This window comes from Triticum urartu, chromosome 7A (genome assembly GCF_056163025.1).
Source record: "Triticum urartu cultivar PI428250 chromosome 7A, HENAU_Tu73, whole genome shotgun sequence".
In the NCBI taxonomy this organism is placed as follows: Eukaryota; Viridiplantae; Streptophyta; class Magnoliopsida; order Poales; family Poaceae; genus Triticum; species Triticum urartu.
In genome coordinates, this window is record NC_141879.1 from 691,566,342 (window position 1) to 691,638,036 (window position 71,695).

The window sequence follows — 71,695 nt, forward strand, 5'->3', positions numbered from 1 at the left end:
TGCCGCATTTTATGATTATGAAATTTGGCAGATGGATGTCAAAACTGCATTCCTGATTTCTGGAAGAAGAGTTGTATATGATGCAGCCGGAAGGTTTTGTCGATCCAAAAGGAGCTAACAAAGTGTGCAAGCTCCAGCGATCCATTTATGGACTGGTGCAAGCCTCTCGGAGTTGGAATAAACGCTTTGATAGTGTGATCAAAGCATTTGGGTTTGTACAGACTTTTGGAGAAGTCTGTATTTACAAGAAAGTGAGTGGGAGCTCTATAGCATTCTGATATTATATGTGGATGATATATTACTAATCGGAAATGATACAGAATTTCTGGATAGCATAAAGGGATACTTGAATATGAGTTTTTCAATGAAAGACCTCGGTGAAGCTGCTTACATATTGGGCATTAAGATCTATAGAGATAGATCAAAACGCTTAATTGGACTTTCACAAAGCACAAACCTTGACAATGTTTTGAAGAAGTTCAAAATGGATGAAGCAAACAAAGGATTCTTGCCTGTGTTACAAGGTGTGAAATTGAGTAAGACTCAATGCCCGACCACTGCAGAAGATGTTCCCTATGCTTCAGCCATAGGCTCTATCATGTATGCAATGCTGTGTACCAGACCTGATGTGTGTCTTGCTATAAGTCTAGCAGGGAGGTACCAAAGTAATCCAGGAGTGGATCACTGGACAGCGGTCAAGAACATCCTGAAATACCTGAAAAGGACTAAGGATATGTTTCTCGTATATGGAGGTGACAAAGAGCTCATCGTAAATGGTTACGTTGATGCAAGCTTTGACACTGATCCGGACGATTCTAAATCACAAACCGGATACGTGTTTACATTAAACGGTGGAGCTGTCAGTTGGTGCAGTTCTAAACAAAGCGTTGTGGCGGGATCTACATGTGAAGAAGAGTACATAGCTGCTTCAGAAGCAGCAAATGAAGGAGTCTGGATGAAGGAGTTCATATCGATCTAGGTGTCATACCTAGTGCATCGGGTCCAATGAAAATCTTTTGTGACAATACTGGTGCAATTGCCTTAGCAAAGGAATCCAGATTTCACAAGAGAACCAAGCACATCAAGAGATGCTTCAATTCCATCCGGGATCTAGTCCAGGTGGGAGACATAGAGATTTGCAAGATACATACGGATCTGAATGTAGCAGACCCGTTGACTAAGCCTCTTCCACGAGCAAAACATGATCAACACCAAAGCTCCATGGGTGTTAGAATCATTACTGTGTAATCTAGATTATTGACTCTAGTGCAAGTGGGAGACTGAAGGAAATTTGCCCTAGAGGCAATAATAAAGTTATTGTTTATTTCCTTATATCATGATAAATGTTTATTATTCATTCTAGAATTGTATTAACCGGAAACATAATACTTGTGTGAATACATAGACAAACTAAACGTCACTAGTATGCCTCTACTTGACTAGCTCGTTAATTGAAGATGGTTATGTTTCCTAACCATAGACATGTGTTGTCATTTGATTAACGGGATCACATCATTAGGAGAATGATGTGATTTACATGACCCATTCCATTAGCTTAGCACCCGATCGTTTAGTATGTTGCTATTGCTTTCTTCATGACTTATACATGTTCCTATGACTATGAGATTATACAACTCCCGTTTGCCGGAGGAACACTTTGTGTGCTACCAAACGTCACAACGTAACTGGGTGATTATAAAGGAGCTCTACAGGTGTCTCCAAACGTACATGTTGGGTTGGCGTATTTCGAGATTAGGATTTGTCACTCCGATTGTCGGAGAGGTATCTCTGGGCCCTCTCGGTAATGCACATCACATAAGCCTTGCAAGCATTGCAACTAATGAGTTAGTTGCGAGATGGTGTATTACAGAACGAGTAAAGAGACTTGCCGATAACGAGATTGAACTAGGTATTAAGATACCGACGATCGAATCTCGGGCAAGTAACACACCGATGACAAAGGGAACAATGTATGTTGTTATGCGGTCTGACCGATAAAGATCTTCGTGGAATATGTAGGAGCCAATATGAGCATCCAGGTTCCGCTATTGGTTATTGACCGGAGACGTGTCTCGGTCATGTCTACATTGTTCTCGAACCCGTAGGGTCCGCACGCTTAACGTTACGAAGACAGTTTCATTATGAGTTTATATATTTTGATGTACCAAAGTTTGTTTGGAGTCCCGGATGTGATCACGGACATGACGAGGAGTCTCGAAATGGTCGAGACATAAAGATTGATATATTGGACGGCTATATTCGGACACCGGAAGTGTTCCGGAGAAGTTTCGGAGAAAACCGGAGTACCGGGGCGTTACCGGAACCCCCCCCCCCGGGGGTTAATGGGCCTAATGGGCCGAAAGTGGAGCAGAGGAGGGGCGGCCAGGGCAGGCCGCGCGCCCCCTCCCCATCTAGTCCGAATTGGACAAGGAGGGGGGGCGGCGCCCCCCCTTTCCTTCCTCTCCTCTCTCCCTTCCTTCCCCCTCTCCTAGTTGGACAAGGAAAAGGAGGGAGTCCTACTCCCGGTAGGAGTAGGACTCCTCCCTGGCGCGCCTCCTCCTGGCCGGCCGCCCCTCCCCCTTGCTCCTTTATATACGGGGCAAGGGGGCACCTCTAGACACACAAGTTGATCTTCGTGCTCATTCTCTTAGCCGTGTGCGGTGCCCCCCTCCACCATACTCCTCGATAATATTGTAGCGGTGCTTAGGCGAAGCCCTGCGATGGTAGAACATCAAGATCGTCACCACACTGTCGTGCTGCCGGAACTCTTCCCCAACACTTTGCTGGTTCGGAGTCCGGGGATCGTCATCGAGCTGAACGTGTGCTAGAACTCGGAGGTGCCGTAGTTTCGGTGCATGATCGGTCGGGCCGTGAAGACGTACGACTACATCAACCGCGTTGTTATAACGCTTCCGCTTTCGGTCTATGAGGGTACGTGGACAACACTCTCCCCTCTTGTTGCTATGCATCACCATGATCTTGTGTGTGCGTAGGAATTTTTTTTAAAATTACTACGTTCCCCAACATTTTTTCCTTCGCGTCACGTGTTATGTTCTTTTCTTTATGACACCTCTTGCTTTCTCCTATTATTCTCATCCTGTATTTATTTTAAATAGGTTTTAATTGCATAAAAATATATTTTATGACAAAGAAGTAACATATCGAAAAGGATAAAAAAAAGAATGAAACATATAATTCCATTCCTGCTCTTCGTACCATCTCACTCTCCCTTTATTTTTCTTGTCATTCTTAAAAAAAATCTATTGTTTTTCGTGTAACAAAAGTAAAACTAAAAATCAAAAAAAATATAAAATAAAGATAATTTAAGTGGGTGTGTGGGTCCCACGAACATGTAACTGTGGGCGGCCGACCAATGTGCAACGGGTTGTTGCATATAATGGGTGAGAATCAATGACGAGACTTGCACTTGCGTGCCTAGTGGCATACATGCAACTGCCCCCTCGCCTCTCCCCCGGAGATACTTGCAGCGGCAGTTACGATGAAGACATGCAGTTGCAGTCGAGGGCAACACTTGCACCTGCATGTCTAGTGGTAGACATGCAACTCCCTTAGACAAAAAGCACCGCTAAGTTGCAGTCATATTGATGACATACAGTGTGAGTCGGGGATGACACTTGCAGTTGCATGTCTAGTGGCAGAAATGCAACTTCCCTCCTCACCCTCAGATAGAAAATGTCACTAAGTGGTAGTCACGGTGAACACATGGAGTTGTAGTCTTTTTTTTTGCAGGGACATGGAGTTGTAGTCAAAGGGCAAAATTTCTAGCTGTGTGCCTACTGGCAGACGTGTAACATCCCACTCTACCAACAAAAACACTGTTGAGTTGTAGTCGCACTGATCTCACGCAGTTGCAGTCGGGGGGGTGGGTGGGAGCGGGGCGACAATTGCAGTTGCGTGCCTAGTGACAGACATGCAGCTATCACTCCCTCCAACAAAACACCACTAGAGTGCAATTGGGGACGGCACTTGTAGTTGCGTTCCTAATGATAGACATACAAGAAAAATGTTAAAAAAACAATAAAAATAGACAAACAAAAATAACAATATGAAAAATACAAATGCAAAATAAAATAAATGTCACAAAGAACACATAAAAATGTTTAAAAAATACTTACAATAAAATAAAAATAAACTAGAAAATGTTTTAAAAAGAAAAGAAAATGAAGCCGAAAAAACCAAGCCATAAAACATCAGGGGTGGACATGCAACTAGCTTACATCCCTCCCATTCAAGTTGCTTCAGTTGTAGGCAGGACGACACGCGTAGTTTCAACTATACTAGTGAACATGCAATGCCCCTCCAGGAGGCCCTTCTCTTGAGACCATCTTTGCATCTTCTTTAATGGGCCGAAATCGCTTGGTGCCACCACATACATACAGGGCTAATTCTCCAGCAGGTACATAGTTTCTCACCGCCAATTTTTCATTCGTTAGTCTATTAAGTGGAAGATGAAACTTTTAACAAATATAATGAATTCTTAAAAACAAATATAATGAGAAAAAGAAACTCTATGCACAATGACAAGAAAATAACGTGGCAACGCATGTTGTTTCTTCTAGTTTTTAATCAATTTTGCAACAAATTAACCACCAAACACAATGCTTATGATAATTTTTCCTGTTAGAACACGAGGTAGCTCTAGTTGGAGCATAGTAGGCAGTGGGATTAAGGGTTACCATTTTCAAATTATTCCTAGCGGCCTAGCTCATGTGGATTGAAACCTGAAATCTAAGGGGTGGCAATTAATGGCTGAGCGTTGTACGTGCTAATCATTCAAACTAACTTCTTCTGATGGGTGCTCGAAGCTGCAGTCTTGAATGGCCCGGAGTAGCTCAGGCTCGAGCAAAAAGTCCCTGAAGCCTAAGTTGTGGATTCCGTCATAGCCCCTACGTGCATAGACCGTTCGTCAGAAAGGGAACAAAAAGGGGCGGAAAGAAGAAAAAACCAAGGAAGTTGAATGAATAATTACTCGTTGGGGCTTGCATGCCCAATGGCGAGCTTGGCGGCGGCATTAACGACCTTATCAGTCCTTTGGGTGCTCGAAGGCGCAGTCCTGGATGGCCTTGAGCACAATGTCCCTGAAGCCGGAGCCGTGGATTCCAATGTAGCCCCTGCATGCATAGGCCATCCATCAGAAAGGGAGCAAACAAAGGGACGGGAAGAAGAAAAACAGGAAGTTGTAGTGGAGCTAAGGCTCCATGGCACCTCTTATCCGACTTACACATCACAATCCGCATAGGCACATTTTTTTTGTTATCCAACATAAAACAACATATGAACTTCAAACTTTGCAGAGAAACAAACATTCTTACTACAATGTGGAAAATTTATTTTGATTTTTTTCGTGAATCATAAATACTTAAGATAGCCTTTTTACTAAAAATATATCTCATTTTGTATATTTATGCCGGACCAAAAAAATCTAAAAGTATTTCACACATTGAAGTTTGAAAGTTTGGTTGACCTGCAAAGTTTAAAGTCTATATGTTATTTCATTTAAGAGAAACATAGAAGAGAAATTTTCATGTAGTAAGTTAGTTGACTAGCACAGATCTCAAAGTAATGTTGGATGGTAAGTAAGAATAAGGAGTGTCATAAAGCCCGAGCCAAAATAAAAAACAAGAGAGCTGAATTAATAATTACTTCTTGGGGCTGCATGCCCGGCGGCTGGCTTGGCGGCGGCCTTGTTGTCCTTCTCGTAGTCGACGAGCCCTGTGCGCGTAGGCCGTCCGTCAAAAAGGAACTGAAATAAATTAATGAAATGATGAACGTGATCAGCATCTCTGCTAGCATACATTTGATAGCTTCCAAACACGTTTTTAATCAATTGTGCAATATATTAACCACCACACACGTAGCCTATGATTTCTTTTTGCTATTAAAACAGAGGGTAGCTCTAGCTAGTTGGAGCATGGTAGACGGTGAAATTAAGGGTTGGCTTTTACAAATTATTCCTAGCTGTCTAGCTCATGTGGGCTGAAACCTGAAAGCTTAAGAGGTGGCGATTAATGGATCCAAGGGCGAATAGCTAACCGTAATCGAACTAACTTGCCTTCGGGGGGCCGTTGCTCCAAGCGTTAGGCCTGGTCTCAAGGCCGCAGTCCTGGATGGCCCGGAGCAGCTCGGGCTTGAGCAAGAAATATGTGAAGCCGGATCTGTGGCTGCCGACGTTGCCCCTGCGCGCACAGGCCGTCCATCAGAATGGGAGCAAGCAAAGTGAAGGGAAGATGAAGAAAAAGAAGGAAGTTGAATGAATAATTACTTCCTGGCGGCTGCTTGCCCGGCGGCGTCGACAGCCTTGTCGTCGTCGAGCAGCTCCTGCTTGTACACGTCGTTCTCCTTGGCCTGTCCCATCCTGGCAACCAAGGAAAAGGCGGGTGTCAATTCGAGTGAGAAACTCTAGAAATCGCACGCAGGAAGTCAGACTCAGATGTCGTCTCGCGGAGATAGAAAAGATGCGGGGGCGGGCTGCAAAGAAAGAAGCGGCAGGACCGCGTGATCCGCCCAGATCGAGGCTCACCTGAATGAATTGTGTCGCTCCATAGGGTACGGCCAGATCCAGGCTCGACGAGGAGGAAATCGTTGAATTGGGGATGGAGAGGAGTGGATCGTGGGGGAGCAGAGAGAGGGATGGGAGCGGCGCTAGAAGGAATCGGGGCAGAAACGGCGCTAGAAGGAATCGGAGCAGAAAATTTAGGGTTTCGGAGGTTTTCTATGACGAGGTGGGTTAATCCGGTTTGGGCTAAGAAGGAAAAAAAATCGTAGCGACAAGTAGCAATGCGAATCTTGGCGCAGCAAATTCCTCATTTCCTTTTTTTACACATTATAGACGCAAGCGCTCATACATACGCGCATACACCCATCTCTATGAACGCACACACGCACACCATACCCCTATGAGTCCTTGCCTGTTAGCAAATCTCCATTCCAAGCTTGGTGTGCTCGTTTGTGACGAAAACATCATCGTGCCAACCATGGTAGCAGCACCGGTGTTAAATGATTGTCATAGTAGTTTGCTTGAAGTTTGGAAGGTTATAATTGAGCTTTGTATTAGAGAGTCGAATATAGTAGAGCTCATGAGCTGGTTGGATACGGATGTGCGAATTCCTCATATGTTTGGGCGGATGCACCCCCTTATTTTCTTATGAAAATTTTGGGCAATGATGTAACCATTATTTGGTGAAGCATGCCCCTTCCTTTAAAAAATAAGGCACTGAGGAAAGACGGCGGTGACACGGAAAGACGGACAGAGCCAACCGGCCAACTCCATTCCTGTTAGTTTTGCCTAAGTAGATTGATTTTTATCGACTGCTCTGGCGCCGAGACAAGGAGAACTCATTCCGGTGGCGTGGAGAGGACTTGCCCGATGTACAGAATCTGGCCTCGACCGGCTAGGGTGAGCAGCATGATTGTGTTTGCATCGAGGAGTTTGGCTGCGACCTACGGGCAAATGACCTCGACAAACGTTGTGATTAGGGGAAATTTGCGCCGGCCGCCAACAGTGTGGCTCCATCATTCGGTGGTGGTGGAACAACAGTGGCATTTTGGATCTAAACTGTAAAGAGAATGGCAACGGTGGCTGGTTTCACGGTAGGGAATTTGGTGGGTGGGGGATCGGTTGTGTCGAGATTCACACTCCTCGGTATCACTCAAAAAAGATTTGACAAGAATATGACTTTATTCTTGGACAATTCACATATCATTTACAATTAACTTAGAGAAATCAAATGATCTATTGAGATGAGAATAGCTGGTTTGTGCATCCGCTACTCTGTTTTCTTCTCGGTTTGTAAAATCCAAATTCAGGAGGTCAATTAAGCACGTCTATCGACCAAAACTATACGAACAGGTCGTACATGATTTCCTTCCGGCTGAGAAGGTCGTACGCGGGTTACCTACGATAAATAGGCTTGGATATTTGGTGCGACCTAAAAACTCAGCCAAGGCTAAAAATTATCTGTGGTGTGCGTGTGGGGATGTGCGTCACTAGTGAGGCACTGAGGCCGCAGAAGAATGGCATTGGGAGGTAACCGCCCTAGGAAGAGGACTTCACAGGACGCTGACATGGACGATGATGATGATTTAGATGCTATCACTTCTAGTCTGTTGAAACCGACAGATGGGGACAATGCAGAAAAAGGGCGACAATAGTAGTTCGATTCTCCCGCGAGGAATAAGTTCTATTTATCCCTAGTTCCTGCCTCATGTCTGGGGAAGCATTACTAGGGAAAAACTTATACACATGATTTTACCAGCAGCGAGTTTAAAAATAAGGCGCTGCTGCATTGTAGTAGTAGCGCGCTCTGGCAGTACTCGCTGCTGAAATAGACGTAGCAGCAGCGCGCCTCCTCTAAGCCGCGCTACTGTTATAATTCCCACGACCCCGCCGTGATGCTAGTTCTAGCAGCAGCGCTTTTATTCAGACCGCGCTACTGCTAGGTAGTTTAACAGTAGCGCATTTGCCTTTAGAGCGCTACTGCTAAAACTAGCTATCTCCAACCCGCCCCCATGCTCTCCTCTATTCGATCCACACTCACACTCAAACTCACTCCCCCTCAACCCCCCCCCCCCCCCCCCCCCCGTGCGCGCCGGTCCTCCCCCGCCGGCCGCCGTCGCCCCCGCCAGCCGTCGTCGCCTACCCCTCTTCCCTCTGTGCCGCCGTCAACTCATCCTCCTCGCTGGACTCGGTACCGCCCTCCTCCTCCGTCCTCCCTCGACTTGCCGCCGGTCGGCCCCTCCTCGCTCCGCCTTCCTCCTCCGTCCTACTCTCTTCTCCCTCCTCGAGTCGCCCCTCCTTCTTACTCCTCCCTGCTACATTTTGATTTAGTAGGCTAGTTCATATGCAACATTTTGATTTAGTTGATATGATTTAGTTATGGTAGCGCCATATTGGTAGCGCGGCCGCCCGCGCTACTGATAGCCTCAAAACCTGAGCTACTACTATGGTTTTCCCTAGTAGTGAAGGGGTGATGTCTCCCACCTTAACACCTCTTTCACCTTCAGCATATGTGTCAATGAGAGATTGAAGAGGCCGAATAAAGAACATTCCACAGAAGAATGATACTCTGGCATTATTGCCGGGCCCAATGAATTTGTTACTTTGGAACTGTCGCGGGTTGAGCGACCACACAACAGTTCATGAACTGCGCGATCTCATGCCGAAGTCTGTGATACATCACTGATATATCTATAAACTTTGTATATTTCACGCCTATTAACTTCTAAGTGTGCAATGTTTCTAATTTTTTTAGGGACCAACGTATTAATTCAATGCTCACTTCTAGTTCCTATTTTTTGTTATTTTTGGAATTTCAGAAAAAAAAATCACCAAACAAAAATTCCTCAATAAAATCTGAGAAAATGATAGCGTGTTTTTGTAGCACTAGAGGACTAGAGTGCCAAGGCCCATCATCTGGAGGGGCATGGTGGGCCCGCAAGGCCTAGGCACCTAGTGAAGGTGCCCGTCTTACAAATGCGCCTATGACATGTGGGGCTTTCCTCCCTCCTCTGTGGCTTCGGTGGCCAATTGCTTTATATACCCTTGAAACCCTACCCTGGATAATTGTGAATTTTTTCGCCGCCACTTTGTGATTCTGAGGGCGATCTTCATACTCAACCCTTTTCGTTACTCTCCAAAGGGAGAACTCGTTTGCATCATCACCAACATCGATCCTCATGCTTCTAGATAAGTTATAAGTAGCACTACAACATATCCGAACACTATTGATCGTGCATCACTGACCGGCCACTGGCCATACGTTAGTGATGAGCACTACCACTGACCTGCCATAAGCACTTTGGTGCTCGGCCGGACGCTTATCACAGACTGAAAAACAATTGCCTGTTTGTGATACGGTGATTCTAAATGAAAAGGCTGCTCCATTTGACATGTCTGAGTTTTCCTTCTAAATCCGACCCTTAGTCTTTCCCACCCGCCAGTGATGTTGTTTAGTTCGGTTGTTATATGCAACCTCCATGGCTCATGTACATTACAACCCTCCCCGCCCATGGCCGAGCACCAGCCACTTTAGCTTTCAGTTTGTCCTGCCCGGCATCATCGAACGTGTGTTGCCAGCCAATGCGGGGCACTACTCTGACACGGCAGCACCCATGTCGTCCCTAGCGGCATTCTGTTTCATGAGTCGCATGTACGGTCACGTGACTATAGACCCCCTCCTCCCCCCCCCCCCCCCTCAATCGTTCTTATGGTGGTGCCGGTGTTGATATGCCACAGTAGTAAGATTCATTCCTTGTAGGTGCCGATGTATATTCTTCCATGCATGCTTTCATGAACTTAGAGGTGAAAATATTACAATTCTTCTGAATGTTACAATTGGTATGTGCGGCGATACATATTATGTTATGCGTAGTTAGAGGTGACAATGTTACAATTTTTATGAATGATACAATTGGTATGTGTGATGATACATATACTATTATATATGCATTTTTAGAGGTGACAATCTATATTATTTTATGCATTCTTGTAGGTACTGATGTACTCTGCTATGCATGCTTGCACAACTCACCATCTGTCATAAGAAAACATATAAAATCCATGATATGTCATTATGCATTCCATGCGATTACATGAACATGTATGTGATACCGGAGGCAGCATATCACTTGGAAAGTGTTTGATTTGCCTAGATACCGATCAAACATTTATATTTTTTTATCCTTTTGTATTTCATTGCGCACAATATTAGCATAACGCACAATGGAAGCTAGACCAAAGTAGTAAACAAGTCAGCAAGAGGTAAACCTTGCATTCCTCCTTCATTGCTGGGAACTAAGGATGCCAGTTACCGGCCCATTCACATTTTTAATGGTCAAACAGATATAAGCATATAGCAGCATCATGTACATTAATTGTAACTAGCAGACCACATTTATATAGGCAGATTAAAAAGAGGCAAACCTAAGCTAGCAGTGTTATTCTTTCAGCAGATCACGTCCTTCCTTCATCAGAGGGAATTTTGGAGGCCAAACCATCATAAAGGGGCTGACACTAAACACGTAATCATCCTCTTCTGTCACGTCGTAAACCTTCTTCAAAACCTTGCTTTTGATATAAAAAAGGTAGAGGGCATTGTCCGCCTCGATCTCAGAATTGGACCCAGGTGCATGTACATCTACATCCTTGAAACCATCACTTGGTATCATATGATTAGCACATATCTCACGTAAACAAATGGTATTCACAAGGAACCAGTTGGCAGCGCCATTATTGCCATCCACCCCGTGCAGCCAGATGCGTATTTGTAGGTCCTTGAGAGTGATGAGATGAACCCCAGAATCATCATCTGCGAGCGACAGCTTGCCACACCACGATAACACCTCTTCTGGGAGGTTAACTAACGACAGAGAGGCAGACACAAGATCTAGCACGATTAAAATATTGATCCCGCTCACATAGGCCAGAGTATAGATCTTGCCGTCACCAATCAAACTAGCAACATGATCGAGTCGTAGCGAAATACGGGTGAATTCGGTTGCAACCGAAGAGTAGATGGCCCATATATCATCTTGTAAGACATACACATCCACAATTGTCTGCTGCCCTTCCACGCCCATTGCCAGATAGAAGAAGGACAGGCCGTCGTCGCCGCCTTTGAGGATGACCTCTCTGTCGTAGTATGTGAAGCGGTCATCATGGATGCTGCTGGTTTGCGGAACTGGCGGGAGGATGGTCGTGTATCTCCCAGGGTAGAGCGGGCATCGGACTGTTCTTACTGGTGGGCCGTCGTGCAGGTAGGAGGTGAGTAGGAGGAGGCCGTTCCAGCAATCCACACAGAAGCCGAAGCTGTCGCTGCCCAAGGTGCCCAAATCGAAGTTTGCAGGGTGGACAACGGCAGCGAGCTCAGGGGGCTGAGGCATCGGCACGAACCGCGGTGGCTTGGTGCCTCCAGTTTTGACGTAGAAGCCGAGGAAACTGGGTGGGTGGAGGTCGCGGAAGCAGCGGAGGAAGACGGGGTCGGAGGCAAGGCGGAGCCAGCTCTTGCAGACTAGAGCGGTGTGGACGAGGCTGGTGGGGAAGGCGACGCGGAGGAGGATCTCGCCGAGGAGATCGTCGTCGTCGAGAACGGCCGAGGTGGCCGCTGTGGCCGGTGGCGGCGATTGCGGCGCCCTGAGTGCTTCCATGGTTTGGTGATCTGATGAGATGAGATTTGGGCGAAGAAGAAAAAGGTAGGAGCTGATTTTTGTTTTTCGATGGGTTTTTCTGATATAAAACACCTGAACGCGTTTCGTTTTTATTACAAAGAGTTGCAAATCCCTGCAAAAAAATAATTTATGCACAAAGCTCTAAAATATTGTTTTTTCTCTACCGGTCTAGTATCTTGTTTTCTGCATCGTTACAAAGTTTTTTTAACACAGTACAGATACAAGCGCTCATACATACACGCATACACTCACCTTATGAACGCACACACGCATACCCTACCTCTATGAGCACCTTCGACAAACTGAGTTGGCATATCATCTTGAGATGTACGAAGACACCGTAGCCGCCTCTCGTCGTCGACGGGAACGTTTTCTCCTACTGAAAGCGCATCGCCGGAAATCCTAAAATAAATCCAGGACTAATGCGAGCACCAGGACTTGACCCCTGGTGGGTTGGGATACCACTGTCTCTCTAACCATCCAACCACAATAAATTGTTGTGGCATTGTCAAAGAGGTCATAGACGATTCCGAACCCTGCATAACATGGCAACCCCAATAGATTCCCACCTCTTGACATCATATTGGCGCTAGAGGCGGGTGGAGTGGCGATGATTTGGCGGTGGAAAAAGAGGCAGAGATGGTCTTCACGCCTATCTACAGGAGAAAGGGGAATAAGAGGCGAAGGGCTCTCTCGATGATTTTTACTTCTTTTATTCGGTCGGAGTTTTATTTACTTGACACTGACAAAAGTCCTCCCATCACTCTTCATATATTCTCAAAGCATATGAGATATGATGACCCTAACTTTCTCTTCACAAAGACATGTAAGATGACTCAAATCAAGAAAGACATGTAAGATCATTTGAGTTAAAAAAGTACACAGAAGATATTTGCAAACAAAAAAGTAGGACCTTTTTTCTATATAAAGTACTTTTGGCACTTCATTTAAAACCACCTTTTGAAGCATGCAAACTTCAGCTTGCATGGTCTATCACAAGAGCTAAGGGCATCTCCAGCCGGTCCCTTATAATTTAGCCCCTCAAATGGCCACAGATACCTTAACCCCTAAATAAATCTTCAGCAACTATTTTAAGTTTTTGTATATGATGTAGGGTGAAATCCTAGATGGCCAATCTTTTCACACTTGAAGGGCGGAAAGGAACACTAGTAGAAAACGGGCCTATTCTCCCGGTTTGTAAGGGCCTTTTGTCCCGGTTCTTGAACCGGGACTAAAGGGTTGTTACTAATGCCCTGACCCTTTAGTCCCGGTTCTAACCAGAACCGGGACAGATGGGCCTCCACGTGGCCTGCGCGCTGAGCCCAGGCAGGAGGGCCTTTGGTCCCGGTTGGTGGTACCAACCGGAACCAATAAGCATCCACGCGTCAGCATTTCTGTGGCTGGAGTTTTTGTTTGTTTAAGGGGGGGTGGGGGTTTTGGGGGTTTTGGGGGGTTAATTTAGGTATTTCATATATTGTGTTAGCTAGCTAATTAATAGAGAGAAGTGTCCTCTCTTATGTCCGTACTTGGTCGACGCTACGTACTATACATACGTATAGAGAGGACTAGGCACGCTAGCTAGCTAGTAAGCAAACGAAGGAAACAGAAGATCGTCATGAACATATATGCATACGGAGAGAAGTGATATCGACCACCTCTCCTTCTCCGAGAGATTGGTCGAACAACAAGTTCTCGTATATCTATCCGACACTACAGACTACATATATACAATAATTATCTCTTACAAATATAATCTCCTAAATTACGGACGCATGGTCCACATAGTATTCTCCGTCTTCAGCGATCACGTGGTCAAGAAAGAATGCCGCCAATTTCTCTTGAATTGCTCGCATGCGATCTGGTGCTAGGAGTTCATTCCACATCCGAAACATCTAATTTGAAGAAGGGGGTCAATACATATATATAGATGTGAATGAATGAAACTCAACACAAATGATGGTAATAAAATAAAATTGAGAATATTGTTATTTACGCACTTCATATTGTTCGTCAGAGTAGCCCCGCTCACAGGTCGTGTGGCGGATGGACTCGCAGACGTAGTATCCACAGAAATCATTCCCTTGTTCCTGCAACAAACACTTTACAAGAAATAGAGGTCAATCAAACTGATAAGCAAGAATACCAAATGGTATTGATGAAACTGGCGCTTGAATCACTAGGAGATGCGCGGAACATGCTACTATAGTACTTACTTTCGGGTGTCTAAATTCCAGCTCCTTCGACAGTCCCGGAGCTTTTCTGGTGAATTTTCTCCAAACCCTGCCGGACGAAGAAAACAATTACTTGATATCAGAAATGAACAAAGTTGCTGATATGGTGGATAATGATCGATTTAACTTACTTCTCGAGCATTTGAGTCATGCCCGCATACTCCTGGGGATCTTTTCATCTAGAGTCCAAGACAGTTACTACTCCCTGCTCAAGCCTAATCTCTAGGAGAATATAGTGGTACCTGCGCACGCATGCATAACTCATCAATTACATTACTATAATCTGGACTAATATATAAGGGAAACCGAATATGCACAAGATAGTAACACTCACTTGAAGTTGTAAGGAAAGAGTATTATATCTTTGTGTTCATTTATTTTGAATGATCGTAGCAAATTGGCCTCGGTTTCTGCAGCATGAAATTTAACCTCAGTTGCATCTATGAGATATGTGTTAATGAACCCAATATCACCGACTTGTCTTTTCTTAAATTCGGCGATCTTCAATCTGCATAATTAATATAGTGAGGATAATTATAAATAAATGCAATGAAAGAGCTGAGCTATATAGAGAGACTTAATGACAGAAGTAGTAGTACTTACAGACAGTAGCAGGTGACCGTTGCTTTATCGAGGGCCAATTGATTGAAAAACTGATAGAACTCCTCAAATGGAATAGGCAACAGATCAATTCCAATGAGGTCATGCTCCTTTTTAACTCTCACATACAAAGTACTCCTCCCCCCAGACTCTCTGCAGATTTTCAAGTACCAATCATGCAATCTTCGCATCATCGTTGTTAGAGATTTTTCATCTTTGACGAGAGGCTTCCCGTACTCGTATCTGTGTATCTGCACGTCCATGAAATCATAATGTACATCGTCGGACAGGTAATCTTCAAGATTGCTATAACCGGGCACCATCCTCGGATCGACGATGTCGCTAGGCACCTTGAGTGGGGGGCACGATTTGGGCAATTTGTTCGCCGAGCTGGGCAATTTGTTTCCCAGCTGCTCGTCGTTCTTTCATCCTTTGATCACTGATTGTACTTCCCGACCGCTCCGCTTCGGCCCATGTCTTTCCAATAATGCGCTCATAGTTGCCTTTTCGGCGGAGACTTGGGTGGTTTTGCCAGGGCAGCTAGAGTGCGCTTCACTTTCACCAGATCTACCTTCTCCTCCGGAGGTGGATGTCTCTTTGCTTTCAACCCTTGAAACCAGTCATCCACTTCGGTTCGTGCGATCTTCGCGTTCTCCTCCGGGGTCCTCTCGTATGGTAACTTCTCTGGAGTCTTCAGAGAAGGACCGAATCTGTACGTCCTCCCGCCTCTGGTTGTACTGCTAGACACCGGCCGAACAGACGGAGCGGCTGTCTTCTTTACTTGCTTACGAGGCGGAGGAGAAGGACTACGACGCGCTTGCTGACGAGGTGGCGGGTCTCTTCCGCCCTTGCTGACGAGGCGGAGAAGGAGGAGGCTGGCTGCTCGGGCGCGCCAACACAGGCGGAGAAGGAGGCGGAGTGCCGCCACGCGCCGGAGAAGGAGCCGGCCGAGGGCCCTGATCGTCACTCGCCGGAGGAGGAGGCGGTGGAGGAGGCAGAGTGCCCTGACTCGCCAGAGGAGGAGGAGGAGGCAGAGGCGTCCAGTTCGGAAGGTTGATGAGCTCCTTCCGCCATAGGCATGGAGTCTTCAGAGAAGAACCCAGCCGAGTATCCCCTTCTCCGGTAGGGTGGTCAAGCGGGAGGTCCTCAAATCCCTCTGTTATTTCATCCACCATCACCTTAGCATATCCTTATGGAATCGGCCGGCAGTGAAAAGTTGCGCCAGGTTTATTAGGAAAAACAGAGCCAACAGCCGCCTTGACCTTCATATTAATCCATTGCGTCATAAGGTGGCAATTTTGAGCCTCCGTGATAGCATCCACGGGATAGCTGGCAGGAGCCGTCAAGACAAGCTCCGGCTGAAGCAGCTCGGTGGAAGCCACGCTGCTTCTCCGCTGAGATGGCGGGGTAGCTTCAGGGGAAGCTTCGGCAAGTCGTTTGCTGCGATTTTCTTCTCGTTCCTCTATCGCTTGTACCCTTGCGTGCAGCGCCTGCAGCTCGGTCTGCTTCACTTTCTTCCTCCTCTCGTGGCTTTTGTAACCGCCTGCGTCCGGAAACCCAGCCTTCCACGGAATGGAGCCTGGCATACCTCGTGTCCGTCCAAGGTGCTCAGGATTTCCGAGGGCCTTTGTGAGCTCGTCGTTCTCTCTGTCTGGAAGGAACGTCCCTTTCTGCGCTGCATCGATATAGTACCGAAACTTCTTCAAGGGTATGTCAAGTTGCTCGTCCGTCCAAATGCACTTCCCTGTTACAGGTCCAAGGATCCACCAGCCCCGAAGAACCAAGTCCGGCAATGGTCTGTCTAGTTCATTGTCTCTAGTTCGATCCCTTTATCAAGCAGATCAGTCTCAGCCTTTGCCCACTTAGGCCGGGGTTTGAGGTAGCCACCTGACCCCGTGCGATGGTGAAGCATCTTCTTCGCAGCATTTTTCTTGTTTGTCTCCGACATCTTCTTACTCTTATCCGATGTCTTGTGGGCCACAAATGCGGGCCATTGATCTCTGATCTTCTCATATTTGCCCTTGAATTCTGGTGTCTCTTTTTTGTCGACAAACCTTTACAGCTCATTCTTCCACCTCCTGAATAGCTCTGCCATCTTCTTAAGAGCAGCAGACTTAATTAATTGCTCTATAACCGGCTTCTCCGGATCCTCCTCTGGCGGTAGGGTGAAATTTGCCTTCAGCTCCTTCCAAAGATCATCTTTCTGCATATCATTGACATAAGACACCTCAGGGTCTTCTTCAACTGGCTTAAACCATTGGTGGAGGCTGATCGTGATCTTGTCCCTAACAAGAACCCCGCACTGAGCAGTAAATGCATCCTTTGTCCGGATGGGTTCAATCGGTAGGCCGTCGCGCGCGATTTCTGTGATCTCAAACCTTTCATCCTCGCGCAACTTTTTCTTCGGGCCTAGTCTCTTTACCGAAGTTATGCTCGAACCGGAGGGCTAGAAAAAAGAAGAAAGACGAGAGTTAATTAATATGTGTACGTACCAAAACAATGAATGCATCAATTAGCTAGTCTCAGCACAGGCTTAACTAATATATTTACCTGGCCGGACTCTGTTCGGTCACTGAAGCCGTCACCCTGTTCTTCCGGACCTGCTTCTTCACCTTGCTATTCTTCCGGACCTGCTTCTTCACCCTGCTGTTCTTCCAGACCATCATTGTCGTTAAGAAAACACGACATGACATCACCTCCGTCTAAGATTATGTCCCGCAACCTCTCTTCTGCTTCCTCGTCTCGTCCGTGCTCCATATTCACTACAAGAAATCTGTTAATCCATGACGGACTTCGGGTGACGTTCCTGAAAACCGTCACGGGAACCGTCATGGATGAACAAGACGCGAATAACCTCCAAAACGGCAGCCCCTTGATGACGGGCATTGAAGGACCGTCACAGAAACTGTCATGAATCGACCATCTATGCCTTTTTTTTTCTTTCTTTAGTTGCCATATGAACCGTCATGGATGGCTTCTGCCGATGTGTCTGTTGTACCCGCTTATTTGGTCCACTTGTCAATCAGCCATATATAAAAGTTGGAAAGAAAAGGGCGCGCCTGAAATTTGAGAGAGCACGGAGATGCAAAATTTTAAGTGGCCAACGCGGCAGGGTGGCAAAATTTCGAGCCAGCCCATTTATACTCCACAGTCCACACACACCTAACCCTAATTCCCCATTCTATCCTCCCGTTCCCTCAGCCGCCGCCACTCCACCAATCTTCCTCCGCCCGCTCCATGCCGGCGCCGCCGCAGAACAGCCTCACCTCTCCCGATCCATCGATCCCCTCTCTTCTCCCCTCTATGTGCGTCGCCCCCTCCCCATCTTTCCCACGGCCACGGCCACAAGCCCGTAACCCCACCCCAGTCCAGATCACGCGCTCGAGTTGCGGCGGTAGTGGTCGCGACAGGTCCATTTCCTCCCGGCGCAGATCAATCCGCCTTCCTCGGTCGCACTCGAGCAGCGCATGTCCCGCCGAAACCCATGATGCATTGTCCATCCAACCAGATCGACACCGACGAGAAGGCCAAGGTGGCGGTAGCGGCGCCGAGCTCGTCGTTCTCTAGCACCGGATTTGGAAGTCTCTAATGTCCCGTGCGACTGCCACGGATCCATCTTCGGTCGGCGGTGAGCTATGGTGAGATACAGGTGGCGCCGCCGCCACGGAGCTAGCCACTCCCTTCTGCCATCCGCGCTGCAGCGACAGGCGCTGCCTCTGCGGCTTTGCCAGGGGCCTCTGCCCGTCGCGTACGTGCTGCTCCTCCTCGTCATCTCCGTGGATGGGTTCGTCCCCTTTAAGCTCTGATCTTACCTACTGCAGGGCTAGTCGATTGGTCCGCGGTTCATTTGTATTCTGTCAAAGTTCATTGGTGATGTCCATGGCTACCTGTTTAGTTATTTCTGGGTACATGTGCAATAGATAGGTTCTGTTTCTTGGTACTCTAGAACTGGAAGATATGTTGTGTTAAAAAATGCAAGTCTGTATGTCACGGTCATGTTCTCAATCTGCAAACAAATAAATCCTTGTCATGCTGTTTGTCCATGTGTCCCATATATCCACTCTTCTTCATCGCATACAAGGAGGGGTTCTCAATATGAATTTCATGTCTGGCTCGGATTCAGATTGTTTTGAGTACATTAATTGGCCTGATATTGGATTTGAGTGCATTAAAATAGACCTGATACTGAATTCAGATTGTTTGAGTACACATTATTTAGCCTGGTAATTAGATTCAGATCTCATGTATTGATGTATGTGTTGAGTAATGCTACTGAAGTACTGATCCAAGGGACAACTGAACGAGCAACCCTGCTTTTATGCATGCGAATTTTGACCTATGCCATGGTTAGTAATGTTCCTCATGTGTTGGGGTGTAGTCTATTGTCTGTTTGTCTTAGTTTTGTATGTCAGTTATTTAAGTGCTTAAATGGCAGGTGTGGCAAACTAGGCTTCATCTGGCATTTTCATGGAATTAATGTGCTTGTACTGTTTCAAAATTCAGGAATGGATTTCTTGGAAGTTGGTCTTGTAGCATTTTCTCTTCAAGAAAATGGAGCCAGTGGTTATGATCTATTTTGGCACACAACTTAATTTGTTATCTGAAGCTGTAGCCAGTGTTGATGTACTTCTCAAGGTATGTTACTGCTTAGTCTTTATGATGCAGCTAGATTTTTCGTGATTCTGGCATTTTCATGGAATTAATGTGTTGCCGATCCTTCGCTCGTTGGACATACCTTGAGATGCATGATGTGCTCGCCAATGAGGCGCTCCAGCAGGGGCTCAAGGAGTACTCCAGCTAGCCCACACTCTTGCAGCTCTTCATCGACGGCGAGTTAACTGGTGACTGCGACATCACTATCGGTATGTATATATGTGCTTTCTGCCTTCTCCCGTTATTATGGTTCAGGACGTTGAGCCCCTCTGTTACTGGCAGTACACATACATGGTATCTGTTCTGCGAGAAGCTTGTTTTGTAATCTGTCATATATGTTCAGTTGTGGATGATAATGGTCAACTTGGCATGTGGAAACTCCATGTCTGCGTAGACGTTTCAGGCATATAATTTGCTCATGTTGAAGGCATGGTACATTCTTGTACCTGACAGTGTCCATGGCAATGTCAAATGTTTTATAGTTCATTTCTTCACATTCAACGTGCACATGGAACTCTACCTGTGGAATATGTGCTCTGTACTTTCCTTTTCCCACAACTATGGTTCAAAATTTGAGTCTTTCTGCTATGGTTGTACATACCGGCGATATTTTTTATGAATTGTTTTGTAAGAAACTTGTCCTGTGCATCAGACATAGAAATACATTTGTTGATTTGACGTACTTGTAGCAACAAAAATGAGTGGGCGGCCTATGGTTCCTTGAGTATTTTGTGTGATGTAGTGTGTGCGTCTGCTTCAGGGATCATTGATCCTATGCTCTAGCACTTAGCCAAAACTATAGTATCACAAAATATGCATGCCAGTTTTATGACTAGCTTTAGATGGCTTTGTTCTCTCAGCACCAACAACATTACATAATGTCAGCCTCTGGTGCGAGCTAATAACCATGTTGCTCAGACTCTGAAGTTCTGAGGAAGCATCTTTGATGTAAACCTTGAAACTGTATTTTATAACCACAAGCCTCCAGGATGGTATGAATTACCATCCCATAACGTGATGACAACCATTGCAAATTATTTTCCAGATTTACTTATGAGTAACAAAAATCACTTGCCTGCTGTTGGTTCATGAAACCAACTGTGCTCCAGCATTTCCGCACCATGGTTATTGAACTACTACAATAGTATCCCAGTGCTAGAATGCATGGATATTTCTGGAACCAGCGTATCAGTATCAGGTGCATTTTAAAATTAGTGTATCCGTATCAGGTCCATTTTAAAATTAGTACTCCCTCCGTCCCAAAGTTCTCGTATTAGATTTGTCTAGATACGTATGTATCTAATACTAAAATGTGACTTGATACATCCATATTTAGACAAATCTAACACAAGAATTTTGGGACGGAGGGAGTACATGATAAGAAATAGGAAAGCAATGTGCCAGTTCCACCAAGCTGTTCTAATTTGTTTGAGTGAAATATAGAATAACAAATAAATCTCATTCTGTTCTCACACTCATTGTAGGTGTATCTCCCTAGCTTTTTAAACAATTTACTAGTTAAAGGGTAAAAGAAGGACCAAGACTCACACCGGTAATTGTCCATCTTCCACGAGGAAAATATTTTGCATGTTCATTGTCTGTTAAATGTTTTCTTCTATTAATATTAACAAAATAGAAATTATCACATTAATAAAAGCGATTAATCCCAAGATTCACTATGTAGTCCAACAAAATTATATGTTGTTCCAATCACAAAAGTATTTAATGTCATAGGATAATTTTAGCTCCGAGACCATGGTTGTGGTGTTCGTACAGAAACCAGCCCACTTGCTTCTACATTTAACTTTTAAGGTGTAATTTTTCATTAGTGAGCATGGTAATTGGAAAATGCTATCCATATACAAACCAATTGAAGAATATATATTCTTTAAAAATAATTGAAGAATAGTACATACATGAAATATGAGCTCGCTCGCCCCATGCCACCGGGGTATGCGCCGTGCCAAGATGCATTGCATTTTTTGATGTCGTCTTACAGTTTGTTGACGTGCAGGCAATGTTGAGCATGGGTTGAGTTGAGATATTGGCGTATAAGGTTTTCCCTCCAATGAAGTTGGCGGCAATGGCTGGATCCGTGTCCAGAAATGCATGGAGATGACCCCTGGTTGTCAGTTGTCGTTTGGCCAGCCTTGAGCGGGGCTGTGGTGCTGCAGAATTAACACAGGGTGTTTGTAGTTTTAAGTTTCTTTTTTTGCTAGTCCTTGATAGATGTATTGTTCGGCTATAACTGTAATCTTAAGTTTTTTGTGCAAATTTTTTCTGTTGTATATGGAGTTGATTGCCTACGGACTACAACCCTCCGGTTTATATAGACACCGGATAGGTTTAGGTTACATATAGTCGGTTACAATGGTAGGATATCTTGAATATCCGCATCGCCAAGCTTGCCTTCCACGTCAAGGAAAGTCCCATCCAGACATGGAACGAAGTCTTCAATCTTGAGTCCGGCTGAAGGTATAGTTCGGCTACCCGAACACCCCCTAATCCAGGACTCCCTCAGTCGTCGTCGGTCTCCACGTAGTAGTAGGCATCGGCGGTGGCATCTGGCTCCTGAGCTCTCACATCTGGTTGCATCAACTGGAAAGAAGAAGAAATGGGGGAAAAGGGGTAGCAAAGCAACCGTGAGTACTCATCCAAAATACTCGCAAGCAAGGATCTACACTACATATGCAACATTATCAAAGGAAGGCTATATATGTGGACTGGGCTGCAGAAATGCCAGAATAGAGGGGAGAACCTTGTCCTATCGAAGACTAGCATCTTCTGGAAAGCACCATCTTGCAGCAAAAGGAGAGAGTAGAGTAGCATAAAGTAAAGTAGTAGAAGTGTTATCAACCTCGGCCAGAGACCCTTTCTCGACTCCCTGCGAGAAAGCAATCCCAGAGCCATACTCACTAGTGCAGAACCGGGCAATAGCACCGGTTCGTAAGGCCCTTTAGTGCCGGTTCCATAACCGGCACTAAAGTGTGGTCACTAAAGCCCCCCCCCCCCTTTAGTACCGGTTCAGCACGAACTGGTGCTAAAGGGCAACCACGTGGCATGAGCCAGCTCCGGGGGCCGGGAGCCCTTTAGTACCGGTTGGTAACACCAACCGGTACTAAAATGTTTGGGGTTTTTTTGGTTTTATGATTTCTTTTTCATTTAATTTTGTGTTTTCCATTTTAATTCTTTTTCGTTTGCTGGTATTTGAGGCGATCATCTATCATCTGGTTGCGTTGGATCCATCCCTCAATAAAAATTCTTTGTCTCCTAATTTATCATTGCTCTCCGCGATGAGGTACGCATGGCGCACTCGCCCATGAGCGTCTCCAGATTAACGGCTCTCGCTCTGATTCAGGAGGAGGAATCCGAGCATAGCATGCCATGGGCTCGCCCACTAGTGTACGTGTAGCCTTATCTCTTGCCCTCAGTTATTCCAGTCTTTGTTCTTTTTTTTTGAAATGACCCACAGGTGCTACGCCTTTTCATTTAAGTAGGGGAAAACACAATATACAGAGAAACTAATTAAGCAGGGAAGTAAAGAAAAGAACAGGGTCCAGGAGTGCCACCAGCAGCCCGGCTGTACAACATCTAATTTTTTGGGTGCGACGAGATTTTATGTGAAGCCATAAAACTCTAACCCTCTAACCTTTTCTTTGAGAAAAAAACCGATCTAAAGCTGACCTGGAATAGTTTATGGAGGCATGGTGCCGAAGAACTGAGGCACTGACGGAGCCAGGGGCGAGGTGGGAGGTTGAGGAGGGCAGCAAGCGACGCGGGGACTGACCCGGAGCTGGCGGCGCCCGAAGCGGAAGCGGTCATGGCGCCGGCAGCAGCAGCCCTAGGGTTTAGGGTTTCGGTGGTGCAGCGGCGGCGGGTGGAGTAGAAGACCTAGGTTAGGCTCTATACCATACATGTAAAACACAGGTTTTGCGGGAACTGGCTCAACCCTCTATGGGGTGGCCTATAACATATATATAATGATGACATCCAAGTTCAATACCAATATGGTATGGTTTACACAGTAGGACTACAATACGAAGTCTAACAATAATCTACAAGGTACAAATAGTAATGGCGACGCAAGTCTTGCAAATTAACAAAAGGAAATCTAAACCAAAAATCCCTAATCCTAAACCCTAATAGTAAACAGTAAATTGGAAATGCCATTGATACAATTGCGATTATTTTTTTTAAACGAAATGTGAACCCTAAAATCTACATGCGTGCTGTAAACAGTAAGCACTAAACCCTAAATCTTACATGCAGATGTATAAAATCATAATATAAGGATCTACAATCAAGAAAACGGAAAGTATTTGTTTTGCAGACGAAATAGAGGTGTTCTTGCTCTATTTTGCAGAGGAAACAAAGGTGTTCTCCCCTGCAGAATACAACAAGTATCTGTGCCGAGCAGCACTGTTTATACAGTAATGGCAGATGGTTCATGTACCGTGCTCTGGCTATGATCACAGTATTGCCCTTTTACTCAAAGACAATGAATCAAATCCCGGGAGACACCAAAGGGGAGCTTCCTCGAAACAGGCTTTCGCCTCGCTTTATTATATATAAAGCAACAACCGAATAAAGTACATGGCTGAACGATGCAAGATGGGGAGCTAATGGGGAAGCCTAAACAGTTTAACCCTCTTCCTCCAAGGGTAGCTCCTAATATGCATAAAAACAACAGTTTTGCTAAATCACATCTAGATGTGCCATAAGTATTGCACTTCTAAATCATATGTCATTGATCTTACATTGAGATTTGTGTGAATATTTTCTTTCTCTTTTTTCTTTTTTCTTTATGCTTGATTCACTCACTTAGATGTGCAATAAGTAGAGCACATCTAGATGTGCCCTAGACACACCCCTACTTTTTTTTTGAGGGAATGCCATCATGGCTAATTTTATTAAAATTAAATCACGCTTACATCGGTGGCAAAATAAAAGGACTAGGTGGATCATCAGCCCACACACAACTATCTAGCCTACATTCATGTGCAAGTGTATGCGCTACCCCATTTGCTTCCCTTGGACAGTGCATAAATAAGATTCTGTCAAAAGAGCTCGCCTGAATACGAATGTCTTCGAATATTGGAGCAGCAACTGCTGCAGAGAAACCGCCTTCCAGAAGAGTATCAATAACTCCTGCACAATCAGACTGAATAACTAATTTCTGACAGCCTATTTGATTTGCAAGATGAATACCATCTAGAACTGCTTGAGCTTCAGCTGTTGCCGCGTCAAGCGCAAAAGGAATGAGCTTGGATCCTGCGCCTACAAATCTTCCTTTATCATCTCTGATTACCACACCTGTAGCTCCTGACCTCATATTAATATCGTAATTCGTATCAACATTTATAGAGACAAAACCCTCAGACGCCCGATGCCAAGTACTTGATCTTGGCTGAATCTCTTTCCCTTGTGCTTTCGAGAAACTAGATACCAAGACTTGAATTGACATCGCCGCTTGTGATAAAGATTGCACAGTTTCTGCATGGACTGTCTGTCTTCGTCTCCACCAAATATACCAAGCGGCCATTATGATTGTTTCTCTCAAAAACTTTACTGATGCATCAACTGGGACCCTGAACTTTCCAGCCATCAGATAATCAAGCACTGCACTACCTGACCGATCTATCTGACATGCTTCAGTAACCACCTCTATCAGGCCAATTTTCTGCCAAATACCTTTTGCTTCCTCACACTGAAAAATAACATGTTTTATGTCTTCACAATATCTCTTACAGACCGGACACGTACTGTTATTCATTATGTGGCGGTTAACCAGAACATCATAACAGGGAAGAATCCCATGCAAACATTTCCAAGTAAAAAATTTCACTTTTGCTGGAACAGCGCACTTCCAAAGATCTCTCCAAATCGTGTTCAAACCTGAATATCCCGTTCCATCAGATCTTTGCAAGGAGACACCAAAAGTAGATTCCCACTCCATGTGGTAAGCAGAACGAACTGAAAATAAACCATTCTTACTGAATTTCCATGCCACAAAATCACCCATTCCATTCTGACTCAACGGAATTGCTAGGATTTGTCTTGCATCAATATCCCAAAAAATGGATCAAATTAAGTCAGCATCCCATACTCCTGAACTAGCAAATAGTGACCTTTGGGCGTCAAAATCTTCCCGTTATTACTATACGGTAGCCATGCATCCTCCCAAATATCAATTTGCTGACCATCTCTGACACGCCAGATCGCTCCCTTATTAAATGTATTGAGCCCTAACAATATACTCTGCCAAGTAAAAGATGAACCTGATTTAAGTTTAGCATTAAGTATCTTGCCATCAGGATAGTACTTACTTCTCAAAACTCTTGCGCATAAGCTGTCCGGAGCCTCAATTAATATCCATATTTGTTTAGCTAACATAGCTAAATTAAAATAGTGAGGATCTCTGAACCCCATTCCTCCTATCTCTTTTGGAACACAAAGCTTCCACCAGGCAAACCAGTGCATCTTCTTATTACTGATGTCATCGCCCCACCAACACTGCGCTATTGCATCCGTGATTCCTTTACATATATTTTTTGGAATACTGAATACATACATTGCATATGCCGGAAGAGCTTGGGCTACAGCTTTAAGCAGAACCTCTTTACCTCCAATGGATAATGTTTTCTCTTTCCAACCTTGAACTAGTTGACAAACTCTATCCACCAAATATTGAAATTTGTCACTCCTGTCTGCCCCAACTAACAAGGGTAGACCCAAGTATTTTTTTGACAATGCCTCACTAAAATATTAAGAGTTGTGCACACCTCAACCCTTTTACCAACAGAAGTATTTGGACTGAAATATATGCTGCATTTAGCTTCACTTACCATTTGACCGGACGCATTGCAATATGATTGCAGAATACCCTTTAATGTATTTGCATTAGCCACAACTGCTTTCATCAAAATTAAAGAATCGTCGGCAAATAGAAAGTGTGATACCGAGGGAGCATCACGACAGACCTTCACCCCTTCGATTGCTCCTCTTTCTTCAGCATCCGACAATAAGGCTGATAAACCATCTGCCACCAACAAAAATAAATATGGGCTAAGTGGATCACCCTGTCGGAGCCCTTGTGATGGGATAGATCTTTCTGTTATCTGCGAATTAAATCTCACTAAATATGTAACAGATTTAACACATGCCATCATTAGTTCTACCCATCTCACATCAAATCCCATTATCAACATAATTCCTTCAAGAAAGCACCATTCCACACGGTCATATGCTTTGTGCATATCCAATTTTACCGCACAAAGACCATGATTACCCTTCTTCCTTTTAATTCTATGAACACTCTCATAAGCAACCAAAACATTAGCAGTTATGAGTCTACCCGGGACAAAAGCACTCTGAGCCACTCCAATCACCTCGGGTAATATACCTTTCAGCCTTTTAGGCAACATTTTACTTATAACTTTGTAGACCACATTGCACAAAGATATTGGCCGAAACTGAGATAATTTCTCTGGTTTGTCCACCTTTGGAATTAACACTATTACCGTGTCGTTCCATCCTTCTAGTATAACTGCAGTATTAACCGCCTCCAATACCTCCTTCACCAAATCCTCTTCTAACATTACCCAGAAACGCTTATAAAAAGCTGCATGCAGTCCATCGGGACCCGGTGCCTTTAGATCACCTATATCAAAAAGAGCTTTTCTTACCTCCTCAGATGTAAATGGTGCGAGAAGGTGATCGTTCATGGCCGGCGTCACTCGAGGTTTTATTTTATCTAGAACCTCCTCATTTGCTGCATTAGCCTTGGACGTAAACAAGCCCGAAAAATAATCATAAATCAGAATGGCTAAAGAATCACCTTCAACTATGTTACCATTATCATCAAGCAACATTTTAATTAGGTTTCTTTTCTTCCTTGCTGTAGCAAAATGATGAAAACATTGGTGTTCCTGTCACCATGTCTCAGCCAATTCGCCCGCCCCCTTTGCAACCAGAATATTTCTTCTTGCTCAAACAGATCCTCTTAACATCACCAAGATTTGTCTTTGTCTCTCCAAAGCTTCATCTGTCATAGGGCCCCTTCTTAACTCTTCTAATTCTCCTTTTAATTTTTCTATTCTTTTCCTGGGTTTTTTAAGGACCTTCCTATCCCACCTGTGCAGATCCCCATGAACCTGCTCGAGCGCTTGCATCATTGTTCTGCCAGAACACTTGGCCTTATTCCAAGCGCTATTCACAACCTCCTACACTGTCGGCTCTTGTAGCCATCATGCTTCAAAACGATTAGTAGCTTGTTTATTCTGTAATACATCTGCCTTAAAGTACTGTGTGTCCACAACAATTGGACGGTGATCTGATTTTGTCATACTCTCATTAACCAACGCAGCAAAAGGAAATAAATTTCTCCATTCTGATGAAGACACCGATCTGTCCAGCCTTTCCCTAATTTTGCCACGTCTCCATGTATACTTATCACCCACAAATTCCATATCACTTAGGCCGCAATGATCTAGACAGTCCTGGAAATCTTGCATAAATCTCATGGGCCTTGGATTGCCTCCTTCCTTCTCTGAATTTAATAGAATTTCATTAAAGTCTCCTAGCACAAGCCATGGAATTTTAACCAACTCATGTAAGTCACGTAAATTTGTCCATGTTCTCTCCTTCCAGTCCCAGTTCGGTTCACCATAAATCCCTACTTAATCGTATACAATAACCGCTCCATGTTTTCTTATTTTAGGAAACAGTTACGTGCTTGTCAGTCGTGCATTTGCTGGTAAGGAAGGAAATTAGGAATAACTAGTACCCATGTTTTAAGGATCGTAGAAGGAAAATTGTGAATTAAGGAAGGAAATTGTAGAAAAAAGAAATCTGGATAATGGGAAATGCTTCAGCATTTTGGGGCCCCTTGGGCACCGGGGGCCCGGGGCGGGCGTCCCGTTTGCCCCCCTCGGGGCTGGGCCTGAGGGTGGCTAGTGATAGCCGCAGCTAGCGAAGGGGGGACTCATGGTGAGCGTGAGTCTGAGGAGACTGGGAAGGGGGCAAAGGAGGTGGCCCGAGGAGGGGGGCCATGGTTGTGGTAGGAGGTGGGTTGTAGTGGGCAGAGAGGAGGCATGCGTGGGGTCACGGGCGGACAGCGTCGGCGGCAGCCACCGCGCCATATCATGAATCCATGGTTGGATGTAGGAGGTGGGGGGAGGAATGTGGAAAACACAGGCGTTTTGTGCAAAATCACAAACCGTAGTAGTGGGCATCTTTTTGTAAAAGTGCCACAGCTCGCGTCACATCGGTTAGATGTAAGTTGCACGGTCAAAATTGATGGATGGCAAACACACCATCATTACCAACTAAGAATTTTATAGGAGCATAGATTAATACATGGCCCATCTTACAATCTCGCAATGGTTCTTGGAGACCGCGTTACAATAGGTTGTTAATCTACAACCCGCTTCTCTTCTCTCTTCTCTTCTCTCTCATCCAACTAAACAGAAATATATTAGTCTAATTCTTACAGCATGCTGACTGTACCTTATTAACCTTGCTCTTATATCTGAAGTGCAGTAACAAATTAGGGCATGGCCAATGCATAGCCCTATGGTGATGCCCTACAGGCCATGTACGATCGTGTCAGGAAAAGTAGGTTCGGATGGGAAAGCGGGATCCTCGGTAGGAGGCGGGTGCTTGAGGAGAAAAAGTATGGTCCGATGCATATAGCTAAATACTTTAAAGTGGAGAGTAGAGATGCATGTGTAGTGAGAGTCTACTTTCTATTCTTTGATAGCGTTGGCCAAAAAAATCAATATAGATGCCTCACACTACTTTTGTGTTATGGGACATCTGTATCCATATGCCCCATTGTACATGCCCTTATGAGATCTTCGGGTCCCTACCTTGGTAAGAAAATACAAACATTGTTAATGAGATGAAAGTCCTTTAATTTAAGGATTTGTCCACGGCTCAGTTCGACCAGGACTTTGTGAAATCTCAGCCAGCTGAGGTCAACGTACAATCCTTTGGCTTTGGATTTTGTATATTAGGCAGCTTAGGATTTTGCTATGTAGTACTGATCTTTCCTGATTCGTGACCATTACATGGGCCTGCGAATCGGTCCATTTTTTGAAGGAAATATGCCCTAGAGGCAATAATAAAGTTATTATTTATTTCCTTATATCATGATAAATGTTTATTATTCATGCTAGAATTGTATTAACCGGAAACATAATACATGTGTGAATACATAGACAAACTAAACGTCACTAGTATGCCTCTACTTGACTAGCTCGTGAATCGAAGATGGTTATGTTTCCTAACCATAGACATGTGTTGTCATTTGATTAACGGGATCACATCATTAGGAGAATGATTGGATTGACATGACCCATTCCATTAGCTTAGCACCCGATCGTTTAGTATGTTGCTATTGCTTTCTTCGTGACTTATACATGTTCCTATGACTATGAGTATGCAACTCCCGTTTGCCGGAGGAACACTTTGTGTGCTACCAAACGTCACAACGTAACTGGGTGATTATAAAGGAGCTCTACAGGTGTCTCCAAACGTACATGTTGGGTTGGCGTATTTCGAGATTAGGATTTGTCACTCCGATTGTCGGAGAGGTATCTCTGGGCCCTCTCGGTAATGCACATCACATAAGCCTTGCAAGCATTGCAACTAATGAGTTAGTTGCGAGATGATGTATTACGGAACGAGTAAAGAGACTTGCCGGTAACGAGATTGAACTAGGTATTAAGATACCGACGATCGAATCTCGGGCAAGTAACATACCGATGACAAAGGGAACAACGTATGTTGTTATGCGGTCTGACCGATAAAGATCTTCGTAGAATATGTAGGAGCCAATATGAGCATCCAGGTTCCGCTATTGGTTATTGACCGGAGACGTGTCACGGTCATGTCTACATTGTTCTCGAACCCGTAGAGTCCGCACGCTTAACGTTACGATGACAGTTTCATTATGAGTTTACATATTTTGATGTACCTAAGTTTGTTCGGAGTCCTGGATGTGATCATGGACATGACGAAGAGTCTCGAAATGGTCGAGACATAAAGATTGATATATTGGACGGCTATATTCGGACACCGGAAGTGTTCCGGAGAAGTTTCAGATAAAACCGGAGTACGGGGGGGTTACCGGAACCCCCCCGGGGGTTAATGGGCCTAATGGGCCCAAAGTGGAGCAGAGGAGGGGCGGCCAGGGCAGGCCGCGCGCCCCCTCCCCCTCTAGTCTGAATTGGACAAGGAGGGGGGGCGGCGCCACCCCCCCTTTCCTTCCTCTCCTCTCTGTCTTCCTTCCCCCTCCCCTAGTTGGACAAGGAAAAGGAGGGAGTCCTACTCCCGGTAGGAGTAGGACTCCTCCCTGGCGCGCCTCCTCCTGGCCAGCCGCCCCTCCCCCTTGCTCCTTTATATACGGGGGCAAGGGGGCACCTCTAGACACACAAGTTGATCTTCATGATCGTTCTCTTAGCCGTGTGCGGTGCCCCCCTCCACCATACTCCTCGATAATATTGTAGCGGTGCTTAGGCGAAGCCCTGCGACGGTAGAACATCAAGATCGTCACCACGCCGTTGTGCTGCCGGCACTCTTCCCTGACACTTTGCTGGATCGGAGTCCGTGGATCGTCATCGAGCTGAACGTGTGCTAGAACCTCGGAGGTGCCGTAGTTTCGGTGCATGATCGGTCGGGCCGTGAAGACGTACGACTACATCAACCGTGTTGTTATAACGCTTCCGCTTTTGGTCTACGAGAGTACGTGGACAACACTCTCCCCTCTCATTGCTATGCATCACCATGATCTTGCGTGTGCGTAGGAAATTTTTTGAAATTACTACATTCCCCAACAGTGGCATCCGAGCCTAGGTTTTATGTGTTGATGTTATTTGCACGAGTAGAACACAAGTGAGTTGTGGGCGATATAAGTCATACTGCTTACCAGCATGTCATACTTTGGTTCGGCGGTATTGTTGGATGAAGCGGCCCGGACCGACATTAAGCGTACGCTTACGTAAGACTGGTTCTACCGACGTGCTTTGCACACAGGTGGCTGGCGGGTGTCAGTTTCTCCAACTTTAGTTGAACCGAGTGTGGCTACGCCCGGTCCTTGCGAAGGTTAAAACAGCACCAACTTGACAAACTATTGTTGTGGTTTTGATGCGTAGGTAAGATTGGCTCTTGCTTAAGCCCGTAGCAGCCACGTAAAACTTGCAACAAACAAAGTAGAGGACGTCTAACTTGTTTTTGCAGGGCATGTTGTGATGTGATATGGTCAGGACATGATGCATAATTTTATTGTATGATATGATCATGTTTTGTAACCGAGTTATCGGTAACTGGCAGGAGCCATATGGTTGTCGCTTTATTGTATGCAATGCAATCGCCCTGTAATGCTTTACTTTATCACTAAGCGGTAGCGATAGTCGTAGAAGCATAAGATTGGCGAGACGACAACGATGCTACGATGGAGATCAAGGTGCCGCGCCGGTGACGATGGTGATCATGACGATGCTTCGGAGATGGAGATCACAAGCACAAGATGATGATGGCCATATCATATCACTTATATTGATTGCATGTGATGTTTATCTTTTATGCATCTTATCTTGCTTTGATTGATAGTAGCATTATAGGATGATCCCTCACTAAATTATCATAGTAAAAGTGTTCTCCCTAAGTATGCACCATTGCGAAAGTTCTTCATGCTGAGACACCACGTGATGATCGGGTGTGATAGGCTCTACGTTCAAATACAACGGATGCAAAACAGTTGCACACGCAGAATACTCAGGTTTAACTTGACGAGCCTAGCATATAACAGATATGGCCTCGGAACACGGAGACCGAAAGGTCGAGCGTGAATCATATAGTAGATATGATCAACATAGTGATGTTCACCATTGAAACTACTCCATCTCATGTGATGATCGGACATGGTTTAGTTGATTTGGATCATGTGATCACTTAGAGGATTAGAGGGATGTCTATCTAAGTGGGAGTTCTTTAGTAATATGATTAATTGAACTTAAATTTATCATGAACTTAGTACCTGATAGTACCTTGCTTGTTTATGTTTGATTGTAGATAGATGGCCCATGCCGTTGTTCCGTTGAATTTTAATGCGTTCCTTGAGAAAGCAAAGTTGAAAGATGATGGTAGCAATTACACGGACTGGGTCCGTAACTTGAGGATTATCCTCATTGCTGCACATAAGTTACGTCCTGGAAGCACCGCTAGGTGCCAGGCCTGCTGCTGATGCAACTGACGACGTTAAGGACGTCTGGCAGAGCAAAGCTGATGACTACTCGATAGTTCAATGTGCCATGCTTTACGGCTTAGAATCGGGTCTTCAACGACGTTTTGAACGTCATGGAGCATATGAGATGTTCCAGGAGTTGAAGTTAATATTTCAAGCAAATGCCCGGATTGAGAGATATGAAGTCTCCAATAAGTTCTATAGCTGCAAGATGGAGGAGAACAGTTCTGTCAGTGATCATATACTCAAAATGTCTGAGTATAATAATCACTTGATTCAATTGGGATTTAATCTTCCAGATGATTGCGTCATTGACAGAGTTCTCCAATCACTTCCACCTAGCTACAAGAGCTTCGTGATGAACTATAATATGCAAGGGATGGATAATACAATTCCCAAGCTCTTCGCAATGCTGAAAGCTGCGGAGGTAGAAATCAAGAAGGAGCATCAAGTGTTGATGGTCAACAAGACCACTAGTTTCAAGAAAAAGGGCAAAGGGAAGAAGAAGGGGAACTTCAAGAAGAACAGCAAGCAAGTTGCTGCTCAGGAGAAGAAACCCAAATCTGGACCTATGCCTGAAACTGAGTGCTTCTACTGCAAGCAGACTGGTCACTGGAAGCGGAACTGCCCCAAGTATTTGGCGGATAAGAAGGATGCCAAGGTGAACAAAGGTATATGTGATATACATGTTATTGATGTGTACCTTATTAATGCTCGCAGTAGCACCTGGGTATTTGATACTGGTTCTGTTGCTAATATTTGCAACTCGAAACAGGGACTACGGATTAAGCGAAGATTGGCTAAGGACGAGGTGACAATGCGCGTGGGAAATGGTTCCAAAGTTGATGTGATCGCGGTCGGCACGCTACCTCTACATCTACCTTCGGGATTAGTATTAGACCTAAATAATTGTTATTTGGTGCCAGCGTTGAGCATGAACATTATATCTGGATCTTGTTTGATGCGAGACGGTTATTCATTTAAATCAGAGAATAATGGTTGTTCTATTTATATGAGTAATATCTTCTATGGTCATGCACCCTTGAAGAGTGGTCTATTCTTATTAAATCCCGATAGTAGTGACACACATATTCATAGTGTTGAAGCCAAAAGATGCAGAGTTGATAATGATAGTGCAACTTATTTGTGGCACTGTCGTTTGGGTCATATTGGTGTAAAGCGCATGAAGAAACTCCATACTGATGGGCTTTTGGAACCACTTGATTATGAATCACTTGGTACTTGCGAACCGTGCCTTATGGGCAAGATGACCAAAACACCGTTCTCCGGTACTATGGAGAGAGCAACAGATTTGTTGGAAATCATACATACAGATTTATGTGGTCCGATGAATGTTGAGGCTCGTGGCGGATATCGTTATTTTCTCACCTTCACAGATGACTTAAGCAGATATGGGTATATCTACTTAATGAAACATAAGTCTGAAACATTTGAAAAGTTCAAAGAATTTCATCGTAACAAGAAAATAAAGTTTCTACGATCTGATCGTGGAGGAGAATATTTGAGTTACGAGTTTGGTGTACATTTGAAACAATGCGGGATAGTTTCGCAACTCACGCCACCCGGAACACCACAGCGTAATGGTGTGTCCGAACATCGTAATCGTACTTTACTAGATATGGTGCGATCTATGATGTCTCTTACTGATTTACCGCTATCGTTTTGGGGTTATGCTTTAGAGACGGCCGCATTCACGTTAAATAGGGCACCATCTAAATCCGTTGAGACGACGCCTTATGAACTATGGTTTAGCAAGAAACCAAAGTTGTCGTTTCTTAAAGTTTGGGGCTGCGATGCTTATGTGAAAAAGCTTCAACCTGATAAGCTCGAACCCAAATTGGAGAAATGTGTCTTCATAGGATATCCAAAAGAAACTATTGGATACACCTTCTATCACAGATCCGAAGGCAAGGCTTTTGTTGCTAAATTCGGAAACTTTCTAGAGAAGGAGTTTCTCTCGAAAGAAGTGAGTGGGAGGAAAGTAGAACTTGATGAGGTAACTGTACCTGCTCCCTTATTGGAAAGTAGTACATCACAGAAACCGGTTTCTGTGACACCTACACCAATTAGTGAGGAAGCTAATGATGATGATCATGAAACTTCAGAACAAGTTACTACTGAACCTCGTAGATCAACCAGAGTAAGATCCGCACCAGAGTGGTACGGTAATCCTGTTCTAGAAGTCATGCTACTAGATCATGATGAACCTACGAACTATGAAGAAGCGATGGTGAGCCCAGATTCCGCAAAATGGCTTGAAGCCATGTAATCTGAGATGGGATCCATGTATGAGAACAAAGTGTGGACTTTGGTTGACTTGCCCAATGATCGGCAAGCAATTGAGAATAAATGGATCTTCAAGAAGAAGACTGACGCTAACGGTAATATTACTGTCTACAAAGCTCGACTTGTCGCAAAAGGTTTTCGACAAGTTCAAGGGATTGACTACGATGAGACCTTCTCACCCGTAGCAATGCTTAAGTCTGTCCGAATCATGTTAGCAATTGCCGCATTTTATGATTATGAAATTTGGCAGATGGATATCAAAACTGCATTCCTGATTTCTGGAAGAAGAGTTGTATATGATGCAGCCGGAAGGTTTTGTCGATCCAAAAGGAGCTAACAAAGTGTGCAAGCTCCAGCGATCCATTTATGGACTGGTGCAAGCCTCTCGGAGTTGGAATAAACGCTTTGATAGTGTGATCAAAGCATTTGGGTTTGTACAGACTTTTGAGAAGTCTGTATTTACAAGAAAGTGAGTGGGAGCTCTATAGCATTCTGATATTATATGTGGATGATATATTACTAATCGGAAATGATACAGAATTTCTGGATAGCATAAAGGGATACTTGAATATGAGTTTTTCAATGAAAGACCTCGGTGAAGCTGCTTACATATTGGGCATTAAGATCTATAGAGATAGATCAAAACGCTTAATTGGACTTTCACAAAGCACAAACCTTGACAATGTTTTGAAGAAGTTCAAAATGGATCAAGCAAACAAAGGATTCTTGCCTGTGTTACAAGGTGTGAAATTGAGTAAGACTCAATGCCCGACCACTGCAGAAGATGTTCCCTATGCTTCAGCCATAGGCTCTATCATGTATGCAATGCTGTGTACCAGACCTGATGTGTGTCTTGCTATAAGTCTAGCAGGGAGGTACCAAAGTAATCCAGGAGTGGATCACTGGACAGCGGTCAAGAACATCCTGAAATACCTGAAAAGGACTAAGGATATGTTTCTCGTATATGGAGGTGACAAAGAGCTCATCGTAAATGGTTATGTTGATGCAAGCTTTGACACTGATCCGGACGATTCTAAATCACAAACCGGATACGTGTTTACATTAAACGGTGGAGCTGTCAGTTGGTGCAGTTCTAAACAAAGCGTTGCGGCCGGATCTACATGTGAAGAAGAGTACATAGCTGCTTCAGAAGCAGCAAACGAAGGAGTCTGGATGAAGGAGTTCATATCGATCTAGGTGTCATACCTAGTGCATCGGGTCCAATGAAAATCTTTTGTGACAATACTGGTGCAATTGCCTTAGCAAAGGAATCCAGATTTCACAAGAGAACCAAGCACATCAAGAGATGCTTCAATTCCATCCGGGATCTAGTCCAGGTGGGAGACATAGAGATTTGCAAGATACATACGGATCTGAATGTAGCAGACCCGTTGACTAAGCCTCTTCCACGAGCAAAACATGATCAGCACCAAAGCTCCATGGGTGTTAGAATCATTACTGTGTAATCTAGATTATTGACTCTAGTGCAAGTGGGAGACTGAAGGAAATTTGCCCTAGAGGCAATAATAAAGTTATTGTTTATTTCCTTATATCATGATAAATGTTTATTATTCATTCTAGAATTGTATTAACCGGAAACATAATACTTGTGTGAATACATAGACAAACTAAACATCACTAGTATGCCTCTACTTGACTAGCTCGTTAATTGAAGATGGTTATGTTTCCTAACCATAGACATGTGTTGTCATTTGATTAACGGGATCACATCATTAGGAGAATGATGTGATTGACATGACCCATTCCATTAGCTTAGCACCCGATCGTTTAGTATGTTGCTATTGCTTTCTTCATGACTTATACATGTTCCTATGACTATGAGATTATACAACTCCCGTTTGCCGGAGGAACACTTTGTGTGCTACCAAACGTCACAACGTAACTGGGTGATTATAAAGGAGCTCTACAGGTGTCTCCAAACGTACATGTTGGGTTGGCGTATTTCGAGATTAGGATTTGTCACTCCGATTGTCGGAGAGGTATCTCTGGGCCCTCTCGGTAATGCACATCACATAAGCCTTGCAAGCATTGCAACTAATGAGTTAGTTGCGAGATGGTGTATTACAGAACGAGTAAAGAGACTTGCCGATAACGAGATTGAACTAGGTATTAAGATACCGACGATCGAATCTCGGGCAAGTAACATACCGATGACAAAGGGAACAATGTATGTTGTTATGCGGTCTGACCGATAAAGATCTTCGTGGAATATGTAGGAGCCAATATGAGCATCCAGGTTCCGCTATTGGTTATTGACCGGAGACGTGTCTCGGTCATGTCTACATTGTTCTCGAACCCGTAGGGTCCGCACGCTTAACGTTACGAAGACAGTTTCATTGTGAGTTTATATATTTTGATGTACCAAAGTTTGTTTGGAGTCCCGGATGTGATCACGGACATGACGAGGAGTCTCGAAATGGTCGAGACATAAAGATTGATATATTGGACGGCTATATTCGGACACCGGAAGTGTTCCGGAGAAGTTTCGGATAAAACCGGAGTACCGGGGCGTTACCGGAACCCCCCCCCCCCGGGGGGGGGTTAATGGGCCTAATGGGCCGAAAGTGGAGCAGAGGAGGGGCGGCCAGGGCAGGCCGCGCGCCCCCTCCCCATCTAGTCCGAATTGGACAAGGAGGGGGGGGCGGCGCCCCCCTTTCCTTCCTCTCCTCTCTCCCTTCCTTCCCCCTCTCCTAGTTGGACAAGGAAAAGGAGGGAGTCCTACTCCCGGTAGGAGTAGGACTCCTCCCTGGCGCGCCTCCTCCTGGCCGGCCGCCCCTCCCCCTTGCTCCTTTATATACGGGGGCAAGGGGGCACCTCTAGACACACAAGTTGATCTTCGTGCTCATTCTCTTAGCCGTGTGCGGTGCCCCCCTCCACCATACTCCTCGATAATATTGTAGCGGTGCTTAGGCGAAGCCCTGCGACGGTAGAACATCAAGATCGTCACCACGCTGTCGTGCTGCCGGAACTCTTCCCCAACACTTTGCTGGTTCGGAGTCCGGGGATCGTCATCGAGCTGAACGTGTGCTAGAACTCGGAGGTGCCGTAGTTTCGGTGCTTGATCGGTCGGGCCGTGAAGACGTACGACTACATCAACCGCGTTGTTATAACGCTTCCGCTTTCGGTCTACGAGGGTACGTGGACAACACTCTCCCCTCTCGTTGCTATGCATCACCATGATCTTGTGTGTGCGTAGGAATTTTTTTTAAAATTACTACGTTCCCCAACATTTTTTCCTTCGCGTCACGTGTTATGTTCTTTTCTTTATGACACCTCTTGCTTTCTCCTATTATTCTCATCCTGTATTTATTTTAAATAGGTTTTAATTGCATAAAAATATATTTTATGACAAAGAAGTAACATATCGAAAAGGATAAAAAAAAGAATGAAACATATAATTCCATTCCTGCTCTTCGTACCATCTCACTCTCCCTTTATTTTTCTTGTCATTCTTAAAAAAAATCTATTGTTTTTCGTGTAACAAAAGTAAAACTAAAAATAAAAAAAATATAAAATAAAGATAATTTAAGTGGGTGTGTGGGTCCCACGAACATGTAACTGTGGGCGGCCGACCAATGTGCAACGGGTTGTTGCATATAATGGGTGAGAATCAATGACGAGACTTGCACTTGCGTGCCTAGTGGCATACATGCAACTGCCCCCTCGCCTCTCCCCCGGAGATACTTGCAGCGGCAGTTACGATGAAGACATGCAGTTGCAGTCGAGGGCAACACTTGCACCTGCATGTCTAGTGGTAGACATGCAACTCCCTTAGACAAAAAGCACCGCTAAGTTGCAGTCATATTGATGACATACAGTGTGAGTCAGGGATGACACTTGCAGTTGCATGTCTAGTGGCAGAAATGCAACTTCCCTCCTCACCCTCAGATAGAAAATGTCACTAAGTGGTAGTCACGGTGAACACATGGAGTTGTAGTCTTTTTTTTGCAGGGACATGGAGTTGTAGTCAAAGGGCAAAATTTCTAGCTGTGTGCCTACTGGCAGACGTGTAACATCCCACTCTACCAACAAAAACACTGTTGAGTTGTAGTCGCACTGATCTCACGCAGTTGCAGTCGGGGGGGTGGGTGGGAGCGGGGCGACAATTGCAGTTGCGTGCCTAGTGACAGACATGCAGCTATCACTCCCTCCAACAAAACACCACTAGAGTGCAATTGGGGACGGCACTTGTAGTTGCGTTCCTAATGATAGACATACAAGAAAAATGTTAAAAAAACAATAAAAATAGACAAACAAAAATAACAATATGAAAAATACAAATGCAAAATAAAATAAATGTCACAAAGAACACATAAAAATGTTTAAAAAATACTTACAATAAAATAAAAATAAACTAGAAAATGTTTTAAAAATAAAAGAAAATGAAGCCGAAAAAACCAAGCCATAAAACATCAGGGGTGGACATGCAACTAGCTTACATCCCTCCCATTCAAGTTGCTTCAGTTGTAGGCAGGACGACACGCGTAGTTTCAACTATACTAGTGAACATGCAATGCCCCTCCAGGAGGCCCTTCTCTTGAGACCATCTTTGCATCTTCTTTAATGGGCCGAAATCGCTTGGTGCCACCACATACATACAGGGCTAATTCTCCAGCAGGTACATAGTTTCTCACCGCCAATTTTTCATTCGTTAGTCTATTAAGTGGAAGATGAAACTTTTAACAAATATAATGAATTCTTAAAAACAAATATAATGAGAAAAAGAAACTCTATGCACAATGACAAGAAAATAACGTGGCAACGCATGTTGTTTCTTCTAGTTTTTAATCAATTTTGCAACAAATTAACCACCAAACACAATGCTTATGATAATTTTTCCTGTTAGAACACGAGGTAGCTCTAGTTGGAGCATAGTAGGCAGTGGGATTAAGGGTTACCATTTTCAAATTATTCCTAGCGGCCTAGCTCATGTGGATTGAAACCTGAAATCTAAGGGGTGGCAATTAATGGCTGAGCGTTGTACGTGCTAATCATTCAAACTAACTTCTTCTGATGGGTGCTCGAAGCTGCAGTCTTGAATGGCCCGGAGTAGCTCAGGCTCGAGCAAAAAGTCCCTGAAGCCTAAGTTGTGGATTCCGTCATAGCCCCTACGTGCATAGACCGTTCGTCAGAAAGGGAACAAAAAGGGGCGGAAAGAAGAAAAAACCAAGGAAGTTGAATGAATAATTACTCGTTGGGGCTTGCATGCCCAGTGGCGAGCTTGGCGGCGGCATTAACGACCTTATCAGTCCTTTGGGTGCTCGAAGGCGCAGTCCTGGATGGCCTTGAGCACAATGTCCCTGAAGCCGGAGCCGTGGATTCCAATGTAGCCCCTGCATGCATAGGCCATCCATCAGAAAGGGAGCAAACAAAGGGACGGGAAGAAGAAAAACAGGAAGTTGTAGTGGAGCTAAGGCTCCATGGCACCTCTTATCCCACTTACACATCACAATCCGCATAGGCACATTTTTTTTGTTATCCAACATAAAACAACATATGAACTTCAAACTTTGCAGAGAAACAAACATTCTTACTACAATGTGGAAATTTTATTTTGATTTTTTTCGTGAATCATAAATACTTAAGATAGCCTTTTTACTAAAAATATATCTCATTTTGTATATTTATGCCGGACCAAAAAAATCTAAAAGTATTTCACACATTGAAGTTTGAAAGTTTGGTTGACCTGCAAAGTTTAAAGTCTATATGTTATTTCATTTAAGAGAAACATAGAAGAGAAATTTTCATGTAGTAAGTTAGTTGACTAGCACAGATCTCAAAGTAATGTTGGATGGTAAGTAAGAATAAGGAGTGTCATAAAGCCCGAGCCAAAATAAAAAACAAGAGAGCTGAATTAATAATTACTTCTTGGGGCTGCATGCCCGGCGGCTGGCTTGGCGGCGGCCTTGTTGTCCTTCTCGTAGTCGACCAGCCCTGTGCGCGTAGGCCGTCCGTCAAAAAGGAACTGAAATAAATTAATGAAATGATGAACGTGATCAGCATCTCTGCTAGCATACATTTGATAGCTTCCAAACACGTTTTTAATCAATTGTGCAATATATTAACCACCACACACGTAGCCTATGATTTCTTTTTGCTATTAAAACAGAGGGTAGCTCTAGCTAGTTGGAGCATGGTAGACGGTGAAATTAAGGGTTGGCTTTTACAAATTATTCCTAGCTGTCTAGCTCATATGGGCTGAAACCTGAAAGCTTAAGAGGTGGCGATTAATGGATCCAAGGGCGAATAGCTAACCGTAATCGAACTAACTTGCCTTCGGGGGGCCGTTGCTCCAAGCGTTAGGCCTGGTCTCAAGGCCACAGTCCTGGATGGCCCGGAGCAGCTCGGGCTTGAGCAAGAAATATGTGAAGCCGGATCTGTGGCTGCCGACGTTGCCCCTGCGCGCACAGGCCGTCCATCAGAATGGGAGCAAGCAAAGTGAAGGGAAGATGAAGAAAAAGAAGGAAGTTGAATGAATAATTACTTCCTGGCGGCTGCTTGCCCGGCGGCGTCGACAGCCTTGTCGTCGTCGAGCAGCTCCTGCTTGTACACGTCGTTCTCCTTGGCCTGTCCCATCCTGGCAACCAAGGAAAAGGCGGGTGTCAATTCGAGTGAGAAACTCTAGAAATCGCACGCAGGAAGTCAGACTCAGATGTCGTCTCGCGGAGATAGAAAAGATGCGGGGGCGGGCTGCAAAGAAAGAAGCGGCAGGACCGCGTGATCCGCCCAGATCGAGGCTCACCTGAATGAATTGTGTCGCTCCATAGGGTACGGCCAGATCCAGGCTCGACGAGGAGGAAATCGTTGAATTGGGGATGGAGAGGAGTGGATCGTGGGGGAGCAGAGAGAGGGATGGGAGCGGCGCTAGAAGGAATCGGGGCAGAAACGGCGCTAGAAGGAATCGGAGCAGAAAATTTAGGGTTTCGGAGGTTTTCTATGACGAGGTGGGTTAATCCGGTTTGGGCTAAGAAGGAAAAAAATCGTAGCGACAAGTAGGAATGCGAATCTTGGCGCAGCAAATTCCTCATTTCCTTTTTTTTACACATTATAGACGCAAGCGCTCATACATACGCGCATACACCCATCTCTATGAACGCACACACGCACACCGTACCCCTATGAGTCCTTGCCTGTTAGCAAATCTCGATTCCAAGCTTGGTGTGCTCGTTTGTGACGAAAACGTCATCGTGCCAACCATGGTAGCAGCACCGGTGTTAAATGATTGTCATAGTAGTTTGCTTGAAGTTTGGAAGGTTATAATTGAGCTTTGTATTAGAGAGTCGAATATAGTAGAGCTCATGAGCTGGTTGGATACGGATGTGCGAATTCCTCATATGTTTGGGCGGATGCACCCCCTTATTTTCTTATGAAAATTTTGGGCAATGATGTAACCATTATTTGGTGAAGCATGCCCCTTCCTTTAAAAAATAAGGCACTGAGGAAAGACGGCGGTGACACGGAAAGACGGACAGAACCAACCGGCCAACTCCATTCCTGTTAGTTTTGCCTAAGTAGATTGATTTTTATCGACTGCTCTGGCGCCGAGACAAGGAGAACTCATTCCGGTGGCGTGGAGAGGACTTGCCCGATGTACAGAATCTGGCCTCGACCGGCTAGGGTGAGCAGCATGATTGTGTTTGCATCGAGGAGTTTGGCTGCGACCTACGGGCAAATGACCTCGACAAACGTTGTGATTAGGGGAAATTTGCGCCGGCCGCCAACAGTGTGGCTCCATCATTCGGTGGTGGTGGAACAACAGTGGCATTTTGGATCTAAACTGTAAAGAGAATGGCAACGGTGGCTGGTTTCACGGTAGGGAATTTGGTGGGTGGGGGATCGGTTGTGTCGAGATTCACACTCCTCGGTATCACTCAAAAAAGATTTGACAAGAATATGACTTTATTCTTGGACAATTCACATATCATTTACAATTAACTTAGAGAAATCAAATGATCTATTGAGATGAGAATAGCTGGTTTGTGCATCCGCTACTCTGTTTTCTTCTCGGTTTGTAAAATCCAAATTCAGGAGGTCAATTAAGCACGTCTATCGACCAAAACTATACGAACAGGTCGTACATGATTTCCTTCCGGCTGAGAAGGTCGTACGCGGGTTACCTACGATAAATAGGCTTGGATATTTGGTGCGACCTAAAAACTCAGCCAAGGCTAAAAATTATCTGTGGTGTGCGTGTGGGGATGTGCGTCACTAGTGAGGCACTGAGGCCGCAGAAGAATGGCATTGGGAGGTAACCGCCCTAGGAAGAGGACTTCACAGGACGCTGACATGGACGATGATGATGATTTAGATGCTATCACTTCTAGTCTGTTGAAACCGACAGATGGGGACAATGCAGAAAAAGGGCGACAATAGTAGTTCGATTCTCCCGTGAGGAATAAGTTCTATTTATCCCTAGTTCCTGCCTCATGTCTGGGGAAGCATTACTAGGGAAAAACTTATACACATGATTTTACCAGCAGCGAGTTTAAAAATAAGGCGCTGCTGCATTGTAGTAGTAGCGCGCTCTGGCAGTACTCGCTGCTGAAATAGACGTAGCAGCAGCGCGCCTCCTCTAAGCCGCGCTACTGTTATAATTCCCACGACCCCGCCGTGACGCTAGTTCTAGCAGCAGCGCTTTTATTCAGACCGCGCTACTGCTAGGTAGTTTAACAGTAGCGCATTTGCCTTTAGAGCGCTACTGCTAAAACTAGCTATCTCCAACCCGCCCCCCATGCTCTCCTCTATTCGATCCACACTCACACTCAAACTCACTCCCCCTCAACCCCCCCCCCCCCGGGCGCGCCGGTCCTCCCCCGCCGGCCGCCGTCGCCCCCGCCAGCCGCCGTCGCCTACCCCTCTTCCCTCTGTGCCACCGTCAACTCATCCTCCTCGCTGGACTCGGTACCGCCCTCCTCCTCCGTCCTCCCTCGACTTGCCGCCGGTCGGCCCCTCCTCGCTCCGCCTTCCTCCTCCGTCCTACTCTCTTCTCCCTCCTCGAGTCGCCCCTCCTTCTTACTCCTCCCTGCTACATTTTGATTTAGTAGGCTAGTTCATATGCAACATTTTGATTTAGTTGATATGATTTAGTTGATTTAGTAGGCTAGTTGATTTAGAAGATTTTGATTTAGTTGATTTAGTAGGCTAGTTGATTTAATGGATTTAGAACATTTCGATTTAGTTGATTTAGTCGGCTAGTTGATTTAGTAGATTTAGTCGGCTAGTTGATTTAGTTGATTTAGAACATTTTGATTTAGTTGATTTACTATGCTAGTGGATTTAGTAGGCTACTTGATTTAGTTGATTTAGTATGCACCATTTGATTGTTATTTTTTCTGTATATGGATAGGTAGATGCTTTTGTTTTTTTGTAATAAGTTATATTTTGGCAAAATGTAGGTGCCAATTTAGTTAAATTTGCCACTTGATTTTTTAATCAATTATCTTAGGCAATAGGGGCCAAAATAGATGAAATGTCTTGGTAGGTGGTACCCTTATTTGGTACCCTTATAATTGTCTATAAAATTGCTTCTCGCGGAAGAACCAAAAATATCACATGCTACTGTTTTTCTTTCCTGTGAAGTGGATCGTTAATCCTTTGCTCATATTGCTTTAGGAAAATTGCGCCGCCACCACCACCACTATGTTGACTGTGTAAGTCAAGGTGCGCCAGCAGCCTTGCAATTGGCAAGCTGTTCGACATCTACTTCCAGCCGAGTTTTCGTCATGCGGCGTAAGAAATTAGATGAAATGTAACAACTATTTTATTTTTAGTGTTGGCATTTGCATTGTGTCATTTTGCTTTTTTTACACAGATCGTCCCATGCAATGTGAGGTTGAAATTCAACAAGCTGACAAGAGACACTGTGACATTTGAGGCTCTTGGGGGGCCATACACTATGGAGGTCGAGAAAGGACGCAATATGTCGCAGATTGGAGGAGATGGATGGGCCTGTTTCCTCACCCACATGCGTCTTACTGGTGGTGAGTTGATTAACTTCTCCTTCAGAGCAGAAAGAACCAAGCTGTTTGTCATTTATCTCAACCTGGTGGAAGATGATGAAGATGACGAAGATGACGAAGATGATTCAGATAATGAGGACCCACTCGATGAAGATGATGAGAACTCACTTCATGAAGCCATTGTAGCAAGAATGAGGCTGAGAGAGGAGGAGGTGTGCAACCTATGGGACATAATTCCGCCACGTGATGACTTTGTCGGGGTGCCATTCGTGACCCGCCTGACAAGTACCATGGTCGATCGGCATGAAATGGTATGTTATACTGGCTGTAGTAATTTGATGATATATATATGCTTTATTGTTATACTTACAAATGCAAATTATCCGATGATATGCTTAGTGAATCCGATGATATGCTTAGTGTAGAGTCCAGTGATATGCTTTGTGAAATCTAGTCAATGATATGCTTTAGTGTAGAGTCTGATCACATGCTTATTAGTGTAGAATCCAAGGAACTATTAATAGTGTAGATAGTCCATATATACTTACTAGTAGAATCCATGATTAATTAGTACAAATGCATAGTACTGTGTCTTTTGATAGTGTAGAAATCTAGACTTAATAGAAATATATTTGCAAGAGTATGTGCGAAGCTATTTATTAATTGATATATTTTTCTTATTCAGAAATTGCCAAAGAACCTATCTGTGAGTTGTGGTATCGAGCCTGATGAAGAAGGCTCAGCTGGACTACGCCTTACCGCAAGGGGCTCCATCACCACCTGTACTTACCGCATGGACACAGACGGTCGTACACACTTAAACTCGGTTGGGTGGAAGAGATTCTTCATTGGCAAGAATCTTCGTGTTGGACAGGTCATCCTAATTACTATCAGGAACACCCACCGCCCAGGCTTGAGGATGATGATCGTCGTCGATATCATCTTGAACTATATATGTGTGTGTGGCTATATCATCTAGAATTACATATGATGATTGTCGTCGATATCATGTAGAACTACATATGATGATCGTCGTCGATATCATCTAGAACTACATATGATGATCGTCATCGATATCACCTAGTACTGCTTGAGGATGCATGTTGAGTATATATGAAATTGTTATCTAGTACTCCCTCCGTTCCAAATTACTCGTCGTGGTTTTAGTTCAAATTTTAACTAAAACCACGACGAGTAATTTGGAACCGAGGGAATAGTACCTAGTACCTATAATGCTTTATGGCTTTATGAAATTGATATCTAGTAGTACCTAGTATCTCGAAATTGCAGTTTATTGAAGCTGAAACAGGGTGGTAATGATGAAAGATATAGCAGTAGCGTGGGGCTAGAAAATCGCTAAAGCTAACTAATAGTAGCGCGTTCCGGAAAAGCGCTGTTGAAATAGTCAATAGTAGTAGTGCGGGTACAGACAGCGCTACTACTAAGAGTTAGCTGTAGCGCCATATTGGTAGCGCGGCCGCCCGCGCTGCTGATAGCCTCAAAACCTGAGCTACTACTAGGGTTTTCCCTAGTAGTGAAGGGGTGATGTCTCCCACCTTAACACCTCTTTCACCTTCAGCATATGTGTCAATGAGAGATTGAAGAGGCCGAATAAAGAACATTCCACAGAAGAATGATACTCTGGCATTATTGCCGGGCCCAATGAATTTGTTACTTTGGAACTGTCGCGGGTTGAGCGACCACACAACAGTTCATGAACTGCGCGATCTCATGCCGAAGTCTATGATACATCACTGATATATCTATAAACTTTGTATATTTCACGCCTATTAACTTCTAAGTGTGCAATGTTTCTAATTTTTTTAGGGACCAACGTATTAATTCAATGCTCACTTCTAGTTCCTATTTTTTGTTATTTTTGGAATTTCAGAAAAAAAAATCACCAAACAAAAATTCCTCAATAAAATCTGAGAAAATGATAGCGTGTTTTTGTAGCACTAGAGGACTAGAGTGCCAAGGCCCATCATCTGGAGGGGCATGGTGGGCCCGCAAGGCCTAGGCACCTAGTGAAGGTGCCCGTCTTACAAATGCGCCTATGACATGTGGGGCTTTCCTCCCTCCTCTGTGGCTTCGGTGGCCAATTGCTTTATATACTCTTGAAACCCTACCCTGGATAATTGTGAATTTTTTCGCCGCCACATTGTGATTCTGAGGGCGATCTTCATACTCAACCCTTTTCGTTACTCTCCAAAGGGAGAACTCGTTTGCATCATCACCAACATCGATCCTCATGCTTCTAGATAAGTTATAAGTAGCACTACAACATATCCGAACACTATTGATCGTGCATCACTGACCGGCCACTGGCCATACGTTAGTGATGAGCACTACCACTGACCTGCCATAAGCACTTTGGTGCTCGGCCGGACGCTTATCACAGACTGAAAAACAATTGCCTGTTTGTGATACGGTGATTCTAAATGAAAAGGCTGCTCCATTTGACATGTCTGAGTTTTCCGTCTAAATTCGACCCTTAGTCTTTCCCACCCGTCAGTGATGTTGTTTAGTTCGGTTGTTATATGCAACCTCCATGGCTCATGTACATTACAACCCTCCCCGCCCATGGCCGAGCACCAGCCACTTTAGCTTTCAGTTTGTCCTGCCCGGCATCATCGAACGTGTGTTGCCAGCCAATGCGGGGCACTACTCTGACACGGCAGCACCCATGTCGTCCCCAGCGGCATTCTGTTTCATGAGTCGCATGTACGGTCACGTGACTATAGACCCCCTCCTCCCCCCCCCCTCAATCGTTCTTATGGTGGTGCCGGTGTTGATATGCCACAGTAGTAAGATTCATTCCTTGTAGGTGCCGATGTATATTCTTCCATGCATGCTTTCATGAACTTAGAGGTGAAAATATTACAATTCTTCTGAATGTTACAATTGGTATGTGCGGCGATACATATTATGTTATGCGTAGTTAGAGGTGACAATGTTACAATTTTTATGAATGATACAATTGGTATGTGTGATGATACATATACTATTATATATGCATTTTTAGAGGTGACAATCTATATTATTTTATGCATTCTTGTAGGTACTGATGTACTCTGCTATGCATGCTTGCACAACTCACCATCTGTCATAAGAAAACATATAAAATCCATGATATGTCATTATGCATTCCATGCGATTACATGAACATGTATGTGATACCGGAGGCAGCATATCACTTGGAAAGTGTTTGATTTGCCTAGATACCGATCAAACATTTATATTTTTTTATCCTTTTGTATTTCATTGCGCACAATATTAGCATAACGCACAATGGAAGCTAGACCAAAGTAGTAAACAAATCAGCAAGAGGTAAACCTTGCATTCCTCCTTCATTGCTGGGAACTAAGGATGCCAGTTACCGGCCCATTCACATTTTTAATGGTCAAACAGATATAAGCATATAGCAGCATCATGTACATTAATTGTAACTAGCAGACCACATTTATATAGGCAGATTAAAAAGAGGCAAACCTAAGCTAGCAGTGTTTTTCTTTCAGCAGATCACGTCCTTCCTTCATCAGAGGGAATTTTGGAGGCCAAACCATCATAAAGGGGCTGACACTAAACACGTAATCATCCTCTTCTGTCACGTCGTAAACCTTCTTCAAAACCTTGCTTTTGATATAAAAAAGGTAGAGGGCATTGTCCGCCTCGATCTCAGAATTGGACCCAGGTGCATGTACATCTGCATCCTTGAAACCATGACTTGGTATCATATGGTTAGCACATATCTCACGTAAACAAATGGTATTCACAAGGAACCAGTTGGCAGCGCCATTATTGCCATCCACCCCGTGCAGCCAGATGCGTATTTGTAGGTCCTTGAGAGTGATGAGATGAACCCCAGAATCATCATCTGCGAGCGACAGCTTGCCACACCACGATAACACCTCTTCTGGGAGGTTAACTAACGACAGAGAGGCAGACACAAGATCTAGCACGATTAAAATATTGATCCCGCTCACATAGGCCAGAGTATAGATCTTGCCGTCACCAATCAAACTAGCAACATGATCGAGTCGTAGCGAAATACGGGTGAATTCGGTTGCAACCGAAGAGTAGATGGCCCATATATCATCTTGTAAGACATACACATCCACAATTGTCTGCTGCCCTTCCACGCCCATTGCCAGATAGAAGAAGGACAGGCCGTCGTCGCCGCCTTTGAGGATGACCTCTCTGTCGTAGTATGTGAAGCGGTCATCATGGATGCTGCTGGTTTGCGGAACTGGCGGGAGGATGGTCGTGTATCTCCCAGGGTAGAGCGGGCATCGGACTGTTCTTACTGGTGGGCCGTCGTGCAGGTAGGAGGTGAGTAGGAGGAGGCCGTTCCAGCAATCCACACAGAAGCCGAAGCTGTCGCTGCCCAAGGTGCCCAAATCGAAGTTTGCAGGGTGGACAACGGCAGCGAGCTCAGGGGGCTGAGGCATCGGCACGAACCGCGGTGGCTTGGTGCCTCCAGTTTTGATGTAGAAGCCGAGGAAACTGGGTGGGTGGAGGTCGCGGAAGCGGCGGAGGAAGACGGGGTCGGAGGCAAGGCGGAGCCAGCTCTTGCAGACTAGAGCGGTGTGGACGAGGCTGGTGGGGAAGGCGACGCGGAGGAGGATCTCGCCGAGGAGATCGTCGTCGTCGAGAACGGCCGAGGTGGCCGCTGTGGCCGGTGGCGGCGATCGCGGCGCCCCGAGTGCTTCCATGGTTTGGTGATCTGATGAGATGAGATTTGGGCGAAGAAGAAAAAGGTAGGAGCTGATTTTTGTTTTTCGATGGGTTTTTCTGATATAAAACACCTGAACGCGTTTCGTTTTTATTACAAAGAGTTGCAAATCCCTGCAAAAAAATAATTTATGCACAAAGCTCTAAAATATTGTTTTTTCTCTACCGGTCTAGTATCTTGTTTTCTGCATCGTTACAAAGTTTTTTTAACACAGTACAGATACAAGCGCTCATACATACGCGCATACACTCACCTTATGAACGCACACACGCATACCCTACCTCTATGAGCACCTTCGACAAACTGAGTTGGCATATCATCTTGAGATGTACGAAGACACCGTAGCCGCCTCTCGTCGTCGACGGGAACGTTTTCTCCTACTGAAAGCGCATCGCCGGAAATCCTAAAATAAATCCAGGACTAATGCGAGCACCAGGACTTGACCCCTGGTGGGTTGGGATACCACTGTCTCTCTAACCATCCAACCACAATAAATTGTTGTGGCATTGTCAAAGAGGTCATAGACGATTCCGAACCCTGCATAACATGGCAACCCCAATAGATTCCCACCTCTTGACATCATATTGGCGCTAGAGGCGGGTGGAGTGGCGATGATTTGGCGGTGGAAAAAGAGGCAGAGATGGTCTTCACGCCTATCTACAGGAGAAAGGGGAATAAGAGGCGAAGGGCTCTCTCGATGATTTTTACTTCTTTTATTCGGTCGGAGTTTTATTTACTTGACACTGACAAAAGTCCTCCCATCACTCTTCATATATTCTCAAAGCATATGAGATATGATGACCCTAACTTTCTCTTCACAAAGACATGTAAGATGACTCAAATCAAGAAAGACATGTAAGATCATTTGAGTTAAAAAAGTACACAGAGGATATTTGCAAACAAAAAAGTAGGACCTTTTTTCTATATAAAGTACTTTTGGCACTTCATTTAAAACCACCTTTTGAAGCATGCAAACTTCAGCTTGCATGGTCTATCACAAGAGCTAAGGGCATCTCCAACCGGTCCCTTATAATTTAGCCCCTCAAATGGCCACAGATACCTTAACCCCTAAATAAATCTTCAGCAACTATTTTAAGTTTTTGTATATGATGTAGGGTGAAATCCTAGATGGCCAATCTTTTCACACTTGAAGGGCGGAAAGGAACACTAGTAGAAAACGGGCCTATTGTCCCGGTTTGTAAGGGCGTTTTGTCCCGGTTCTTGAACCGGGACTAAAGGGTTGTTACTAATGCCCTGACCCTTTAGTCCCGGTTCTAACCAGAACCGGGACAGATGGGCCTCCACGTGGCCTGCGCGCTGAGCCCAGGCAGGAGGGCCTTTGGTCCCGGTTGGTGGTACCAACCGGAACCAATAAGCATCCACGCGTCAGCATTTCTGTGGCTGGAGTTTTTGTTTTTTTAAGGGGGGTGGGGGTTTTGGGGGTTTTGGGGGGTTAATTTAGGTATTTCATATATTGTGTTAGCTAGCTAATTAATAGAGAGAAGTGTCCTCTCTTATGTCCGTACTTGGTCGACGCTACGTACTATACATACGTATAGAGAGCACTAGGCACGCTAGCTAGCTAGTAAGCAAACGAAGGAAACAGAAGATCGTCATGAACATATATGCATACGGAGAGAAGTGATATCGACCACCTCTCCTTCTCCGAGAGATTGGTCGAACAACAAGTTCTCGTATATCTATCCGACACTACAGACTACATATATACAATAATTATCTCTTACAAATATAATCTCCTAAATTACGGACGCATGGTCCACATAGTATTCTCCGTCTTCAGCGATCACGTGGTCAAGAAAGAATGCCGCCAATTTCTCTTGAATTGCTCGCATGCGATCTGGTGCTAGGAGTTCATTCCGCATCCGAAACATCTAATTTGAAGAAGGGGGTCAATACATATATATATGTGAATGAATGAAACTCAACACAAATGATGGTAATAAAATAAAATTGAGAATATTGTTATTTACGCACTTCATATTGTTCGTCAGAGTAGCCCCGCTCACAGGTCGTGTGGCGGATGGACTCGCAGACGTAGTATCCACAGAAATCATTCCCTTGTTCCTGCAACAAACACTTTACAAGAAATAGAGGTCAATCAAACTGATAAGCAAGAATACCAAATGGTATTGATGAAACTGGCGCTTGAATCACTAGGAGATGCGCGGAACATGCTACTATAGTACTTACTTTCGGGTGTCTAAATTCCAGCTCCTTCGACAGTCCCGGAGCTTTTCTGGTGAATTTTCTCCAAACCCTGCCGGACGAAGAAAACAATTACTTGATATCAGAAATGAACAAAGTTGCTGATATGGTGGATAATGATCGATTTAACTTACTTCTCGAGCATTTGAGTCATGCCCGCATACTCCTGGGGATCTTTTCGTCTAGAGTCCAAGACAGTTACTACTCCCTGCTCAAGCCTAATCTCTAGGAGAATATAGTGGTACCTGCGCACGCATGCATAACTCATCAATTACATTACTATAATCTGGACTAATATATAAGGGAAACCGAATATGCACAAGATAGTAACACTCACTTGAAGTTGTAAGGAAAGAGTATTATATCTTTGTGTTCATTTATTTTGAATGATCGTAGCAAATTGGCCTCGGTTTCTGCAGCATGAAATTTAACCTCAGTTGCATCTATGAGATATGTGTTAATGAACCCAATATCACCGACTTGTCTTTTCTTAAATTCGGCGATCTTCAATCCGCATAATTAATATAGTGAGGATAATTATAAATAAATGCAATGAAAGAGCTGAGCTATATAGAGAGACTTAATGACAGAAGTAGTAGTACTTACAGACAGTAGCAGGTGACCGTTGCTTTATCGAGGGCCAATTGATTGAAAAACTGATAGAACTCCTCAAATGGAATAGGCAACAGATCAATTCCAATGAGGTCATGCTCCTTTTTAACTCTCACATACAAAGTACTCCTCCCCCCAGACTCTCTGCAGATTTTCAAGTACCAATCATGCAATCTTCGCATCATCGTTGTTAGAGATTTTTCATCTTTGACGAGAGGCTTCCCGTACTCGTATCTGTGTATCTGCACGTCCATGAAATCATAATGTACATCGTCGGACAGGTAATCTTCAAGATTGCTATAACCGGGCACCATCCTCGGATCGACGATGTCGCTAGGCACCTTGAGTGGGGGGCACGATTGATTCCCTTGTTCGCCGAGCTGGGCAATTTGTTTCCCAGCTGCTCGTCGTTCTTTCATCCTTTGATCACTGATTGTACTTCCCGACCGCTCCGCTTCGGCCCATGTCTTTCCAATAATGCGCTCATAGTTGCCTTTTCGGCGGAGACTTGGGTGGTTTTGCCAGGGCAGCTAGAGTGCGCTTCACTTTCACCAGATCTACCTTCTCCTCCGGAGGTGGATGTCTCTTTGCTTTCAACCCTTGAAACCAGTCATCCACTTCGGTTCGTGCGATCTTCGCGTTCTCCTCCGGGGTCCTCTCGTATGGTAACTTCTCTGGAGTCTTCAGAGAAGGACCGAATCTGTACGTCCTCCCGCCTCTGGTTGTACTGCTAGACACCGGCCGAACAGACGGAGCGGCTGTCTTCTTTACTTGCTTACGAGGCGGAGGAGAAGGACTACGACGCGCTTGCTGACGAGGTGGCGGGTCTCTTCCGCCCTTGCTGACGAGGCGGAGAAGGAGGAGGCTGGCTGCTCGGGCGCGCCAACGCAGGCGGAGAAGGAGGCGGAGTGCCGCCACGCGCCGGAGAAGGAGCCGGCCGAGGGCCCTGATCGTCACTCGCCGGAGGAGGAGGCGGTGGAGGAGGCAGAGTGCCCTGACTCGCCGGAGGAGGAGGAGGAGGCAGAGGCGTCCAGTTCGGAAGGTTGATGAGCTCCTTCCGCCATAGGCATGGAGTCTTCAGAGAAGAACCCAGCCGAGTATCCCCTTCTCCGGTAGGGTGGTCAAGCGGGAGGTCCTCAAATCCCTCTGTTATTTCATCCACCATCACCTTAGCATATCCTTATGGAATCGGCCGGCAGTGAAAAGTTGCGCCAGGTTTATTAGGAAAAACAGAGCCAACAGCCGCCTTGACCTTCATATTAATCCATTGCGTCATAAGGTGGCAATTTTGAGCCTCCGTGATAGCATCCACGGGATAGCTGGCAGGAGCCGTCAAGACAAGCTCCGGCTGAAGCAGCTCGGTGGAAGCCACGCTGCTTCTCCGCTGAGATGGCGGGGTAGCTTCAGGGGAAGCTTCGGCAAGTCGTTTGCTGCGATTTTCTTCTCGTTCCTCTATCGCTTGTACCCTTGCGTGCAGCGCCTGCAGTTCGGTCTGCTGCACTTTCTTCCTCCTCTCGTGGCTTTTGTAACCGCCTGCGTCCGGAAACCCAGCCTTCCACGGAATGGAGCCTGGCATACCTCGTGTCCGTCCAAGGTGCTCAGGATTTCCGAGGGCCTTTGTGAGCTCGTCGTTCTCTCTGTCTGGAAGGAACGTCCCTTTCTGCGCTGCATCGATATAGTACCGAAACTTCTTCAAGGGTATGTCAAGTTGCTCGTCCGTCCAAATGCACTTCCCTGTTACAGGTCCAAGGATCCACCAGCCCCGAAGAACCAAGTCCGGCAATGGTCTGTCTAGTTCATTGTCTCTAGTTCGATCCCTTTATCAAGCAGATCAGTCTCAGCCTTTGCCCACTTAGGCCGGGGTTTGAGGTAGCCACCTGACCCCGTGCGATGGTGAAGCATCTTCTTCGCAGCATTTTTCTTGTTTGTCTCCGACATCTTCTTACTCTTATCCGATGTCTTGTGGGCCACAAATGCGGGCCATTGATCTCTGATCTTCTCATATTTGCCCTTGAATTCTGGTGTCTCTTTTTTGTCGACAAACCTTTACAGCTCATTCTTCCACCTCCTGAATAGCTCTGCCATCTTCTTAAGAGCAGCAGACTTAATTAATTGCTCTATAACCGGCTTCTCCGGATCCTCCTCTGGCGGTAGGGTGAAATTTGCCTTCAGCTCCTTCCAAAGATCATCTTTCTGCATATCATTGACATAAGACACCTCAGGGTCTTCTTCAACTGGCTTAAACCATTGGTGGATGCTGATCGTGATCTTGTCCCTAACAAGAACCCCGCACTGAGCAGTAAATGCATCCTTTGTCCGGATGGGTTCAATCGGTAGGCCGTCGCGCGCGATTTCTGTGATCTCAAACCTTTCATCCTCGCGCAACTTTTTCTTCGGGCCTAGTCTCTTTACCGAAGTTATGCTCGAACTGGAGGGCTAGAAAAAAGAAGAAAGACGAGAGTTAATTAATATGTGTACGTACCAAAACAATGAATGCATCAATTAGCTAGTCTCAGCACAGGCTTAACTAATATATTTACCTGGCCGGACTCTGTTCGGTCACTGAAGCCGTCACCCTGTTCTTCCGGACCTGCTTCTTCACCTTGCTGTTCTTCCGGACCTGCTTCTTCACCCTGCTGTTCTTCCAGACCATCATTGTCGTTAAGAAAACACGACATGACATCACCTCCGTCTAAGATTATGTCCCGCAACCTCTCTTCTGCTTCCTCGTCTCGTCCGTGCTCCATATTCACTACAAGAAATCTGTTAATCCATGACGGACTTCGGGTGACGTTCCTAAAAACCGTCACGGGAACCGTCATGGATGAACAAGACGCGAATAACCTCCAAAACGGCAGCCCCTTGATGACGGGCATTGAAGGACCGTCACAGAAACTGTCATGAATCGACCATCTATGCCTTTTTTTTCTTTCTTTAGTTGCCATATGAACCGTCATGGATGGCTTCTGCCGATGTGTCTGTTGTACCCGCTTATTTGGTCCACTTGTCAATCAGCCATATATAAAAGTTGGAAAGAAAAGGGCGCGCCTGAAATTTGAGAGAGCGCGGAGATGCAAAATTTTAAGTGGCCAACGCGGCAGGGTGGCAAAATTTCGAGCCAGCCCATTTATACTCCACAGTCCACACACACCTAACCCTAATTCCCCATTCTATCCTCCCGTTCCCTCAGCCGCCGCCACTCCACCAATCTTCCTCCGCCCGCTCCATGCCGGCGCCGCCGCAGAACAGCCTCACCTCTCCCGATCCATCGATCCCCTCTCTTCTCCCCTCTATGTGCGTCGCCCCCTCCCCATCTTTCCCACGGCCACGGCCACAAGCCCGTAACCCCACCCCAGTCCAGATCACGCGCTCGAGTTGCGGCGGTAGTGGTCGCGACAGGTCCATTTCCTCCCGGCGCAGATCAATCCGCCTTCCTCGGTCGCACTCGAGCAGCGCATGTCCCGCCGAAACCCATGATGCATTGTCCATCCAACCAGATCGACACCGACGAGAAGGCCAAGGTGGCGGTAGCGGCGCCGAGCTCGTCGTTCTCTAGCACCGGATTTGGAAGTCTCTAATGTCCCGTGCGACTGCCACGGATCCATCTTCGGTCGGCGGCGAGCTATGGTGAGATACAGGTGGCGCCGCCGCCACGGAGCTAGCCACTCCCTTCTGCCATCCGCGCTGCAGCGACAGGCGCTGCCTCTGCGGCTTTGCCAGGGGCCTCTGCCCGTCGCGTACGTGCTGCTCCTCCTCGTCATCTCCGTGGATGGGTTCGTCCGCTTTAAGCTCTGATCTTACCTACTGCAGGGCTAGTCGATTGGTCCGCGGTTCATTTGTATTCTGTCAAAGTTCATTGGTGATGTCCATGGCTACCTGTTTAGTTATTTCTGGGTACATGTGCAATAGATAGGTTCTGTTTCTTGGTACTCTAGAACTGGAAGATATGTTGTGTTAAAAAATGCAAGTCTGTATGTCACGGTCATGTTCTCAATCTGCAAACAAATAAATCCTTGTCATGCTGTTTGTCCATGTGTCCCATATATCCACTCTTCTTCATCGCATACAAGGAGGGGTTCTCAATATGAATTTCATGTCTGGCTCGGATTCAGATTGTTTTGAGTACATTAATTGGCCTGATATTGGATTTGAGTGCATTAAAATAGACCTGATACTGAATTCAGATTGTTTGAGTACACATTATTTAGCCTGGTAATTAGATTCAGATCTCATGTATTGATGTATGTGTTGAGTAATGCTACTGAAGTACTGATCCAAGGGACAACTGAACGAGCAACCCTGCTTTTATGCATGCGAATTTTGACCTATGCCATGGTTAGTAATGTTCCTCATGTGTTGGGGTGTAGTCTATTGTCTGTTTGTCTTAGTTTTGTATGTCAGTTATTTAAGTGCTTAAATGGCAGGTGTGGCAAACTAGGCTTCATCTGGCATTTTCATGGAATTAATGTGCTTGTACTGTTTCAAAATTCAGGAATGGATTTCTTGGAAGTTGGTCTTGTAGCATTTTCTCTTCAAGAAAATGGAGCCAGTGGTTATGATCTATTTTGGCACACAACTTAATTTGTTATCTCTGAAGCTGTAGCCAGTGTTGATGTACTTCTCAAGGTATGTTACTGCTTAGTCTTTATGATGCAGCTAGATTTTTCGTGATTCTGGCATTTTCATGGAATTAATGTGTTGCCGATCCTTCGCTCGTTGGACATACCTTGAGATGCATGATGTGCTCGCCAATGAGGCGCTCCAGCAGGGGCTCAAGGAGTACTCCAGCTAGCCCACACTCTTGCAGCTCTTCATCGACGGCGAGTTAACTGGTGACTGCGACATCACTATCGGTATGTATATATGTGCTTTCTGCCTTCTCCCGTTATTATGGTTCAGGACGTTGAGCCCCTCTGTTACTGGCAGTACACATACATGGTATCTGTTCTGCGAGAAGCTTGTTTTGTAATCTGTCATATATGTTCAGTTGTGGATGATAATGGTCAACTTGGCATGTGGAAACTCCATGTCTGCGTAGACGTTTCAGGCATATAATTTGCTCATGTTGAAGGCATGGTACATTCTTGTACCTGACAGTGTCCATGGCAATGTGAAATGTTTTATAGTTCATTTCTTCACATTCAACGTGCACATGGAACTCTACCTGTGGAATATGTGCTCTGTACTTTCCTTTTCCCACAACTATGGTTCAAAATTTGAGTCTTTCTGCTATGGTTGTACATACCGGCGATATTTTTTATGAATTGTTTTGTAAGAAACTTGTTCTGTGCATCAGACATAGAAATACATTTGTTGATTTGACGTACTTGTAGCAACAAAAATGAGTGGGCGGCCTATGGTTCCTTGAGTATTTTGTGTGATGTAGTGTGTGCGTCTGCTTCAGGGATCATTGATCCTATGCTCTAGCACTTAGCCAAAACTATAGTATCACAAAATATGCATGCCAGTTTTATGACTAGCTTTAGATGGCTTTGTTCTCTCAGCACCAACAACATTACATAATGTCAGCCTCTGGTGCGAGCTAATAACCATGTTGCTCAGACTCTGAAGTTCTGAGGAAGCATCTTTGATGTAAACCTTGAAACTGTATTTTATAACCACAAGCCTCCAGGATGGTATGAATTACCATCCCATAACGTGATGACAACCATTGCAAATTATTTTCCAGATTTACTTATGAGTAACAAAAATCACTTGCCTGCTGTTGGTTCATGAAACCAACTGTGCTCCAGCATTTCCGCACCATGGTTATTGAACTACTACAATAGTATCCCAGTGCTAGAATGCATGGATATTTCTGGAACCAGCGTATCAGTATCAGGTGCATTCTAAAATTAGTGTATCCGTATCAGGTCCATTTTAAAATTAGTACTCCCTCCGTCCCAAAGTTCTCGTATTAGATTTGTCTAGATACGTATGTATCTAATACTAAAATGTGACTTGATACATCCATATTTAGACAAATCTAACACAAGAATTTTGGGACGGAGGGAGTACATGATAAGAAATAGGAAAGCAATGTGCCAGTTCCACCAAGCTGTTCTAATTTGTTTGAGTGAAATATAGAATAACAAATAAATCTCATTCTGTTCTCAAACTCATTGTAGGTGTATCTCCCTAGCTTTTTAAACAATTTACTAGTTAAAGGGTAAAAGAAGGACCAAGACTCACACCGGTAATTGTCCATCTTCCACGAGGAAAATATTTCGCATGTTCATTGTCTGTTAAATGTTTTCTTCTATTAATATTAACAAAATAGAAATTATCACATTAATAAAAGCGATTAATCCCAAGATTCACTATGTAGTCCAACAAAATTATATGTTGTTCCAATCACAAAAGTATTTAATGTCATAGGATAATTTTAGCTCCGAGACCATGGTTGTGGTGTTCGTACAGAAACCAGCCCACTTGCTTCTACATTTAACTTTTAAGGTGTAATTTTTCATTAGTGAGCATGGTAATTGGAAAATGCTATCCATATACAAACCAATTGAAGAATATATATTCTTTAAAAATAATTGAAGAATAGTACATACATGAAATATGAGCTCGCTCGCCCCATGCCACCGGGGTATGCGCCGTGCCAAGATGCATTGCATTTTTTGATGTCGTCTTACAGTTTGTTGACGTGCAGGCAATGTTGAGCATGGGTTGAGTTGAGATATTGGCGTATAAGGTTTTCCCTCCAATGAAGTTGGCGGCAATGGCTGGATCCGTGTCCAGAAATGCATGGAGATGACCCCTGGTTGTCAGTTGTCGTTTGGCCAGCCTTGAGCGGGGCTGTGGTGCTGCAGAATTAACACAGGGTGTTTGTAGTTTTAAGTTTCTTTTTTTGCTAGTCCTTGATAGATGTATTGTTCGGCTATAACTGTAATCTTAAGTTTTTTGTGCAAATTTTTTCTGTTGTATATGGAGTTGATTGCCTACGGACTACAACCCTCCGGTTTATATAGACACCGGATAGGTTTAGGGTTACATATAGTCGGTTACAATGGTAGGAGATCTTCAATATCCGCATCGCCAAGCTTGCCTTCCACGTCAAGGAAAGTCCCATCCGAACATGGAACGAAGTCTTCAATCTTGAGTCCGGCTGAAGGTATAGTTCGGCTACCCGAACACCCCCTAATCCAGGACTCCCTCAGTCGTCGTCGGTCTCCACGTAGTAGTAGGCATCGGCGGTGGCATCTGGCTCCTGAGCTCTCACATCTGGTTGCATCAACTGGAAAGAAGAAGAAAGGGGGGGAAAAGGGGTAGCAAAGCAACCGTGAGTACTCATCCAAAATACTCGCAAGCAAGGATCTACACTACATATGCAACATTATCAAAGGAAGGCTGTATATGTGGACTGGGCTGCAGAAATGCCAGAATAGAGGGGAGAACCTTGTCCTATCGAAGACTAGCATCTTCTGGAAACCACCATCTTGCAGCAAAAGGAGAGAGTAGAGTAGCATAAAGTAAAGTAGTAGAAGTGTTATCAACCTCGGCCAGAGACCCTTTCTCGACTCCCTGCGAGAAAGCAATCCCAGAGCCATACTCACTAGTGCAGAACCGGGCAATAGCACCGGTTCGTAAGGCCCTTTAGTGCCGGTTCCATAACCGGCACTAAAGTGTGGTCACTAAAGCCCCCCCCCCCCTTTAGTACCGGTTCAGCACGAACTGGTGCTAAAGGGCAACCACGTGGCATGAGCCAGCTCCGGGGGCCGGGAGCCCTTTAGTACCGGTTGGTAACACCAACCGGTACTAAAATGTTTGGGGTTTTTTTGGTTTTATGATTTCTTTTTCATTTAATTTTGTGTTTTCCATTTTAATTCTTTTTCGTTTGCTGGTATTTTACGATACTACACATTGTATATATATATATATAAATAGAATTTCTAGTAGAACCAATCATATATATATCATCAATGTCTCATAAACCACCATATTAATTCACACATACACACATGTATATATAGCTATATACAATTTCTCCTACATATGCATGTTGCCTTCGGAGCTAGTGGCATTAGCCTAACTGGTGCCTTCGGAGCACAATGACAATTGGAAGTGGTTCATGACCTGGTCGATGGGGGCGGTAGCGGGTAATAGTATTCTCCCTTCGGATTTATGACCTGGTCGAGCAAAAATCCCACTATTTCCTCTTGAAATGCTTCTACGCGCTCCGTTTCTAGGAGCTTGTCCCGCACCTCTGTGAACTGTTAAGAAGGAGATCAATATGCATGTGTATTAGTTGTGTGACTAGATATCGATAATGGTGTAAAAATTGTGAATAGTGTTCTGACAAGCGTACCCATTCCTGTCTTTGAGATCTGCTCCTTTCGGACGCCATCATGCGAATGTTCTTGCAAACGCAGAATGCACATAGATTAGTCCCCTGCGCCTGCTTCAGGGCCTTTATTACGAGAATGGAATTTAATTTGATCAGATAATAATTAATCAAGCATGATAATTAAAGAGATGGCAGCTAGCTAGCTAGTACTACTTAATTACTTACCTTGGGTCGAAACCATTTCAACTGTCGTTTCCATTCGCCTTCCGTGACGCTGATGAACCTTGCCCAAGCCCTGCCCGCCGACAAAGGAAATGAATAAAGGGGTTATTAAATAGTTCATATCATGAAATGACGAACTAAATAGGCCAAGATATATAGTTAATAATGATGGAAATTACCTGTTGACTATCCCAAACAAGATGTTATAGTCACTATTTGCTTTGAGTAGTGAGTCCAGTATTTCAACAGTTTCGGCGTCAACTTTAATGATACACAAGATCCAGTGAAATCTGCGTGCACACACGTTTGCATGTCTTAATTAAGCGGGCATATGTAAGCAAAAACATTTAGCTAGCTAGTAGGCAAAAACAGAGAATTTGTAGTACAAGAAAGTGTGACTCACTGGAAGTTGTAAGGAAGTAGTATATCTTCATTGTATTTGAGGCACTTCAAGAACTCTAGCATGCTGTCCTCTACCTGCTTTTCATGATGCTTGTTTATTTCCCATGTGTATTCATTAACGGTGTTTGGGTCAATGAACCCAATGCCATAGCGTCCACCTTTTCTCATTTCATACATCTTCATCCTGCATAATACCACAGAAAAGAATATAGTGAGGATAATTACAGGTAATGATTGATCAAAAGGATCACTACAACTAGCTTGAGACTTAAATTACAGAAAGAAATCACTTACAGACAATAGCAACTGACGATAGATTTGTCGAGTGCGTCTTGATTGTATAACTGAAACAGTTCAGAATACTCAACGGTCACAGGTTTCTCATGGTAGTAATGATCCTTCTTGACTTGCACCATGAGGGACTCTCGATCGGATCTCTTGGTAATGTCCATGTACCATTGATGCAATTCATACATTCTCGTTGGGAGCTTCTTGACCTCTTCTGGCTTGACCAAAGGTTGGCCCCGGGCATATTTCCGTTTTATTTCCTCCTCTGTAAGCACAGGCATGTCCTCGATCTCGAGGAGTTGTCCAACAGTGATGTTGAGAGTTTCAGTCTGCATTATATGCTCCTGGGTTATTACCACATCGCCCACCTCGGGAACGTAAACTGTTTGCCCACAATAATATTGGGCGCGCGTACTGTCACGTGTTGTTGGCGGCACAACAAACGGGGGGATCGATTGCGCCGCCTGTTCTCCCAGCTGGGCAACGGTTTTCCCGCATTTTTTGACAGCTGCTTGTTGTTTGCTCGAGCTCGAGCTCACCTCCTTCTGTAGACGTTGTCGATGTAACTTCCTGATGTGGCGCTCATAGTCTGTGTCAACAGGCTTAGGAGCTGGTGGTTGAGCCATATGAATGAAGTGGTCAACTACTTCCATAGGCACTTTCTCCCTTGGCGGCGGTGGCGGTTTCGGTCCAAAATGGGCGTCGACTTTTGCCCGCACTATGGCATTGGTTTGCTCCTCGGTCCTGTCGTAAGCCCTCTCAGGAAGAGGAGTAGTGAGGTTTGGACCATATTTATATCGCTTGCCTCCACCTGTACTTCCTGTACTATGACCTCGACTCGTACCGCTACGCACCATAGCTGCGGGGTGTCTCTTCTGCGTTTGCTGAGGCGGCAGAGACGGCTGGCGGGGCTGAGTTGGATGAGGAGGAGTGGCCTGAAGCTGTGCCGGACTTGGAGGAGGAGTGGCCTGAGGTTGTGCCGGACTTGGAGGAGGAGGAGTGGCCTCATGCGTTGGTGGACTTGGAGGAGCAGGAGTCTGCTGACTCGGTGGCGGACTTCGATGAGGAGTCGGGTGACGCGGTGTCGGTGGCCTTCGAAAGATGATGCAATCCTTTCTCCATAGGATGATACGATGTTTGGCATCTCCGAGTGTGTGCTCCTCGTCACCTCCAGGAATGTCAAGCTCTAGCCCCGAATATTGGTCCACCACCTCATCAACCACGACACGAGCATAGCCTGCTGGAATCGGGTTGCAATGGAAGGTTGCATCAGGGGAATTTGTATAAGCAACGCCGTCCGCCACCTTCAAGGACATGTTCTTAATTTTGAAGTGTAGCTCGCAGTTAGTGTTCTCCGCGATGTCATCCACGGGGTATCTATCCAGCATTGCGTCAAATGGGGCGGAACCCACGCTGCTTCTCGGCATGGATGGGGCGGTGGTATCCAATGCTGGATCATCCGCTAGCTGCTGCAGCTGCTGAGACCCCCTTTGCTGGCTAAGTGAGTCGATCTGCTCCTGCTGCCGCTGGAATTTGACTACCAAGTCCACGTGCGCTGATTCTAGGCCTTGAAGGCGTTCATAGTCTAGCTTCCTCTTCTCCTCCTCCATCTTCCTCTGCTTCTCCTCCGCAATCTTCCTTCTCACACGGGTTCTGTAGTCGGCGTTCCAGTCCGAAAACCCCTCATACCACGGAATAGCGCCCTTGCCTCGTGTTCTTCCCGGGTGTTCAGGATTTCCCAGGGCACGCGTAAGCTCGTCGTTCTCTCTGTTGGGCTAGAACACCCCCGTTCGAGCCTCTTCTATTGCAACAAGTATATTATCGTCGGCTCCGTTCAGACATGCCTTCGTTGAAACTTTGCCTGTCTTCGAGTCCAACTCCCCCCCATGCGCATAGAACCAAGTCCTGCACCTGGGGGGCCAGCTCTTAGTAACCAGAGTGACACCTGCATCCTCCATCTCTTTCTCAGACTTATCCCACTTAGGCATTGCCACCGCGTAGCCACCTGGCCCCAGCTTATGGAACTTATCCTTTTTTTCGGCATTCTTCTTGTTTATTCTCGACCGTTCCTTAGCTAATTCTGAATCCTTGAATTTCACGAAATCGTCCCAATGAGCACTTTGATTCTCTAGTGTTCCCTCGAATACTGGAGTCTTCCTTCCTCCCTTGACGTACTTGTCCCATTCACGATTCTTGTGGTTCTTGAATGCAACCGTCATCTTCCTAAGAGCAGCGTCCTTGACTTTCTGCACATCTGCTTGTGTGAAATGATCTGGTAGAGTGAAATGTTCCATGAGAGTATCCCAAAGCAGACTTTTTTGTCTGTCGTCGACAAAAGTAAGATCTGGACGTGGCTTTGCTGGCTCTCTCCATTCTTGAAGGGAGATCGGGAGTTGGTCCTTCACAAGAACTCCGCACTGACGAACGAACTTGTCCGCAATCTTCTTAGGCGCTAATGGTTCGCCATTAGGTTTGATTGCCTCGATATTATACTTTACGCCCTCCTTCAACTTTTTGTTCGGTATGCAAGACTGCAAAGGCTTCACGACGCCAATGCCAGCCAAACATCATCTGGGTCCCGACGACAATGGTAAAGAGTTCGATCAAAATGTATACCGCTCCATGATTGGTTCCTTACTTTATCTATGTGCATCTAGGCCAGATATTATTCTTAGTGTTTGCATGTGTGCTCGATTCCAAGCGGCACCAAAGGAGTCGCATCACTTAGCTGTGAAGTGAATTCTTCGATATTTGGCTCACACCCCAACTCTAGGATTATGGTATCCAAAGGGCTCAGAGTTTGATCTGGTTGGATTCTCGGATGCTGATTATGCTGGTGACAAGTTGGATCGCAAGTCCACATCAGGCACATGTCATTTTCTGGGACGATCACTTGTATGTTGGTCTTCAAAGAAGCAGAACTGTGTATCTCTCTCCACTGCTGAATCTGAATACATTGCTGCTGGATCTTGCTGCGCTCAGCTTCTGTGGATGAAGCAAACACTCAAGGACTATGGCATTCATCTGAAGCAAGTGCCACTCTACTGCGACAATGAAAGCGCCATCAAGATTGCCAACAACCCAGTTCAGCACTCGAAGACAAAGCACATTGAAATTCGTCATCACTTTCTCAGAGATCATGTTGTGAAGGAAGATATTAATATCATACATGTCAACACTGAAGAACAATTGGCAGATATCTTCACCAAGCCCTTGGATGAGAAGAGATTTTGCAAGTTACGGTGTGAGCTAAATATCTTGGAATCCTCAAATGTCCTGTGATCAGGCACACATCCTAACACTTATGCATATTGATGACTTAGATGTGCAACACACGAAGTAAAGTATATCTTCAATCAATGAAGACATACATTCTAAGTGTGAATACATTAATGTGGAATTTGACTTCAGAGCACCACGATAATTGTGCGCCGTGTCTGGGTCTAATACTTCCTATACGGTGGGTAACGCCACCACCAAAGGTTCTGTTTGAAGTGTTTCACTCATGGCGTTACATTTGCTATTTCTTCACATTTGGTTTGGCTTCAATCTCAACATGTCTTCATGATTATCTTCACTATGTTGAATATATATATACTAGTGTTCTGTCCTCTACAGCATTCACTTATAGCTATGTCTTCTTGTTGAATCTTTTGAACTAAGTGAATGTGATCGGACCCTAACCTCTCTATGCTTTCTATCTCAAACACTATCTCTCCAAATCATATGCATTCTATTGAAACTGTTGAATGTCTGCGTCCTTGTCAGCAGAAGATATAGAGACAAACATTAAGTCCATTTTCAATGCTCATTCCTTCACCTGAAACCCGAAGAAGTGGGAACGGCCACCCGACAATCTATGCGTGCGTGGGACGTGGAACAACCTCCGACATGCTCCATGATGGCCACGTGTTCCTCAGATGTGAATCACCAGGGGCACCTGTGTAATAACACTGAGACGCCCATGTCCCTATAAATACACGCCTCACCGCAGTCATTATCTCTTCTTCCACTCTCGCACGAACCCTAGCGCCACCGCTAGCCCTCGACGACGCCGGCGATGAAGCGCTTCGCTGCCGCAACCTCTCCGACGCCGTCTTCACGCCGACCGCGGACATCGTCTTCTCCGCCGTCGCCGTAGGTGTCCTCCGTCGCCAAGTTAGGGCATGGATGATCGAACTGCTCGGCCTCCTCTTCCACTCCATCTAGCAGTTCTTCGTGTGGTAAATAAAACTTCCTTTTTACAGCCCCTTTGATCCGATAGCTTCGTCACTTTCTACCACAAGCATTTCTGTTCACACAAGTTGGATCTCTTACATACTGCATCTCATAATATGCCTAGTATAATCACTTATGCTTCACAAAGTAGTTAGATTCCTCACTTGTACTGATCTCTGGATTCGTACAAATCTGGAACCAACTCCTTATCTATGAGTGAATGTCTTCGCACGATGAGGTCAATGTCTTCTAAACTGATTTATCTTCAAAATCTTCTGAGAATGCATATGACCTCTTCCCCTTCCCTCGCACCTTAATGCTGTCACAGGTACATGTCCGTGGGAGAATCCCTTGGTTCTCATAGTTTGCATTCATTTGCAGAATTCTTACAGCATCATATAAATTCTCCCGAAGCCAGTTCATGTTTGTCCAGCAAGCGAAAACCTTTGAAGCCTTTGAACGTATTGAAGCCTTTTAGTTTAAAATTCATGGCTTCAGAGAAATCTGCAAGGAAGGGAGGCAGACAGCGTCGTGGCGGAACATCAAGAGATCTGCCTGATGACCTCTCAAAACTTTACAAGACAGATCCTAAAGAGGATTATAATCAGCGCAAGACCCGAATCCAGTGGATTCGAAGATATTGGCCAGAATAATGGTTCAAATACCGGTTTGTGACCCAAGAATATGCTGAGAAAAAAGCCATCAAGCGACCGTGGGGAGACATCCTATACAAGAATCTTCAACCCAGGTCCAGAGAAGAAGCCATTGAACAAGGCTTCTATCCCTGCATGGTCCGTGGGCCACAGCCTGCAGATGCACACCCATCGTCACTACTATGGTGCCGTGACGACAATCTGTTCAAGCGCAACTTCCAGTTTGCCAAGAACTCAGCGAAGCAGAACAAGAAGTCTTTGGGATTAGACTTCAACCCTGGTCCCTCTGCTCCCCGTGCCGCTGGAACTCGCGAAGCTGAACCCAATCTTCTTGGGCCCTTCTACAACCTTGAAGGTCTCATCACCCATATCGTGGTTCAAGGAACTGCCGTGAATGAGCCTGCAGATGACCATGACTCAGATGAAGCGCATGCAGCGCCGAAGCCAAAGAAACTGAAGCAGCCAAAAGCTTCAAAGCCTGCCTCTGCACCAAAAATCTCACGGGCGAACCCACTGGCCACTGCACCTCCTGAAGACAGTGTGCAGTCTGAAGAGTTTTCACGCATCTCCAAGCCCCAGAAGGTCTAGATGCCTCTGCCACACACCGGCCAAGAACTGACAGCTGCTGCTATTCTGCGCAACGATGCCATTGATCTGTCCAGTGATGAAGATCTTGCAGATGACGCTCTTGAGCAGCTGATCAAGAGCAAAGAAGAAGCAGAAATCTTCAACAATTTGCCTCTCTTTGACATGACAATCATCCACGACTTCATTGATGAGTGGTTTGAAACGCCGAACCTCAGCTTCGAAGACCTGCAACTTCCCATTGGTCTTAGTGTCGCCTTCCATGGCGCCATTGCTTCAAAGCTAGCTCTAGCTGAGCGCATCGTCGAACTGAAGCAAAAGATAGACTATGAAAAAGCTCAGTTCAAGAAGCATATGGCCAAGCTCAGCGTCCAAGAGGTCAAGAACTTCAAGCTCATGCTGCACGAGCTTAAAGAAGCTTTTCTCAAGAAGCGTGAAGAAGCTCAAGGTTCTCGTGAGCGCATGAAGAGCCTGCCTGACAAGTGTGTGCAAGCCTACAATGAGGCTGAGAAGCGCAAGGCCCTTCGGCGTCCTGGCATCGACCCGAGGATGGCTGCAAAGAAGAAGAAGAAGCCCGCTATGGCCGAACCCGATGCACCAAGGTAGGAAGAAGATCCCATTGTCTTCCCAACTAGCATGACTGGCTCGAAGCCAAAGGCCCGGTCAATCGCTTCAGAGCTGAAGAAGACGAGGACTGCTGAGGCTGAAGCCATAAAGAGGAAACATCCTGAAGCCTCTGCTACTGCTCCCTCCAAGAAGAAGCGGAAGACCAAGAAGGAACGGGCTGCTCCCACAGAGCCCTTGATTGTTGAACCCATCTCCATGGTTCGCCCTGACGCTGAACCTCAAGAACGTCAACTAACTGTCCATGAGCCTGCTTTCACAGAGGCTCATGAAGCTGAAGACTTTCCAGCAGCTGATCCCATCGTTGCTGAAGACATTGGTCACCATGACCATGTTGAAGATGATGTAGTTCTTCCTTAGCTCGAGCACCAACAGGTATCATCGCCTGTGCTAACGCACAGCGAACTCATCAACATTGGTCGTCCTCTGACGCCAATTGCTCAGGATGCATCATGGGCTGATCGCCCACAAGCACAAGAGGAAGAAGACTTTGAGGCCCAGCCAACTCCATCTCCAGAGGCGTCGCCAGCGTTACGCAGGCTTCGCAAAGGACCAAGGCCTCCAGTCTCTGAGTCTGAAGCTAAAGCTGCTGAAGACATTCCGGTTGCATCAGCCGATGAAGAAGAAACCCCAAAAGCTGCTACTCCCCCGTCCCACCAAGAAGCTGTTCTCGAGGAGAACGTGACTGTGACCGACCCTCCAGCTCGTCAAGTGGAGGCTGAGAATATTGAGGCTGCCACCACCAACACCAATGAAGCCACTTACGCTGTCATGGCTGAAGCTAATGTGGAGCCTTCACCAACCCAAGCACCAGAAGTCAGCGAAGCCACTGATCCCACTACTTCTATTCCTGCGCCAGCTGCTGGTCCTCAGTTTGACTATCATGTTGAGCACAGGCCTCAGGTACAGAAGCCAATCCCAAGATTGCCCAGGTTTCCAGGTCCTGCATCAGCACCTGGATCCTTCAATGGCAATGGCTTCAAAGCAGACAACACTTTTTTCAATAGCTCCAGGAACCCCTACTCAAGGGAAAGAATATCTTTTGATCGGTTCTGGAGCTATCCGCAGCGGAGCTATTACTCCTGCATTCTATACAATCAAGGTCGCATCTTCCCACATAAGCGTCTTGACATTGAAGCAATAGATGGTCTGCCCTGTATGGAAGAAGCTCTGGATTGCTTCAAAGAGGTTGGCTTGCTGCCGTTTGTCACTGACCAAGAGCACTGGAATGAAGAGTTGCTGCTCCAATTCTATGCCACACTTCACATCCGTGGGTACAATAGAGATCCGAAGACTTGGGTCCTGGAGTGGATGACAGGAAATGTTCATCACGAAGCCAAAGCCTTTGATATCATTGAGCTCACTGGTCTACCCACTCTTGGCGATCTCTACGAATCTGGCTGTCAACTTCACAGTGAAGCTGTGGAGAGCATCTTTCAGAAGCCTGAACCTAACATGAGTCAGATGCTTAGTATGATGAAGCCATTGCCCCAAGATGCTGCATATCCCAAGGAGTTCTTCGTTGAAGACCTTGAGTATCCGCCAAGGACTATTTATCACATCATAAGGCGAACTCTCTGGCCCATCAAAGGACATTCTCCACATGCCAAGCTGGACGGTGCAATGAAGACTTTGGTCTTCTATATTCTTCATGCCAAATGCTTCAATGCACAGGACTTCTTCATCCGCCAACTTGCTGCATCAGGCTCTGATCTTTTTGGCTTGAAGTTCTACGCTCCATGGATAATGCGGCTGATCAAACTCCACTCCGCTATCTCATATCAGCCATCTGCTCGCAATCATCGGATCTTTCTTCCTGATGTGGATATGTCTATTGAAGCCATTTATCCTGAGCCTGCCAAGGAACCTCTAAGTCTTCAGAATGCGGAGCATCAGAGTTTTTCCCAGAACATTTAAGGAGTTGAAGCAGTCACTCGTGTGTATCCTTTGGCTGGAACTACACGTGCACCACATCCTGCCCTTACTGAAGCCACCGATAGCACAATTGCCCAACGACCCAAGAAGCGCACTCGTGTTCTCAATGACCAAGAGCTTCTGGTGGTTCTTCATCAGAAATAGGATAGGCATCATGACTGGCTGAAGCGCCAAATGCAAAGCCTCTTGGTGGACGTCAACCGCATTCGCAATCTTGCCACCAAGAATGCCTTTGTTGCCCATGAAACCTCTCGACGCACATGGAAAGGGCTGACGCTGATGTGCTCCAAAGATGATCTTCAAGAGGATGGCATCTCTGAACGCTTCAAGTTTGACTCCACACCTCCTCGAAGGGCAGTGCTGCGACGAACTCCATCTCTTGAAGACTCTGAGTTCTCTTCCTCTGCTGCAACTGTGAATGCCAGAGTGATCAAGGATGAAGACGATGCTACTTCACCGCCACCTCCTTCAGCACGCTTCGACACTGCTCCAAGTTCTTCTGCACCGCCGAACACCACCGACGACCCTGCTGCTTCACCTACTCTTCATTGGAATGAGTAGATGCTCTATGTCTTCAAACCTTTTTGGTCCTTACTAACAAAAGGGGGAGAAGCATATGAGTTTGATAGTCTTCAAGCGGGTCCATATGGGCGGGTGCTTTATATTTTGCTTCGTGTTTACAACTCTCGTTTTGATACATTTGGTTCTTTGAGTTGTAACACTTAAACTCGATGGTCGTCTCCTACTTATTTGCCACTTTTGTGATGCGATGATAAATTCCGCATGTGCGACGATAAATTCCGCACTTAGATCATTTTGCAGACGTCCATTTTCCATTATGCATGTCATTATCTTCACATACCTTCACATGCATAGTGGATTTTCATCATAAGTTGAAGAGGATCTCCACAAGCACAACCTTCCATGTGCATTTGCATTCCAAAAGCAAATTACTTATTTGCACATCTTCAGGGGGAGCCCTCACAGCTTATGAAGACAATTCCCTATGCTCTTACAATTTCACATATTATATTCCACGTTGAAAACTTCAACTAGTTTGTCATCAATCACCAAAAAGGGGGAGATTGTAAGTGCATCTAGTGCCACCCCTAGTTGGTTTTGGAGTATTGACGACAAACTTAGTTGAGGGACTAATGTGTTTGTGAGAATTGCAGGATAACACAGGTAGAAGTCCCTCATTGATTCGGTTCCCCTACCAGAGATGACCCCTAAAAATGTATGAAGACATTGATGTCAAAGGTGGTTTATGAAGATATTCTCATTGAAGACTAGGACAAGAGAAGACATCGCATGAAGCCTATGGAGCTCGAAGACTTAGATCTTTCGTAGTTCTGTTTCTTCTTTGTTGAGTCATAGGAACCACCGTACTGTTAAGTGGGGTCCAAGAGAACCAGTCAGAATGACTGAAGTGATGCTTAACCAAAACCTATGTCTTCGAGTGAAGACTATGAGAGCGAATCTTGTCCAGAGTCGGACAAGTCAGCTTTGCTTGTAGCCCAAGTAAAGTTGCTGTGTGAGTTTGAAATCTGACCGTTGGAACACGTGTCAGTTCCTTAGTGACCCAGGGTCATTTCGGACAAATCAGGTCGGGTTGCCTAGTGGCTATAAATAGCCCACCCCCTACGACCATAAACGGTTGGCTGCTCAGAGTTAGAGTACGGCTTTTGTCGTTTGAGAG

The 71,695-nt window shown here is 45.3% G+C and overlaps 4 protein-coding genes and 2 long non-coding RNA genes across 6 annotated transcripts; 2 read left to right on the forward strand and 4 right to left on the reverse strand.

Moving 5' to 3' along the window:
* Positions 1 to 4,726: 4,726 nt before the first annotated feature.
* LOC147961588 (uncharacterized) lies at positions 4,727 to 6,375 on the reverse strand. Its single transcript, XM_087532265.1, has 5 exons — positions 6,284 to 6,375; positions 6,074 to 6,197; positions 5,665 to 5,764; positions 4,991 to 5,132; positions 4,727 to 4,907 (listed from the first exon to the last, which is right to left on the reverse strand). Exons 1-5 carry the CDS (start codon positions 6,373 to 6,375, stop codon positions 4,787 to 4,789), a joined length of 579 nt encoding a protein of 192 aa, XP_087388391.1. The 3' UTR covers positions 4,727 to 4,786.
* A 4,581-nt stretch (positions 6,376 to 10,956) lies between these two features.
* LOC147961589 (uncharacterized) lies at positions 10,957 to 12,165 on the reverse strand. The gene has a single exon (XM_087532621.1). The coding sequence runs from the start codon at positions 12,163 to 12,165 to the stop codon at positions 10,957 to 10,959; it is 1,209 nt and encodes a 402-aa protein (XP_087388747.1).
* A 5,997-nt stretch (positions 12,166 to 18,162) lies between these two features.
* LOC125524243 (uncharacterized) lies at positions 18,163 to 21,958 on the forward strand. Its single transcript, XR_007290637.2, has 3 exons — positions 18,163 to 18,801; positions 19,521 to 19,879; positions 21,685 to 21,958. It is a non-coding gene; the product is annotated as an uncharacterized LOC125524243 (long non-coding RNA).
* An 18,213-nt stretch (positions 21,959 to 40,171) lies between these two features.
* Positions 40,172 to 41,820, reverse strand: LOC147961590 (uncharacterized). The gene is made up of 5 exons (XM_087531823.1): positions 41,729 to 41,820; positions 41,519 to 41,642; positions 41,110 to 41,209; positions 40,436 to 40,577; positions 40,172 to 40,352 (listed from the first exon to the last, which is right to left on the reverse strand). Exons 1-5 carry the CDS (start codon positions 41,818 to 41,820, stop codon positions 40,232 to 40,234), a joined length of 579 nt encoding a protein of 192 aa, XP_087387949.1. The 3' UTR covers positions 40,172 to 40,231.
* Positions 41,821 to 48,700: 6,880 nt separating this feature from the next.
* On the reverse strand, positions 48,701 to 49,918 carry LOC147961591 (uncharacterized). The gene has a single exon (XM_087533873.1). The coding sequence runs from the start codon at positions 49,916 to 49,918 to the stop codon at positions 48,701 to 48,703; it is 1,218 nt and encodes a 405-aa protein (XP_087389999.1).
* Positions 49,919 to 55,915: 5,997 nt separating this feature from the next.
* Positions 55,916 to 59,708, forward strand: LOC147961592 (uncharacterized). Its single transcript, XR_015611952.1, has 3 exons — positions 55,916 to 56,549; positions 57,269 to 57,629; positions 59,435 to 59,708. It is a non-coding gene; the product is annotated as an uncharacterized LOC147961592 (long non-coding RNA).
* Positions 59,709 to 71,695: the final 11,987 nt, after the last annotated feature.

Coding starts and splice junctions, on each gene's coding strand:
- LOC147961588 (XM_087532265.1), bottom strand. CDS start 6,375: ATGGGACAGGCCAAGGAGAACGACGTGTACAAGCAGGAGCTGCTCGAC. Junction 6,198..6,283: donor GGGCAAGCAGCCGCCAGGAA/GTAATTATTCAT, acceptor CTGTGCGCGCAG/GGGCAACGTCGGCAGCCACA. Junction 5,133..5,664: donor CGGGCATGCAGCCCCAAGAA/GTAATTATTAAT, acceptor CTATGCATGCAG/GGGCTACATTGGAATCCACG.
- LOC147961589 (XM_087532621.1), bottom strand. CDS start 12,165: ATGGAAGCACTCAGGGCGCCGCAATCGCCGCCACCGGCCACAGCGGCC.
- LOC147961590 (XM_087531823.1), bottom strand. CDS start 41,820: ATGGGACAGGCCAAGGAGAACGACGTGTACAAGCAGGAGCTGCTCGAC. Junction 41,210..41,518: donor GGAGCAACGGCCCCCCGAAG/GCAAGTTAGTTC, acceptor AATTTATTTCAG/TTCCTTTTTGACGGACGGCC. Junction 40,578..41,109: donor CGGGCATGCAGCCCCAAGAA/GTAATTATTAAT, acceptor CTATGCATGCAG/GGGCTACATTGGAATCCACG.
- LOC147961591 (XM_087533873.1), bottom strand. CDS start 49,918: ATGGAAGCACTCGGGGCGCCGCGATCGCCGCCACCGGCCACAGCGGCC.